Source organism: Cherax quadricarinatus, chromosome 4, assembly GCF_038502225.1.
Source record: "Cherax quadricarinatus isolate ZL_2023a chromosome 4, ASM3850222v1, whole genome shotgun sequence".
NCBI classification, from domain to species: domain Eukaryota; kingdom Metazoa; phylum Arthropoda; class Malacostraca; order Decapoda; family Parastacidae; genus Cherax; species Cherax quadricarinatus.
Genome location: NC_091295.1, coordinates 38,552,123 through 38,624,211, shown reverse-complemented (window position 1 = coordinate 38,624,211; position 72,089 = coordinate 38,552,123). Strand labels below are relative to the sequence as shown.

Below are 72,089 nucleotides of genomic sequence, written 5' to 3'. Positions count from 1 at the left end.
ACAGTACATACAGTAGTTTTTATTATTTAATTTTTAACTAAAAATACAATAAATAATGAAAATAAATAATAAATATTTTTTAGCTTCAAGTTTAGCAATTCTAACATACAGTCCCTTTATAAAACCATTTCTCCAATGAAAGATAAGCTTGCAACTTTCAGTACAAAAAAAAAAAAAAAAAAAAAAAACTGCTTAGCTGGAGAAGATTAAAAGTATATTAAGAAAAAATGTATTCTACTTAATTTTCAAAACTTAGACATTCACTAAAATAAAGGTACAAAACAATAAGCTACTGTATTTTCTTTCCATGCTAAATATAATTTAAGTGTTAAATTTTTATATTAAAATAAACATGCTTCAATTCACTCATTTCTGAACATTTATCTTTAATCTTTAAAGAGAACCAATGTTAAATCTTGTGCAGACAGTAAATACAGATACTCTGAAATTCTCTCTCCTAATTTCCAACTTTCAGGAAAGGTGCACAAATTTTTGACCAATAAATTCTTTCAAGTGTCTTCTCTGTATTTTCTCATTTTTAGTAAAGCAATTTAATGATTTTTTTCTTAATGAGAACACAAAAGATGTTTTTACTTGTGACTAAATCATAATATCCTACTGCAAAAATACTGCTATTCATCTACAAATCTTATCGTTTTATTAATAGCACGTGTGGCTAAGTGAATAGCTTTAAAACATTTGATGTGAAAATAGATTGACTTTATTCCACTTCATGCAAGTCAATGATATATATATATATATATATATATATATATATATATATATATATATATATATATATATATATATATATATATATATATATATATATATATATATATATATATATATATATATAGGAGGGTGGGGGCAGGAGGAAAGAGGAGTGATTGGTGGAATGATGAAGTAAAGGGTGTGATAAAAGAGAAAAAGGTAGCTTATGAGAGGTTTTTACAAAGCAGAAGTGTTATAAGAAGAGCAGAGTATATGGAGAGTAAAAGAAAGGTAAAGAGAGTGGTGAGAGAGTGCAAAAGGAGAGCAGATGATAGAGTGGGAGAGGCACTGTCAAGAAATTTTAATGAAAATAAGAAAAAATTTTGGAGTGAGTTAAACAAGTTAAGAAAGCCTAGGGAAAATATGGATTTGTCAGTTAAAAACAGAGTAGGGGAGTTAGTAGATGGGGAGATGGAGGTATTGGGTAGATGGCGAGAATATTTTGAGGAACTTTTAAATGTTAAGGAAGAAACAGAGGCAGTAATTTCATGCACTGGTCAGGGAGGTATACCATCTTTTAGGAGTGAAGAAGAGCAGAATGTAAGTGTGGGGGAGGTACGTGAGGCATTACGTAAAATGAAAGGGGGTAAAGCAGCTGGAACTGATGGGATCATGACAGAAATGTTAAAAGCAGGGGGGGATATAGTGTTGGAGTGGTTGGTACTTTTGTTTAATAAATGTATGAAAGAGGGGAAGGTACCTAGGGATTGGCAGAGAGCATGTATAGTCCCTTTATATAAAGGGAAAGGGGACAAAAGAGACTGTAAAAATTATAGAGGAATAAGCTTACTGAGTATACCAGGAAAAGTGTACGGTAGGGTTATAATTGAAAGAATTAGAGGTAAGACAGAATGTAGGATTGCGGATGAGCAAGGAGGTTTTAGAGTGGGTAGGGGATGTGTAGATCAGGTGTTTACATTGAAGCATATATGTGAACAGTATTTAGATAAAGATAGGGAAGTTTTTATTGCATTTATGGATTTAGAAAAGGCATATGATAGAGTGGATAGAGGAGCAATGTGGCAGATGTTGCAAGTATATGGAATAGGTGGTAAGTTATTAAATGCTGTAAAGAGTTTTTATGAGGATAGTGAGGCTCAGGTTAGGGTGTGTAGAAGAGAGGGAGACTACTTCCCGGTAAAAGTAGGTCTTAGACAGGGATGTGTAATGTCACCATGGGTGTTTAATATATTTATAGATGGGGTTGTAAAGGAAGTAAATGCTAGGGTGTTTGGGAGAGGGGTGGGATTAAATTATGGGGAATCAAATTCAAAATGGGAATTGACACAGTTACTTTTTGCTGATGATACTGTGCTTATGGGAGATTCTAAAGAAAAATTGCAAAGGTTAGTGGATGAGTTTGGGAATGTGTGTAAAGGTAGAAAGTTGAAAGTGAACATAGAAAAGAGTAAGGTGATGAGGGTGTCAAATGATTTAGATAAAGAAAAATTGGATATCAAATTGGGGAGGAGGAGTATGGAAGAAGTGAATGTTTTCAGATACTTGGGAGTTGACGTGTCGGCGGATGGATTTATGAAGGATGAGGTTAATCATAGAATTGATGAGGGAAAAAAGGTGAGTGGTGCGTTGAGGTATATGTGGAGTCAAAAAACGTTATCTATGGAGGCAAAGAAGGGAATGTATGAAAGTATAGTAGTACCAACACTCTTATATGGGTGTGAAGCTTGGGTGGTAAATGCAGCAGCGAGGAGACGGTTGGAGGCAGCGGAGATGTCCTGTTTAAGGGCAATGTGTGGTGTAAATATTATGCAGAAAATTCGGAGTGTGGAAATTAGGAGAAGGTGTGGAGTTAATAAAAGTATTAGTCAGAGGGCAGAAGAGGGGTTGTTGAGGTGGTTTGGTCATTTAGAGAGAATGGATCACAGTAGAATGACATGGAAAGCATATAAATCTATAGGGGAAGGAAGGCGGGGTAGGGGTCGTCCTCGAAAGGGTTGGAGAGAGGGGGTAAAGGAGGTTTTGTGGGTAAGGGGCTTGGACTTCCAGCAAGCGTGCGTGAGCGTGTTAGATAGGAGTGAATGGAGACGAATGGTACTTGGGACCTGACGATCTGTTGGAGTGTGAGCAGGGTAATATTTAGTGAAGGGATTCAGGGAAACCGGTTATTTTCATATAGTCGGACTTGAGTCCTGGAAATGGGAAGTACAATGCCTGCACTTTAAAGGAGGGGTTTGGGATATTGGCAGTTTGGAGGGATATGTTGTGTATCTTTATATGTTTATGCTTCTAGACTGTTGTATTCTGAGCACCTCTGCAAAAACAGTGATAATGTGCGAGTGTGGTGAAAGTGTTGAATGATGATGAAAGTATTTTCTTTTTGGGGATTTTCTTTCTTTTTTGGGTCACCCTGCCTCGGTGGGAGACGGCCGACTTGTTGAAAAAAAAAAAAAAAAAAAAAAAAAAAAAAAAAAAAAATAGAGAGAGAGAGAGAGAGAGATAGAGAGAGATAGAGATAGAGAGAGAGAGAGATAGAGAGAGAGAGAGAGAGAGAGAGAGAGATAGAGAGAGAGAGAGATAGAGAGAGATAGAGAGAGAGATAGAGAGAGAGATAGAGAGAGAGATAGAGAGATAGAGAGAGAGATAGATATATATATATATATATATATATATATATATATATATATATATATATATATATATATATATATATATATATATCACATGTGGATATTTTCTTGCCTTGGTATGCTAAATATGCAACCATGTTGTAAACTAAGTAAAGTTGAGACAGATATGGACACATTCAGACCACAATTATACATCTTTTACTGCAATTATTCTAAAGCACAAGTTTTATTGTATCTACTCATTTACAAATATTAACATTGTACTTTTTGCACATAAATATACTGTAACAGTAACCACACTTCACATATACCCCAATTTAATGTTTTTGTTATTTTTTTAGTACAGTACTATCAACAATTATAATGGCTATAATACATTTGATAGTTAAAAGAATAAAAAACCTCAGTGAAATGGAACTTAAAATAATTGGACACAGTTTCTTCATATATTGCCATGAGCAAAATTTAAGTACTTACATGATTTAAGCTTTTCTTATGACATAATAGAAAACTCCAATATACATATGGCAATACTAAAGTAGGAAACATACAGGTTATGATTTTTTAGCTAGTCCCAGTTCCCCATGGAAGCACTACTGTACAAACTACATAATTACTAAACAAGTTTCCTCCATATACCTTACAATACTGACTACAATATCCACTTACAGTGCTCATCATTAAGGTATGCTGGCACCCTCTAAATACACTACAAAATAGGGCATCCCTTGTCTCTAGGATATCCTTCTACTGTCTAGAAAGTGATTAATAAAAATTCTTCAGGGTTTCATGGGGTAAATTCCTCCATGACTCATATGAGAGTAAGCTGACATCCTTTCCCTAGTAGACCTCACTTTATCAAGGCCTAGAAGTTCTTAATGGAGGTTTAAGTCTGTGGAATTTCTTGGTCAGTCATCAAAAAAGGGTACCTCACAAGCATGAAGCCAATGAACAACCAATTTTGTGATACTGCAATGAACAGTTGCATAAAACCCTTGTACCACAGCACGTGAAAGATTTGGGCAAATGATAACAGAGCAAACCATACCACGGGCGGGGTTAGAACCCACAATCAGAAAGTCATAAAACTCCAGACTGACGCGCTAGCCACTAGGCCAGCTAGCCGCAATAAGATTCCTCTAACTAGGTATATTTATACACCATAGGAAGGTTAGCATAGGGACCACTGTGACCACAAATGCTAACCTTCCTATGGTTAGATAGATGAATCTTATTGTGGCTAGCTGACCCAGTGGTTAACACGTCAGTCTGAAGTTTTATGACTCTCTGATTGTGGGTTCTAACCCTGCCCGTGGTATGGTTTGTTTGCAATCGTGTCATCACGATTTTGTGAGTCGTGTTAATAACAGGACAAGTCTAGTTACATGGACGTGCTATTTGTTTGGTATGTTATTAACATTTTCCTCAAAGTAGTACTAACCACATGACACTGGGATCATGGACACAAAACCAACCACCACACTAGCCTAGAGAACACCTAGGATGTATCCAGTAGCCTAAGGAGATTCTGAGACATACTGTTCTGAGTTGCCAGCATAACTTTTTGTCTCACTGACAAACCTTCCAGGGTAAGGTAAGAGTACTACTTTGACCAATAAAGTACACTGGGTAGAAGGCACCTAGTGTATTTTAATGATAAGCACTGTATACTGATATACATGCAGTAATATTTCTGTGTGGCCTGGTATGTACTCTAAAATGTAACAAAACTTTAAGTGCTATAGCAATCAATCACATATGTCATACCAAGTATACTAATGAAACTGTGACAAGTAATGTACAAGTTTTCAGAAAATAATGACTGCAAAGCATAAGTGAAGTAAACTGCTTATCATGAAGACAGATTAAAAAACACAACTAACCAGAGCCTCTACTTGAGAACTTCTAATAAGTAAATTAAGTACAGTGTATACTGCAATAATAAATCACTAAAAATTCCCATGAGCTTACTTATTTATATTAGCAGTGTCAATGACAGGGCTTTAAATTACTTGCGTAGTTCTTGGGGTATACTGCACACAGTAGATTACTGATTATCCAGCAATGGGTTATTCAGCTTCCAAGATTATCTGTCGGTCTTGTTCAATCCAATACCTAAACATATAATGTGGAAAAAGAATAAGCAGAACAGAGGGATCATAAAAAAATGTCGCCATTCAGTGCTGGTGAAAATCTGGTGCACCCTCTTCCCTGAAGAGGCTGGATAAGCAATGAGTTAATGTAGCACCTTACTGGTGCTAATGTAGTACCTTACTGGTACTAGAAGATTTTATTTTATTAAACACTGGGGATTTCCTAAATTGAAAGGTATTAACTTTTAATTTCTTAGTAAAAATATATTTAATTTTTATCTGGCATTACTGTATTTAATATATAGTATTGCAGTACTGTACAGTACATCAAAATGATAATAAAGAAAAAAGAAAAAAGAAAACTTACTGCTTCATTTTACATGAATTTTTTTCAACATACCGACCACTTTCCACCGAGGTAGGGTGACCCGAAAAAGAAGAAACTTTTGCCACCAATCACTCCATCATCATCTTGCCAGAGGCGTGCCGTCATTACATCTCGGATGCCCCTCCAAACTGCAGTATTCCTACCCCTCCTTCCGCGTGCAGGCATTGCACTACCCACCTCCAGTATTCAAGTCTGGCTAATTGGTTTCCCTGAATCCCTTCATAAATACTACCTTGCCCACACACCAACAGCACATCAAGTCATAAAAATCACTTGTCTCCATTCACTCCTATCTAACACACTCACACATGACCTGTTGGATGTTGAAGCCTTTCACATACAAAACCTCCTTTACATCTCCCTCCAACTTGATACAGTGGACCCCCAACTTACGATCAGCTCCCAACTCGAACAATTATGTAAGTGTATTTTTGTAAGTGCTTTTGTAAGTGTATTTTTGGGGATCTGAAACGGACTAATCTAATTTACAATATTCCTTATGGGAACAAATTTGTTTGGTAATGGCACCCAAACAGCCTTCTGGAATGAATTAATATCGTAAGTCGGGGGTCCACTGTATTTAAAATACACTTTCAACAGAAAACCAAAACTTAATTTCCATGACAAAGAATCACAATAGTTAAAACCTTGGACAACATTTTCGTACATCTCGCCAATAAATGAAAAATTTGCAAGATAATGAGTAAAATTTTTTAAACAGTTTAATGTAATATGGTCTTATGGCAAAAAAATTTCATGCTGGATCATATTTTCATTTTTGTAATCGATGCAAAAAAAAGCTGAAAAAATATTCATATTACCAGTATAAAGAAGCTAATATAAAATATACAGTATAATGATTACAAGTGAGCAGGGAGTAACAGTCATTTTTAAATCCAACTTAACAGTACAGTAAACAAATTTTCAATTAAAATTCTATTTACTACAAAAACTTGGATATACTGTACACAAAAGTAATGGCAAACCTATAATCACCCACATTACATCTGACCACTTGTGAAAATATAATAGTTTGTAATGTTGGGTAAGAGCCTTTGAAAGGACATTTCATTCATAAGTACAAAAAACCCTTGTCTTTTTCATAAGTCACAAGTTGATATCCTGCCTTACTAATTAACCCTTCTAGATAGCACTGACAGTAAATGCAGAAAACCTCAACTATATGTCATGAACTAAATACAAACCAAGTATCTGCACATTTGTGCTGGAAATCAAATGCTTCACAGGAAGAAAAAGGTAAGAGCAAGTGTTGCTGCCCCCTCCCCACATACATAATACATTGGTTTCTTCCCTCCACATCCTTGGCAATAAACAAGTATCACCACGTGACAGGCATACCATAGTCATAACTAGATGTATTTTGGTTGCCGCTCGATCCAAGAAAGGTATCCCCATATTCCATAACTCCAGTCCCCTGTGTCATAATGCAGGTGACTGGAATAGTGTGGCATAAGTTGATAATGCAGTTAAATATTTGTATGGAAGATCTCAAGGGAATCAAAAGAGGCATTCGCAACTCATCATATGGAAACTAATATTCAAATTTCTTCAATAAAAAATTGTAAATGAGGACAAACAGTTCAAATCTAATTGAAACCTTTCAAGGAAACCAATATCCTAAAATACAACACTCATTAAACTAGAAGCCACTCAGAAGTTGCATTTAAAGTCATCAGCATGGAAGGGTTGAAGCTAATCAGGTGTGGCACTCGGAAATTATAGCATGAAAAGCATTACATATTTCAATTTTTTAAATTTCTTCCAAAAAAGAAAACTGGGACCAAACTTTTCTCTAAGGAAGTTCAGCAAGTTTTTAATAGCAAGTACAGTGGACCCCTGAGTTACGATGGTCTTGAATTACAATAATATTGGGCTATAATTTACATTCATAAAGGAATTGCTTGGAGTTGCTACAAAAAATATGAGATACAATATGCGTACAATGGTCAACGCAGGGGTAGGCCTCAGCCAATCAGCAATGCCTCTCGTTTGCCTCTCAGAAAATGTCTTGAGCCAACAAGAGTATCAGTGGGGGGCGTGTTTGGGTGCCTTAGCAGCCAACCAGTGATGGAAACGAATGTTTCCCCATTAATAACTAAATAACAAAAAGGCACAATACTGTGACTGGAACAATACACAAATAACCCACACACAGGGCACACCAGCTTTTAAGGTTTGAAGCTGAAATAAGAGGTATTCTCTATTACGTATATGGAAAAAAAATTGCTAAATAAAATTGGCAAACTGAAATTGACACAGCTCAAAGTGAGTGACAAGGTGTTTTAAAAAAATCCCACCAATGGTAAGGTTGAAACTAATCAGAAAGAGCATTCTTGAGTAAATGATCTGATTCAGTGATTCCAAGTTTTAACTATTTCAGTAAAATTTCAAATTTTCACCTACTCACACTAAACTTATGGGGTATCATCCTTCTTACAGAAGGTATTGTTAATAATATTTTGAAGACAATCTGTAGCAGCATTCTTTAGTTATTAAATTAAAAATTAATACCATTACTTATTCAATAAAATTGACCAATTGGGATTTAAAACACTCAATGGCAGCATAAGCCTTTTTTTCAAGAAGCAACACCTGTGGTGAAAATTTGAAGCAGATCAGATGAGTCATTCTCTGGTTATGGCCAGGATTCCAACAATTCCAAGCTCTTATTTTACAACAAATTTTCCTGCATACACACAAAACTTAATAGATACAGGTTGACCACCACTATCTGGCATCATTGGGTGCCAGATTAGTGATTCTGCAGGATTACAAAGTGGTTAGGTTAGAATACACTTAACCCAATGGTGATATTTATGCATTGGCGATTTTTCACCCACTTTACCCCCTATTTTTGGCCCATTCCATTGTTCCAGTCTACCAAACTCCTAGCTATTTCACTAGTATTCCTTCTATTCTGTCAATTGAGTACAAGAAACTGCCCACTTACCTATTTCAGCTACCAAATCAAATGGTCAGAAATCGGTAATTTGGCTAATTTCACACAAATTTTAAGAGATGCCAATTTCAAAATAGGGTTCAAAATAAACAATGCAGACATTCATGGCACTAAAATAATATTTTCTCTGTTCAACAGTCACATCTCCAGGCCCCTCTTATATTACACTTGCTTTCCATTTCAAATATTTATTCACACAAAAAATAGAAGATTTACTGCTATGTAGAATACTGCACTATTGTAATAACTGTATAAATAATGTCAACCCATTTGTGACTGTGTATTAAACCAGCCAGTTGGATACGTATTGGACAGTGACGTTTTATGCATACTCTTGAACATCAGCGAAAATCGAACATTTCCACTAGTTTGAGCTCAATTTCAAGGTACTTTCTGCCAAGAAACCAAAGAAAATCATATCTATTTCTGTAGTATATCTTCCATTCTATCAAGTAAGGCCAGAAAAATGAGAATACAACCATAAAAACCATACAAAAATACACCACAGTCGGTTTTACACCATAAACACAGTCGCATTTTTTTCTCATCATGCACTGCATGCTGCAGGATTTTTTTATGTAGTACACACTCACCACACAGACCTATTCTCTCATATGTAGGCCCAAATTTACCAGTCACAGCTTATCTGAGTGAGCTGAGCTCATGGTGACCAACAGTGGCTTCAAAGCCACCTTATCTTTTATGGATGATGTACGTACAGTGTATGTGCTTTACACAACAAGAAGTATTTCTTTTATTTGTTGGAACCATGGCTAGGACTGAAAATGAGGTTATAACAATAAATGGAAAAAAAGAAACTGGAATGACTTATGCAACAAGTAGCCCCACCTAACAGTAATAGCAGGTTGGTGTGGCAACTCCAGAAATCTGAAATTATGCTAGCCGAAATTAGTGCTGGATTACTAATGGAACCAAATTACTGACTGCCAGATTAGTGATGGCCAACCTGTACTATGCTGGTCCTAAGATACATCAGTCATTAAATTTTGAGCCGTTCATTAGAGGTAAACTCAAAATTATTCAATGTGATTTAACAAGAATACAAATTTCAAACTATTCCATACATAAAGCTGTCAAATCCACACCTACATATCTAAATTTCACTCTCCAGCATTGTTGAATTTTTAAGCAGCTCTAAAACATTTGATGCTATCCCACTGAGGATTTTGGAAATTATTTGAGGCATTCCCAAGAAATGGGAATGGGTTCAACAACTTTGGTCATAGGGCACATGATATGCCAATTGTTCTAAGAATTTGGTTTTCATTACTATTTACAAGTGTTAAAAATCTGATGATGATTGGATGAGGCATTCTCAAGTTATGCAAAATAAAATTGAAAAGTTGGAGGAAGAAAAAATAAAATAATTAAAAATTCAGGCAACCTCTTAAAGGTTGGAGATACCTAATGATGAAAGAAGTCTCCTCCACAGTATTACTTAAAAGATATGCTTGACTGATGAAGCTGATGAAACTTGTCCTTTATGGAGACAAGTAATGCTGACAACTTCAACCACATCAAGTATGCACACTTGCTATTATTCCAGGGATAAATATGCAACACAAGCGAAGAACACTCACTATTTCAAGAAAGCAAATGCCATGTGATTAATTCAATTCTTTCACCCAAGGTGACTGTCATCACTGGTAGTGTTACAGTCTCCTCCCTCCATCACCATAAATCAGGTACTCCATCACCAACACACAGGGTACAAGGCTAGTTTTCTTGCTTATTTTAATATTATTTTGTAAAAAATCTTCCATTAAATTTGGTCAGTTGTTCTATGCTAAAGGTTGAGTGGAAACCACAGTTACTTTCCAAAATAAACTGTCCAGATAGTAGATATTCTACTATACATATTTTTTTTAGTTCATTTTTAGATCAAAATTTTTTATTTTTTCAGATTTTGATGACTAAATATTTTTAACATGTGTGTAGAGGTGTTTTAATCAAGGTTATATTGAACAAGTTCTCAAATAATTTATAATATTCACCATTATAATCTCAACACCAACTTTTAGTTTGCAGTACAGTACAGTACTGTATGTCTTATAGCTTATGGCTTTCAACATAATTTACTCTTTTTGAACTAAAGTAAAGTTTTGGCACTATGCACAGTTATCATTACTAAGTCAATATATAATATGACTACTGTATAATGAATTAGACATGGGTACAACCCTTTGGTATCTTTCTTTCAGAAATAAAGATACTAAAGTGTTGTATGTCTTCTTCATCAGCCTTTCAGTATTGTACAGTATACCATCATTATGACTTCCATATATTAGATACTACCAATACTAACTCTAACAATGCTAATTAATTAATTTAAGATCAGCTGTGAATAAGGTGTTGAAAGAATGAATAAAGTTTAAGTCCAGCTAATTGTTTCCATGACTTCTTTCATAGATGTTACCTTCCTCACACTCCAACAGCACAGCAAGCCATAAATAATACTCATCTCCATTCACTTCAAAACATGCTCTCAAACAAGCCAGCTGGATACTCAAGCCCCTAGCACTCAAAACCTCCTTTACCCCTTCCCTCCAACCCTTCCTGGGATGACCCTTTGCCTCCTTCCTCTTACTCCAGATTCATAAACCTTCTTATTCATCCTATGCTGCTCCATCCTCTCTAAATGTCTAAACAACTTCCTCAGCCCTCTGAATTATAACTATGGTAACCCCACTCCATCTTCTAATTTCTACATTCTATGCATAACATTCACATTACACACTGCTCTCAAATATATCTCCACTGCCTCCAGACTGGATAGATCTAATCAGACTGAGGGACTAAACATCTCAAAATGATTTCTTCAAGGTTGCAGGACTGAACACCTCAAATATACCTCTCCATTTCTTCCACTGTCTCCAATTCAAATGTTGCCACTGTATTCAACCAAAGAACAATGCTGTCAAGGAAGGCTCCTTGATACTGGTAAGGGACTCTTGATTGAAGGATTTGGACCTGTACTCCAAATCCATGTAACGAGTTTGAATGCTTTCCATTCTCCCAGTTGTTGTATGACCCTTACAGGTTTAGTGCTCTCCCCCATGAATGTAACAATGTGCACACAAATCGTTTCAGCAATAAAAATATCTAAGTGCTGCACGTTAATATGATACCCACAAAGTTCTATTGTGTGTTCTAATATTGCATTCTTAATAAGGGAGGTACCCCATACCTCCTTGACCACCACCTCTTCCTCTAGCCCACATTTCTACTAATATCTACACTATATGCATATCTTCTCCTATCTATATCCTTCTTTACTTCATTTATTTTCAATTCTTTCTTGCCTACTGATGCCATACCCCTTGAACTCCATCTACCTTTTACTCTCACTGCAGCTACTGCTAAATAATTCATCAACTTAAACAATGATGTCTGAAACCAGTTAAAAAATAAAATGAAAGTATAACTTGAGATTTGTTTTAGCTTAGCTCAGAAAGCTAAGTGACAGTAAAATAGTTAGTATAAGAATTACAGCATAATAAAATAACCAAATTACTACTGCTTAATAACTTAATATTTTGACAAATGGGGCACTCTATTCAGATTTTCTTATAAAATCTGTGCCAAACACCAGGAAGAAAAAAGAATAACCATATAAAACTAAAACATGCACCCATGACCTCATCAGTTTAGGATGTCATTAATAAATCAACTTTATTTTTCTTAAATGTTAGGCAGAAAAAATATACTGTACTGTAACTATAAGTTTTGCTAGCATAATCTGCCACAGACCATGAGATGATACGAAGTGAAGAGGCAGTGTAAAAATCACATTACCATATCTGGTATAAGTGTTATGTGGAAATGTCCAAGATAAAATGGGAGTGAATATGGTATGCATTTGAAAGTTGGGTGTATGTGGAAGGTGACTGAAAAATACATGAAGAAACATGACTATAAATATCTTGCACTACAAGAGGCAAAACTTGACAACAATTAACACATACACAGCAAGTCAACTGAATGCCATTTCAAATAATTATCCTCGAACATTCCTGCCATGAGGAGGATGGATTCTATCACCACCTTGAGGTCTCCAGCCATTAGCATGAAGGTCAAGCGTATCTTGTGTTAAGAAACGGAGTCTGGGATTTAGGGTACCATCCTCAAGACGGTTCTCTAAATAGCTCACACACTGATCTACTAATTCCTGTAGAATAAAACAAATGGATTATAATTAAAAACTGCTCCTATAAAACAAGTCAATATCGTTATGTCTAAAGTGAATTAACAAAAAGATAAACTTAATTGTACTTTATCATCACTGTACATTTCATTCAGTTATACAGCAGGTACTCGAATAATGTCATTTCATTATAATGCTGATGAGAAAAAATGAATGAATGCAATGAATACAAATTATTGTAAAATAAAAATTTGTAAAGTATTGGCAGTTTGGAGGGATATGTTGTGTATCTTTATACGTATATGCTTCTAAACTGTTGTATTCTGAGCACCTCTGCAAAAACAGTGTTTATGTGTGAGTGTGGTGAAAGTGTTGAATGATGATGAAAGCATTTTCTTTTTGGGGATTTTCTTTCTTTTTTGGGTCACCCTGCCTCGGTGAGAGGCGGCCGACTTGTTGAAAAAAAAAAAAATGTATATGATAATCACACAAATGCACGACAATAAATGATGCGATATGAAAGCACTCAGCGAGCCCGCGTTAAATTAACCCTGTTACAATGAGTGTTGAAAGTCCACTGTGCATCCCTGATGTTTGTGGCCACAAAAAACAAAGAAGTGTGACATCAAAAACAACACTACAAGTTTTAAAGAGGTATGACAATGGACAGCAAGGTGTGGTTTCATTATACGTCATTTCACTTAACCCTTTCAGGGTCCAGAGGCCAAATTTCAAAGTGCGCACCAGTGTCCAAGAATTTTCAAAAAATAATTTTGTTATTTTTTCTTAAGAAATGGTAGAGAATCTTTTTCTGAGGGTAATAAAACAAAAAGTACGAAATTTGATGGAAAACTGACGAAATTATGCTCTTGTGAATTTTGATGTGTCAGCGATATTTACGCATCGGCGATATTGCTGACTTTGACTTCCATTTTAGACCAAATACATTATTCCAGTTGACCAAATTCTTAGCTATTTCACTAGTACTGTATTACTTTTATTCTATCGATTGAGCAAAAGAATTTGCCAAGTCAACTGTTTCAACTACAAAATAAAGTGATCAGAAATTGGTAATTTGGCCAATTTAATGCAATGGTCAATATACTACTACAATTTCTAAATAGGGTCCAGAATAAACAATGCAGGCATTCCTGGCACTAAACTAACATTTCCTCTGTTCATTAGTTACATTTTCAGGCTTTACTAATGAATTCCATTTTTATTTTCTATTTACATCATGAATTTTTATTCAAACCAAAAAACATGAAGATTTACAGTTATGCAATATTGTAATAATTGTATAAATAATATCACCACATTTGTGAACGTATATTAGACCCACCAGCAGGCGTGTATCAGACGTGCTAGGTCATTTGTTTACTCTTGAACATCGGCAAAAATTTAACATTTCCGCTACTTTGAGCTCAGGTTCAAGCCATTTCCAGTACTAAAACCAATCAAAATCATCTCTATTTCTGTAATATATCTTCCATTCTATCAAATGAGACCAAGAAATCGCAAATACAACTATAAAAAACATACGAAAAACACTGCAAAGTCGCTGTTTTAATCGAAAATTACGATCTCAGTTTTTTTCCTCTCATTATGCACTATCTGCTGCAGGATTTGTTTTATGTGGTGCACACATACCACATTGATGCATTCTCTCATATCTAGGCCAAAATTTACCGCTCACCGCTTATCAGAGTGACCTGAGCTCATGACGTAGATCCATGGTTTGGACCCTCAACGTAAAGCCGTAGATCTACGGCACAGACCCCTCAAAGGGTTAAAGTCGCAGTTTTCACGAACCTATCAATGATGTTAAGTGAGGACTTACTGTATTTAAAGACACATCACAAGAAGTGGCATTGGAGGAAATTATCAGAAAAAACTAAGTTCTACCAGCTCATGAATAATTTTTTTTTTTTTAACAAGTCGGCCATCTCCCACTGAGGCAGGGCGACCCAAAAAGAAAGAAAATCCCCAAAAAGAAAATACTTTCATCATCATTCAACACTTTCACCTCACTCACACATAATCACTGTTTTTGCAGAGGTGCTCAAACACAACAGTTTAGAAGCATATACGTATAAAGATACACAACATATCCCTCCAAACTGCTAATATCCCGAACCCCTCCTTTAGATTGCAGGCATTGTACTTCCCATTTCCAGGACTCTAAGTCCGGCTATATAAAAATAACCGATTTCCCTGAATCCCTTCACTAAATATTACAGTAACTAATTTATTTTAAAAAATCAGATTTTTATAACATCAATACATGCACAGGTATTTCTACACACAAAAAAATATCAATGAAAGTGATTCTAAACCTAATTATAGTAAAAAAGCAAATTTAATAATCATCATCATCTAGTGATGCCCCTTCCCCCCCCCCCCCCCAAACAGCCCACCTCAAACTCAAATCCAGTAACCAGTTTTTCCCTTATATCTATAAAGGAAATCAGGAACACCAGCTAGCCAGATTTGAATTTAGGAGGCGTAAAATACAATGACCCACCGAAAGTAGAGTGGGATTTGCAATTCAGTTATTCACAACTACTTTTAATGTGTGATGTTGCTCTAACATAATTTACAATTAACCTACAAACTGGAGCAAAGCAGTAAATTACACTACTGTCTGTTTCAGATCATTATCAAGTCATGATAATGGTCTAGGACAGATAGAAATTTTTGTTTAGTTTTCATTCCCAGTATGCGAGATGACTGTGAATTACTCCAGCCACTATATAGTGATTTATTCTTCCTTCCATAATTTGTTTACCAAGTTCAAAACACTACCCAAACATTATATTATGAAGCTCTCAAATTTAAACAGCCTTTACAAGAAGTTTAAAGTAGCCACAAAATTATCACATGATTTTGTCATGTAAAACCCCAGGCCATAACACAAAAGACCAATCACATTTTTATAAACCCAACATTGTACTTTCTTAAGTCTTTCTGGTTTGCTTTTTCTTGCATACTTCCTGATAACATAATCATTTCTGACTTACGCAAGATTTCTAAATATGTTTATTGTTTCCAAACACCTTCGAAGTATTAGCAAATGGCTTCTGGCCTAACCAACCCTGAATTAAAGTCATGGTGAGTCAGCCACGATGAGGTTGGTTCTCACACTAGCGGCAACATTAAGCTATATCAGCTATTTTATATCAAGACAAATGTACCTATAATGCTGTATATCAAATGTCTTCATTAATTATGATTGTGGACTCTCAGAAAAATGGTCAAAGCCCAAATGTTTACCATATAAAAAAGAAACCATTATATCTTATCTAACAGATATAATGCATTATAATTCTTACATGATACTGTGGGTCACAAGAAATACAACAAAAGCAAAGTAAAATATAATGGATTAATAACTGACTATCATTTACATGATGGTAGGATTGCTGGTGTCTTTTTTCTGTCTCATAAACACATGGGATAAAAGGTACATCTTGCTACTTCTACTTACACTTAGGTCATATTACACATGCATGTCCACACATATATTTACACACCCAACTGGGTTTTCTTCTATTTTCTTCAAAGCTCTTGTCCTTCTGTATTTCCTCTTATCTCCATGGAAAAATGGAAAAGAATTCATCCTCCGTAAGCCACGTGTGTCATAAGAGAATACTAAAATGCCGGGAGCAAAGGGCTAGTAACTCATTCTCCTGTATAAATTACTAAATTTAAAAAAGGAAACTTTACTTTTTCTTTTAAGGTCACCTTGCCTCGGTATGCTGCCAGCTCATTAAAAAAATAAAATCAACGGTCAGTTTGAAAAGTTAAGGTCATGTTATCTTATACAGTAATGGAATGTTCAACAATAGTACAGTAGTAGTCGTAACCACAATGCTATGCAGCCAATATACCCAGTAATGAGTATTATTTAATATTAGATTCTGACAGACATAAATGAGACACTAAAATTCACAAATAGTGATGAGTTACACCTGATTTTTAAAATAAAACTGTTGAAATACAAATGTGTGCAGTGCTCATACAAGAGCCTGAAACATCAAGTCAGCAAAAAATGTTTCACCGATCAAAGATGTATGAATTTATTTCTAAATAATGCTAAATTTATCAAGATATTCAACAAAACAACCAAAATCTCCATGTTCTTTTCAAAGTTTGAAGTACAACTGGTATATTTATCCCTACAAATGTACATAGGACCCAGGCTTTCCTTGTCAGGATTCTAAAGCCCACCTAGTATAAGATGTACCACATATACATTACTCATTACAAAATACCTGTGATTGATTTTGAGTGTTCTACTTCCCTCAGCTTAGCCTCACCAGATGTCCTTAATTGCTTGAGCAACCAGGATGTTGCTGCTAGAAGCCTGCAGGCCTAAACAGCAGTGGTGGACACAGCTAACCAAAAAGTTAGCTTCGCTAATCTGCTAACTAAAAAAATTAGCTCTGCTAACGCTAAACCGCTAAATGGTTGAGAAAGTTAGCAGAAGCTAACGCTAAACACTAACTTTTTCATGTGAATTCAGATTCGGTTTAGTTTTCTGATCTTTTATTTATACTTTTAAGACTTTTAGAACATACCTGGAGAGCTTCCTTATAAGATATAGAATGCCAAGGTCATACGATGATCAAGTGCCACTAGTGCAAAAATAGCGATTGTTTAATTTTGTGATGCAACGCAAGTGACCGACAAGGACACACTTGTCACTGTACTGAAGCCCCATAGCACCCGAACAGACTGAGTTAGCTTATTTAACTGTTTTCTTCATTAGTTCCAGTTACTCATTGTATTTGTTCATTTTATTCTGTTTCTGTTCATGTTTGCATTTAACTTAATTTAGATTTTGAACCCAATAAACTACAAACAAGTAGTTGAAAATTGTGCTTAAAGCTGAAACCTTGAAGCCAACTTATTGCTGCACCAGTGATACTGCCATACAGGTGCACACAAAGAGTTAAATGAACAAATGAAATCAAACATCAGTTTCAATCCAACATACACTTTATTTAATGTACAAAATGCATAGCATGGGTATCATGCCAAGATCAGATGATGGCTGGGCTCATTACTATTCTGGCTGGGCCTTCTACATCACTTTGATGTGATGCTGGTTGCCCTTCATGAGCATCAGGAAGTACAAAATATTGGTGTTCTTCGAAATCCTTCGACTTGAGGACAAAATAGTCATCCAGGTGGGGCCACGAGTTCTGCAACTCCTGGCCATCAGCCTGAGCAGCCTCTGCTTCAACCACAGTTGCTGCAGACTCCTCAACAACACCCTCAGGCAGAACAGAAATGTCTTCAAGTGACAACGCACCCCGGTGATCGCTGACACTGTAAGACTATAACAGTGTTGCTCAGATGCTGCTGCTGCTGCTGCAGTGACAAGTCACATTTACACGTAGTCAGCCAATAGTGTGCCTGACTGACTGTTGGAGAAACACCCACAACAGACAGGAACAAATACATGCGCCATTGAAAAGGCACTGCTTTCCGACTACCAACAACATATGAATTTTTTTTAGTGGACTCAAAGTTAGCGGAACTTTATTTGACAGAAGCAAATTGGTCGGCTAACGGTTTCCGAAGTTAGCGGAAATGCTAATCCTCTAAATAAAAAGTTAGTTCTGCTAATTAGCGGTTAGTGGATTAGCGGAACTGTGCCCACCACTATTATACAGTCATCACAACCTGACTGATCAGGCACTTGCAGCAGATGGTGGTGCAGTTTCCTTATCCAGTTGTCATAATCAGCAAAGACAGTGATTATGGACTAAAGTCAAGAAAAATCCTCGAGTATGTAAACAAACTAACCTCATGTGAGCGACTGAGGCCCAAACCAGAGAAGGACAAGAGACGACAAAGTCCTTCAAGGGAACGGTCATCACCATGCTGAAGAAGAGTTTCTGCCATGGCTGCCACCTGACTGCCAGTCACAACCCCAACTTTGTGCAGCTCACTCATAAACCTTTACAAAACAAAGTTACACCATTATTTTTCTTAATATACTATAAAATTAAGAATAAGATTTTACAAATTTCTTCATTAAATGAAATAAAGTTAGGAATTCAATTATACACAGCATTCACAAAGTAATTATAATTAGAAATACTAGTATAAAATGCACAGAATATAAGAGTATACTCATTTTCTCATCACATTTACCTTTAAAATTAGACTAGCTATATTTTCTAACAAAAAAAAAAAAAAAAAAAAAAAAAAAAAAAAAAAAAAAAAAAAAAAAAAAAAAAAAAAACATGCAGGTACTAACAACATTTTTCTACCTGAATGTTAAACAAAAAAATGTACGCATTTTCAAGGCTCTTACTTAATATGACCAATAAATCGTTTTCTGGCAAGAATTTCTTCATGGATCAGTTGTGAAGTTATGGGTCCCTGGAAGAAAAATTAATATAGTTCACACTTAGTCATTAATATATATACATGCTACTTTTATTCTGCTAGCTGGTAACAGAGGATATCTCATGATGCAATAGGATAATGGTCTTTACAAATATTATACTACTTCTTCTTCTTTCAACAAACCAGCCGCATCCCACTGAGGCAGGCTGGCCCAAAAAGAAAAACAAAAGTTTCTCTTTTTAAATTTAGCAATTTATACAGGAGAAGGGGTTACTAGTCCCTTGCTCCCGGCATTTTAGTCGCCTCTTACAACACGCATGGCTTACGGAGGAAGAATTCTGTTCCACTTCCCCATGGAGATAAGAGGAAATAAACAAGAACAAGAACTAGAAGAGTAAGGTGATGAGGGTATCAAATGATTTAGATAAAGAAAAATTGGATATCAAATTGGGGAGGAGGAGTATGGAAGAAGTAAATATTTTCAGATACTTGGGAGTTGACGTGTCGGCGGATGGATTTATGAAGGATGAGGTTAATCATAGAATTGATGAAGGAAAAAAGGTGAGTGGTGCGTTGAGGTATATGTGGGGTCAAAAAACGTTATCTATGGAGGCAAAGAAGGGAATGTATGAAAGTATAGTAGTACCAACACTCTTATATGGGTGTGAAGTTTGAGTTGTAAATGCAGCAGCAAGGAGGCGGTTGGAGGCAGTGGAGATGTCCTGTCTAAGGGCAATGTGTGGTGTAAATATTATGCAGAAAATTCGGAGTGTGGAAATTAGGAGAAGGTGTGGAGTTAATAAAAGTATTAGTCAGAGGGCTGAAGAGGGGTTGTTGAGGTGGTTTGGTCATTTAGAGAGAATGGATCAAAGTAGAATGACATGGAAAGCATATAAATCTATAGGGGAAGGAAGGCGGGGTAGGGGTCGTCCTCGAAAGGGTTGGAGAGAGGGGGTAAAGGAGGTTTTGTGGGCAAGGGGCTTGGACTTCCAGCAAGCGTGCGTGAGCGTGTTAGATAGGAGTGAATGGAGACGAATGGTACTTGGGACCTGACGATCTGTTGGAGTGTGAGCAGGGTAATATTTAGTGAAGGGATTCAGGGAAACCGGTTATTTTCATATAGTCGGACTCGAGTCCTGGAAATGGGAAGTACAATGCCTGCACTTTAAAGGAGGGGTTTGGGATATTGGCAGTTTGGAGGGATATGTTGTGTATCTTTATATGTGTATGCTTCTAAACTGTTGTATTCTGAGCACCTCTGCAAAAACAGTGATAATGTGCGAGTGTGGTGAAAGTGTTGAATGTTGATGAAAGTATTTTCCTTTTGGGGATTTTCTTTCTTTTTTTTTTTTTTGGGTCACCCTGCCTCGGTGGGAGACGGCCGACTTGTTGAAAAAAAAAAAAAAATCAGGAAAACTGAATAGACAAACTTATATTCTGGAGATGGAAAGTACATGTAAAGTGCATGTACCCAGAAGGAAGGTTAAGGGTAATACAGCCTGTTGGATCATTTGAACTGTCATGTACAAGTACTTGAACAGCTACAGAATAAGTGATGGTCAATGAGTTTCATTCTTTGAGTCACCCTGCCTTGATGGGAAATAGTTAATGTGTTAATAAAATGCATAAACTATATATGATTACACCACATGATGATTGAGAGATGCATCCTCAGTTTCTTATGCAAGTAAACTATGCCTCACAACAACAACAATAATAATAATAATAATAATAATAATAATAATAATAATAATAATAATAATAATAATAATAATAATAATAATAATAATAATGTGTCCTAGGTAGTAGGTTGGTAGACAGCAACCACTCAGGGAGGTACTACCATCCTGCCAAGTGAGTGTAAAACGGAAGCCTGTAATTGTTTTACACGATGGTAGGATTGCTGGTGTCTTTTTTTTGTCTCATACACATGCAAGATTTCAGGTACATCTTGCTACTACTTCTTACACTTAGGTCACACTACACATACATGTATAAGCATATATATACACACCCTCTGGGTTTTCTTCTATTTTCTTACTAGTTCTTGTTCTTGTTTATTTCCTCTTACCTCCATGGGGAAGTGGAACAGAATTCTTCCTCCGTAAGCCATGCGGGTTGTAAGAGGCGACTAAAATGCCAGGAGCAAGGGGCTAGTAACCCCCTTCTCCTGTATATATTACTAAATGTAATATACACATTTGGGGCCACCCTGCCTCGGTGGGATACGGCCGTTGTGTTGAAAGAAAGAAAGAAGACCTCCATGGGGAAGTGGAACAGAATTCTTCCTCCAAAAGCCATGCGTGTTGTAAGAGGCAACTAAAATGCCAGGAGCAAGGGGCTAGTAACCCCTTCTCCTGTATATATTACTAAATGTAAAGGGAGAAACTTTCGTTTTTCCTTTTGGGCTACCCCGCCTCGGTGGGATATGGCCGGTGTGTTGAAAGAAAGAAAGAATAATAGTGCGTGAAATAAGCTTTAAAAAATTACTTCATTCCTCTACCTTTTCCTCTCACTCCATTTTTCCTTCCTTCTTCTCCTCCACTTCTTGAAGCATTAACAAGTCCTTCTAATTCTACCTTTTTTTTTTTTAACAAACCGTATCCCACCGAGGCAGGGTGGCCCAAAAAGACAAACAAAAGTTTCTCTTTTCAAATTTAGTAATTTATACAGGAGAAGGGGTTCCAAGCCCCTTGCTCCCAGCATTTTAGTCGCCTCTTACAACACACATGGCTTACAGAGGAAGAATTCTGTTCCACTTCCCCATGGAGATAAGAGGAAACAAACAAGAACAAGAAATAGAAAGAAAACAGAAGAAAACCCAGAGGGGTGTGTATATATTTATGTTTGCACATGTATGTGTAGTGTGACCTAAGTGTAAGTAGAAGTAGCAAGATGTACCTGAAATCTTGCATGTTTATGAGACAGACAAAAGACACCAGCAATCCTACCATCATGTAAAACAATTCCAGGCTTTCATTTTACACTCACTTGCCAGGACGGTAGTACCTCCCTGAGAGGTTGCTGTCTACCAACCTACTACCTACTTCTACCATATACTATATTACATAAATAACCCCCCTTCTCCTGTGTAAATTACTGAATGTAAAAAGAAAAGCTTTCATTTCTTCTTTTTTTGTATCACCCTGCCTCAGTGGGAGATGGCATGTGTTAAAAAAAATTTGCATTATTTAACCCTTTCAGGGTCCGTCCCGTAGATCTACGTCTTTACGTTCAGGGTCCAAACCGTAGATCTATGCCATGAGCTCAGCTCACTCTGATAAACTGTGAGTGGTACATTTGGGCCTAGATATGAGAGAATACATCTATGTGGTATGTGTGCACTACATAAAACAGATCCTGCAGCACACTGTGTATAATGAGAGAAAAAAAATGAAATCATGATTTTTCGATTAAAACAGCAACTTTGCAGTGTTTTTTCGTATGTTTTTTATAGTTGTATTTGCGATTTCTTGGTCTCATTTGATAGAATGGAAGACATATTACAGAAAGAGAGATGATTTTGATTGGTTTTAGCATTGGAAATGGCTTGAAACTGAGCTCAAAGTAGCGGAAATGTTAAATTTTTACCGATATTCAAGAGTAAACAAACGACCTCACACATCTAATACTCGTCAGCTGGTGGGTCTAATATACATTCACAAATATGGTGATGATATTTATACAATTATTACAGTATTGCATAACAGTAAAACTTCTATTTTTTGGTGTGAATAAAAATTCATTATGTGAATAAAAAATCAAAATGGAATTTATTTGTAAAGCCTCAAAACATAACTAATGAACAGAGGAAATGTTAGTTTAGTGCCAGGAATGCCTACATTGTTCATTCTGGACCCTATTTTGAAACTGGAATATTTTGAACTTTGTGTTAAATTGGCCAAATTAACAATTTCCGATCACTTTATTTTGTAGTTGAAACAGTTGACTTGGCGATTTCTTGTGCTCAATCGATAGAATAGAAGTAATACTAGTGAAATAGCTAAGAATTTGGTTGATTGGAATAATGTAATTGGCCTAAAATGGGAGTCAAAGTCGGCAAAATCGCCGATTCGTAAATATCGCTGACACATCAAAATTCGCGAGAGCATAATTTCGTCAATTTTCCACCAAATTTCGTACTTTTTGTTTTATTACCTTCACAAAAAGATTCTCTACGATTTCATAAGAAAAAATAACAAATTTTTTTTTTGAAAATTCTTGGACACTGGTGCGTGACTCCAGATTTGGGCCTTGGACCCTGAAAGGGATAAATATGTTGAACATACAATTTGTATTTTTTAACTGATTAAAATCCTTTAAATTACTGAGAATAAAATAAGACCACTTAACCCTTTGAGGGTCCAGAGGCCAAATCTCAGATTGACAGCCAGGGATCCAAGAATTTTCAAAAAAAAAAAATTATTTTTTCTTATGAAATAGTAGAGAATCTTTTTCTGAAGGTAATAAAACAAAAAGTACAAAATTTGATGGAAAACTGACGAAATTACGCTTTCGCGAATTTTGATGCATCAGCGATATTTAAGCATCAGCAATTTTGTCAACCCTGATTCCCATTTTAGGCCAAGTACATTATTCCAGTCAACCAAATTCTTAGCTATTTCGCTAATATTACTTCTATTTTATCAATAGAGCACAAGAAATCACCCAGTCAACTACCCAATAAAGTGATCGGAAATTGGTAATTTGGCCAAATTAACACGAAGTTCAAAATATTCCAATTTCAAAATAGGATCCAGAATAAACAATGCAGGCATTCCTGCTACTAAACTAACATTTCCTCTGTTCATTAGTTATGTTTTCAGGCTTTACAAATGAATTCCATTTTGATTTTTTATTCACATCATGAATTTTTATTCACACCAATAAATGGAAAATTTACTGCTTTGCAATATTCTAATAATTGTATAATTAATATCACCACATTTGTGAACATATATAAGACCCACCAGCTGACGCATATTAGATGCGTGACATTATTTGTTTATTCTTGAACATCAGCAAACATTTAACATTTCCACTACTTTGAACTCAGTTTCAAGCCATTTTCAGTACTCAAGTCAATCAAAATCATCTCTATTTCTGTACTATATCTTCCATTCTATCAAATGAGACCAAGAAATTGCGAATACAACTGTAAAAAACATACAAAAAATCTGCAAAGTCACTGTTTTAACCCTTTGAGGGTCGACAGGCCCTCTCCGAAACTCGTTCTCAGGGTCGGCCAAATTTAAAAAAAAAAAAATTATTTTCTCTTATGAAAAGATAGAGAATCTTTTCCCGATCATAAAGACACCAAAAGTTTGAAATTTGATAGAAAACTTACGGAATTATGCCCTCGCAAAGTTAGCGGTCTCGGCGATGTTTACGCATCGGCGATTTTGCCCACTTTGAGCCCCATTTTCGGCCAATTTCACTGTACTAGTCGACAAAAAACATGAATATTTCGCTAGAACTCCAATTTTCTATCGAATGGGTGCAAGAAACCACTCATTTATGAAATTCAACTATCCAGTACAGTGGTCAGAATTTAGCAATTTTGCCAATTTCACACAAATTTCAAAAGATGCCAATTTCCGAATAGGGTCCAGAATAAACAAGAAAGACATTCCTGGCACTAAAATGACATTTCCTCTAGTCATTAGTCACGTCTCAAGGCCCCTCTTATATTCTTTTGCTTTCCACTTTGAATTTTTATTTTCACAAAAAATATAAGATTTACTGTTATGCAGACTACTGCATTAGTGTAAAAAATGGTATAAATATTATTGGTGCACTTGTGAAAGAATATTAGACTCACCAGTTGACGTGTATTGCACGCTTGGCACGATTTGTTTACTTTTGAAGTTTGGTAAAAATCGAACATTTCTGCTACTTTGAGCTCAATTTCAAGGCACCTTTCTTTGTAAAACCAGTCAAAATCATCTCAATTTCTGTAATATGTCTTCCATTCTATAAAATGAAACCAAGAAAACTAGAATACAACAATAAATTCCATACGAAAATACACTGCAAAGTCGCTGATTTATTCAAAAAAAATGGTCAAAGTTTTTTTTTTCTCATTATGCACTGTGTGCTGCAGGATTTTTTTTAGACTGTGCACACTGACCACACAGACCCATTCTTTCATATGAAGGCCTACCAGCTTTCTCCCACTAGATTTGAGGCCGCTAGAATTTATGAGTACTAGTACGTCAAAAACCCCTACGCGTAAGACGTACTAGTACGACGAAAACCCTCAAAGGGTTAATCTAAAATTACGGTAGCAGTTTTTCTTCTCTAATTATGCACTACGTGCTGCAGGATTTGTTTTATGGTGCACACTTACCACATAGATGTATTCTCTCATATCTAGGCCCAAATTTACCACTCACAGCTTATCTGAGTGAGCTGAGCTCATGGTGTAGATCTACGGCTTGGACCCTGGCTTCAAAGCCGTAGATCTACAGGAAGGACCCTGAAAGGGTTAAACCATAAAACTCAAAAGGAAAGAGCTAGTTTCATCTACATAATACACTAATGATATAACCATCTTTGCATAATCAATCAAACTAGCAGGTGTAAAGCACTTGTAGCACATTAATATTTGCACAGTACTATATGAAATATGTATTTAATTAATTTTATTCTCCTTCATATGTCTACTTTTAATTACTAAATGTAAAAAGAAAAACTTTGCTTTTTTTTGGGTCACCTTGCCTCAGTGGGAGACAGCTGTTGTTAAAAAAAAGTCTACATTTAGTAGGACACATATGAGACACTCATGTGATTTTCTTTAGAAAATTCATCAAATTGTCAAAGTTTGCAAACTCAGAAGCCATTTACTGTACATTAATGCTTATCTAATGTACAGTACACTGTTAGGAATTTATTCAGCTGTGTATATTCATTTTAACTTTCATCATTTGATTTTAAATCACTTGTATAGTGAGAATGGCTCACATCTTGATATCCAGCCACAGCTTTGATCCCAATATACCCACTCTTGTTTCTATGTCACTAAAAGTTTTCATTCATTTTCTTATGTTAAACTTACCTCAAATATAACATTGTACTGAAGTATTTGTTGATAGTTCTCCATAAAGTGTGCCTCACAGGCTGCTCTAAGGTCTTGCTGAATTCCAGCACTCGCTGCCAGGTCCCGGCATAAACGTGCATATATTGGGGCAAACATTGGTTCATCCTGAGACTGGAATAACAAAACTCAACATTGACTAAATAACAAAATGTGCTATACTGTATTTATAAATAGTGTACATTACACTGTATTAAATTTTTCTCACTATAACTGAACTAGTTTTTTAATAAAATGGAAATTTGTGAATGTACTGTATGATTAAGACTATCCAAATGAATTTACAAACAATGCATTAAACAAACATTTGTGGTCACCATAGGGCACATACTAACCTTCATAGTGTATAGAAATATACCTGGTTGGATGAATCTTAATTAGGCCAGCATGGTGTAGTGGTTAAAGCACTAGCCTGCTAATTTTAGGACAGGCTTGCCACAGGTTCAAATCCTGCTCATTCTCTGAGTTATAACATTTAACCTTTGCCCTTTTCTCAACTTATTCATGATTGACCTACATGAAGACAGAGGTGAGTAAAAGTTGCAGAATCACTGCTGAAATCACTCAAAATAAGCCCACAAACTGGAAATGGAACATCTATTTCGAAAACTTATTTCACCCCGTCCTCCAAATCTCCTCTCTAAGCTGATGACTGTACACTGATATTTACTTAAAAGGAAATGCCAACAGCCTTGAGTGCAGGCATTAACAATACATCAGTCACTAGCATACATCAGTCATTAGCAAACATCAGTCATTAGAATACATCAGTCATTATATGACTGGAGTGTGTAATGATAGATCACACTGGCTACTAAGACAATACACATGATGATGTCCTATAAAAAAGCATGATAGTATTACTATTAGAGATATAGTAAAGATGAATTTGAGAGAACTAACAAGTGAATGAAATATGATTTGACTATAAAGAATAATATGGCAAACACTGCAAGCAGTGTGTCATTTCAGTAATCTTCAACACTGGAGAGATGTCAGTGGCCTTGCTGGAATGTCCAAGGCCCATGTTTACAAGATCCCTCAACCTAGCTCAACTTTATGGACAGCAAGAAGGAATATATTATATCCCAAGATAACCAGTCAACAGCAACTCCTCTCTGCCTGTACCTTTCTCCAGGCTCCATACCTCATCTGACTCATAATTGGAATAAGTTATTACAACAAAGAGATATTCATTCAAGAAATCAAATCAATTAACTAAAGAAAAGCTTTGACCTACCTTGCATTCTTCACGTATGTTTAGTATCAAATAAGTAGGACCTCGTCATTTGCTACACACAATGTGCCATGGAAGAAATCACAATAAAATGCAAAACTGCAAATACATGAATAATAAAAAATACCAGTGAAAAGAGGTAATAAACCTGAGCACTTTCATGTGCTTACACACACATTTTCAGAGGAATAGCAAAAATGTGTGTGCAAACATACAAAAATGCTCAGGTTATATTTCCTATTTTCACTATGGTATTTTTTTTTCATAATGTAGCATATTTTCCATCCTATAAAATGTGATTCTCCTTCCTCCCCCCCCTCACCCAAAATAATAAAAAACACCTTGCATCTTATATAGCACATGTAAATGTGATAGCAGTGGAGTATGTACATGTATTTATTTATTTATTTAGAAATTTTAGCATACATACAGAGGGCTGAGGAAGGGTTGTTGAGGTGGTTCGGACATGTAGAGAGAATGGAGCGAAACAGAATGACTTCAAGAGTGTATCAGTCTGTAGTGGAAGGAAGGCGGGGTAGGGGTCGGCCTAGGAAGGGTTGGAGGGAGGGGGTAAAGGAGGTTTTGTGTGCGAGGGGCTTGGACTTCCAGCAGGCATGCGTGAGCGTGTTTGATAGGAGTGAATGGAGACAAATGGTTTTTAATACTTGACGTGCTGTTGGAGTGTGAGCAAAGTAACATTTATGAAGGGATTCAGGAAAACCGGCAGGCCGGACTTGAGTCCTGGAGATGGGAAGTACAGTGCCTGCACTCTGAAGGAGGGGTGTTAATGTTGCAGTTTAAAAACTGTAGTGTAAAGCACCCTTCTGGCAAGACAGTGATGGAGTGAATGATGGTGAAAGTTTTTCTTTTTCGGGCCACCCTGCCTTGGTGGGAATCGGCCGGTGTGATAAAAAAAAAAAAAAAAAAAAAAAAAAAACATACAGAGGTACAAAAAAAATACAGGTAAGAGCAGCATGCCAAAGCCACTTATATGCATAGCATTACGGGCTGGCTTAAAATTAACTTAAGATTAACTAAGCAATGATGAAATCAGTGATAAGACATTATTGTAAACAGATAACTATAAAGCACAAATGAGTATTACAAAGACAGGTCATATGGTTGCATGCATTGCTGTTCATTCAGTAGAATGGAGTATTCTGTTAGGTAGTGTATTTAAAAAAATAACAAAGTTAGATTGGGTCCTAGGTTTAACATTTATGTGATATAATTGTGAGTAACATTTTGGATATACAATTTATAAGGTTCAGTTATTCAGTAGTTATTTGGTTTTGAGTGAGTAAGTGAACTTTGAGAAGAGACTTGAATTTATAAACAGGTAGTGTTTCTTTTATATTTACAGGTAATGAATTCCAGATTTTAGGGCCTTTTATGTGCATTGAGTTTTTGCATAGCGCGAGATGGACACGAGGAACATCAAAGAGTGATCTGTGCCTTGTGTTATGGTCATGTGTTCTGTTGAGGTTGGCAAGGAGATGTTTGAGGGGAGGGTTAATATCAGAGTTAAGTGTTCTATGTATGTAATAGGTGCAATAGTAAGTGTGGATGTTTTGTATGGTGAGTAGGTTGAGTGTTTTGAATATTGGTGGAGTGTGTTGCCTGTAGTGAGAATTTGTTATCATTCTAACTGCAGCCTTTTGTTGGGTAATTAGTGGTCTGAGATGGTTAATTGTTGTTGAGCCCCATGCACAAATTCCATAGGTGAGATAGGGGTAAATAAGAGAGTGATAAAGGGCCAGGAGGGCTGACTGTGGAACATAGTACTGTATCTTCGATAGTATGCCTACAGTCTTGGAAATTTTCTTAGAAATTTGTTGTACATGTGTATGAAATTTGAGTCTATTATCGAGGTGGATTCCTAAGAATTTTCCCTCTGTTAGCTTTGTGATAGGTGATACGTTTATCGTTATGTTAAGAGGTACATCTGTAGCTCTGTTACCAAACTGAATGAAGTAGGTTTTGTCAATGTTTAGTGTAAGTTTGTTAGTCCTCATCCAGGTAGATATTTTCTGTAATTCGGTGTTTACAGTATTGGCTAGCGTGACTGGGCTCGGGTGAGAGAAGACGTATGTAGTGTCATCTGCAAAAAGTGTGGGTTTGAGTAATTGCGAAGCATTTGGTAGGTCATTTATGTATAGGAGAAAGAGAAGAGGGCCAAGGACACTTCCCTGTGGGACACCAACTGTAATTGGTTGTGCGGAAGAGCTTGCCCCATTTGCGTACACATATTGGCTTCTGTTGCTGAGGTAAGACTTGAGGTAGTTGAGGGAGTGCCCTCTAATACCATAGTGTGACAATTTTACGTGGAGCAAGTCATGGTCAACTGTATCAAAAGCTTTACGTAAGTCAATGAAGATCCCCAGCGGGACTTCTTTTTTCTCTATTGCAGTGTATATATGTTCATGCATGTGTATAATAGCATCATTAGTATTTTTATTAGGCCTGAATCCAAATTGGCAGGGGATGAGAATGTTTTGGGAGATGAGGTAGGAGTAGATTCGTTTATGAATTAATTTTTCGAAGATTTTTGAGAGAGGGTGTAAATTGGATATTGGCCTATAGTTATTCAACTCTGTTTGGTCTCCTCCTTTATGGATCGGGGTGACCCTTGCTATTTTGAGAACTGTAGGGAAGGTGGAGGATTCAATGGATTTGTTAAAGAGTGTTGCAATGATTGGTGATAGTACTTGTGACGCTTTTTTGTATATAAAGGGTGGTAAGGTATTTAAATCTCCTGCCTTGTTTTTCAGTGCGTTGATAATAAGGGAGACTTCGTATGGGTTAGTCGGAGCTAGGAACAGTGTGTTCGGGTAGTTGCCAGTGAGGTAGTCATTTGGTGGGGTATCTGAGCTTGGGATTTTATTGGCAAGGTTTTGACCTATAGTGGAGAAGAAATCATTGAGTCTGTTTGCTGTTTCTCTTGGTGGGAGTTGGGGTTCATCTGATTTTGCTAATTTTATTTCCCTATGTCGTGATATCTTTTTTGTTCCCAAAATTTCTGATAGGGTCTTCCAGGTCTTTTTTATATCACCTCGTAAGTTGGATAATCTGTTCTCATAATACAATTTTTTTGCCCTTCTTATCAGGCTGGTTAGGATTGACGAGTAACGTTTTGTTTGGTCTCTGGTTATGTGACCCATTCTGTACTGTTTTTCATATCGGTGTTTTGTATTTATGGATTTGAGAATGCTGGGTGTTAGCCAGGGACTGTTCAGTCTCTTAGCTGTCATCTGTTTAGTTTTTTTAGGGCAGTGCTTGTTATAAAGGTATTGGGTCTTTTTTAGAAAATTATTAAAACATTCGTCAATATCTGTATAGATTGTGTGTAAATTCAAGAATTATGTAGATTAAAGTAAAGGTTGGATGCGAGAAGTGGGTCATAATAAGCGTGTATGCACCTGGAGAAGAGAGGAATGCAGAGGAGAGAGAGAGATTTTGGGAGATGTTAAGTGAATGTATAGGAGCCTTTGAACCAAGTGAGAGAGTAATTGTGGTAGGGGACCTGAATGCTAAAGTAGGAGAAACTTTTAGAGAGGGTGTGGTAGGTAAGTTTGGGGTGCCAGGTGTAAATGATAATGGGAGCCCTTTGATTGAACTTTGTATAGAAAGGGGTTTAGTTATAGGTAATACATATTTTAAGAAAAAGAAGATAAATAAGTATACAAGATATGATGTAGGGCAAAATGACAGTAGTTTGTTGGATTATGTATTGGTAGATAAAAGACTGTTGAGTAGACTTCAGGATGTACATGTTTATAGAGGGGTCACAGATATATCAGATCACTTTCTAGTTGTAGCTACACTGAGAGTAAAAGGTAGATGGGATACAAGGAGAATAGAAGCATCAGGGAAGAGAGAGGTGAAGGTTTATAAACTAAAAGAGGAGTCAGTTAGGGTAAGATATAAACAGCTATTGGAGGATAGATGGGCTAATGAGAGCATAGGCAAAGGGGTCGAAGAGGTATGGGGTAGGTTTAAAAATGTAGTGTTAGAGTGTTCAGCACAAGTTTGTGGTTACAGGAAAGTGGGTGCGGGAGGGAAGAGGAGCGATTGGTGGAATGATGATGTGAAGAGAGTAGTAAGGGAGAAAAAGTTAGCATATGAGAAGTTTTTACAAAGTAGAAGTGATGCAAGGAGGGAAGAGTATATGGAGAAAAAGAGAGAGGTTAAGAGAGTGGTGAAGCAATGTAAAAAGAGAGCAAATGAGAGAGTGGGTGAGATGTTATCAACAAATTTTGTTGAAAATAAGAAAAAGTTTTGGAGTGAGATTAACAAGTTAAGAAAGCCTAGAGAACAAATGGATTTGTCAGTTAAAAATAGGAGAGGAGAGTTATTAAATGGAGAGTTAGAGGTATTGGGAAGATGGAGGGAATATTTTGAGTAATTGTTAAATGTTGATGAAGATAGGGAAGCTGTGATTTCGTGTATAGGGCAAGGAGGAACAACATCTTGTAGGAGTGAGGAAGAGCCAGTTGTGAGTGTGGGGGAAGTTCGTGAGGCAGTAGGTAAAATGAAAGGGGGTAAGGCAGCCGGGATTGATGGGATAAAGATAGAAATGTTAAAAGCAGGTGGGGATATAGTTTTGGAGTGGTTGGTGCAATTATTTAATAAATGTATGGAAGAGGGTAAGGTACCTAGGGATTGGCAGAGAGCATGCATAGTTCCTTTGTATAAAGGCAAAGGGGATAAAAGAGAGTGCAAAAATTATAGGGGGATAAGTCTGTTGAGTATACCTGGCAAAGTGTATGGTAAGAGTTATTATTGAAAGAATTAAGAGTAAGATGGAGAATAGGATAGCAGATGAACAAGGAGGCTTTAGGAAAGGCAGGGGGTGTGTGGACCAGGTGTTTACAGTGAAACATATAAGTGAACAGTATTTAGATAAGGCTAAAGAGGTCTTTGTGGCATTTATGGATTTGGAAAAGGCGTATGACAGGGTGGATAGGGGGGCAATGTGGCAGATGTTGCAAGTGTATGGTGTAGAAGGTAGGTTACTGAAAGCAGTGAAGAGTTTTTACGAGGATAGTGAGGCTCAAGTTAGAGTATGTAGGAAAGAGGGAAATTATTTCCCAGTAAAAGTAGGCCTTAGACAAGGATGTGTGATGTCACCATGGTTGTTTAATATATTTATAGATGGGGTTGTAAGAGAAGTAAATGCGAGGGTCTTGGCAAGAGGCGTGGAGTTAAAAGATAAAGAATCACACATAAAGTGGGAGTTGTCACAGCTGCTCTTTGCTGATGACACTTTGCTCTTGGGAGATTCTGAAGAGAAGTTGCAGAGATTGGTGGATGAATTTGGTAGGGTGTGCAAAAGAAGAAAATTGAAAGTGAATACAGGAAAGAGTAAGGTTATGAGGATGACAAAAAGATTAGGTGATGAAAGATTGGATATCAGATTGGAGGGAGAGAGTATGGAGGAGGTGAATGTATTCAGATATTTGGGAGTGGACGTGTCAGCGGATGGGTCTATGAAAGATGAGGTGAATCATAGAATTGATGAGGGGAAAAGGGTGAGTGGTGCACTTAGGAGTCTGTGGAGACAAAGAACTTTGTCCTTGGAGGCAAAGAGGGGAATGTATGAGAGTATAGTTTTACCAACGCTCTTATATGGGTGTGAAGCGTGGGTGATGAATGTTGCAGTGAGGAGAAGGCTGGAGGCAGTGGAGATGTCATGTCTGAGAGCAATGTGTGGTGTGAATATAATGCAGAGAATTCGTAGTTTGGAAGTTAGGAGGAGGTGCGGGATTACCAAAACTGTTGTCCAGAGGGCTGAGGAAGGGTTGTTGAGGTGGTTCGGACATGTGGAGAGAATGGAGCGAAGCAGAACAACTTCAAGAGTGTATCAGTCTGTAGTGGAAGGAAGGCGGGGTAGGGGTCGGCCTAGGAAAGGTTGGAGGGAGGGGGTAAAGGAGGTTTTGTGTGCGAGGGGCTTGGACTTCCAGCAGGCATGCATGAGCGTGTTTGACAGGAGTGAATGGAGACAAATGGTTTTTAATACTTGACGTGCTGTTGGAGTGTGAGCAAAGTAACATTTATGAAGGGGTTCAGTCAAACCGGCAGGCCGGACTTGAGTCCTGGAGATGGGAAGTACAGTGCCTGCACTCTGAAGGAGGGGTGTTAATGTTGCAGTTTAAAAACTGTAGTGTAAAGCACCCTTCTGGCAAGACAGTGATGGAGTGAATGATGGTGAAAGTTTTTCTTTTTCGGGCCACCCTGCCTTGGTGGGAATCGGCCAGTGTGATAATAAAAATAATAAATTTCTAGCTCAGTGTGCCAGTCAATGTTTGTTACTGCTGTTGTTAAGTTATTAATGGCTGCCTCATTGTGAAGTCTGAAGGTGACTTTAGTAGTGTCTTGGGGTATTTTACCAAGAGTTGTTATGATGAAAGTAGGGTAGTGGTCTGTGGTATTATCTGTAATTATGCCTGATTTTAAAGGGGATATGGTGTTGGTCCAGATGTGGTCAAGTAGGGAAACACTAGTCTCTGTAACTCTTGTAGGTTTTGTTACTGTTGGTAGCAACATGCAGTTACTCATTGTGTTTGTGAATTCAGTAACATGTGGGTCCTGGTCTTGCAGGAGATTTATACTGAAGTCACCTGAGAGTAGTAAGTGATCTTTGTTCATGCGTGCATCAGTTATCATACTTCCTAGGTTTTGACTAAATTGGCTAATGTTTGATTGTGGAACTCTGTAGATGTTTATCACTGTGAGAGGTTTTTGTAGGTATTTGGATTTGAATTTAGCTATTATATATTCCCCATGTTCATCCCTTGTGCAAGTATTAGTGATACATTCTAGTTGGTCTGAGTAGTATATAGCAGTGCCACCCCCTTGTTGGTCTGGCCTACAGTTGTGTATGGCTGTGTAACCAGGAATGGCATAGACATCTGTAGTATCAGGCTTTAGCCAGGTTTCAGTTAGTGTAATGATGGACATATTGGCATGCAAGGAATTTAGTAATGCTAGGAGGTCATCATAATGCTTGCTTAAAGATCTGATATTGTAGTTAAAGATAGTTATGTTGTTGTTGGCTCTGAGAAGTGCCTTTGATTGTTCTGCTGTGTAGTAATTACAGTAACTGTTTGAATCATTTAAGTCATTAAATAAGAGGTTGGTATCAGGATCAATGCTTGTAATCATAAGATTTGTAGTGAATCTATAATTAGAATTAAGTAAAAAATAAAGTAAATATTCTAAAGCTAAAAAAAATAGCACCTGAATTATTTAACAAATGTAAAAATAATGAGCTAAGGTAGTTTTTTAAAGCTAAAATAAAGGAGACAATATAAAAGGGACTAAAATAATTTGTGGTGAACAAATAAAGTGATGATCAAATAATGGAGCTTGGGAATATGATAGTAGGTAGTACTTTAAAGGTAATTCTTTAAAGTTAGAATTATAATATAAAATTATAATATAAAAGGGACTAATATAAGTTGTGGTGAACAATAAAGTGGTAATCAAATAAATGAGCTTTGGAGTATAATGGCAAAATAGTGAACTTATTAACTTTAGCACCTGAGAATAGCACCTTGATTATTTTAACAATTGTGAATATATGAGCTAAGGTAGTTATATAAAACTAAAATAAAGGAAAAAAAATATATAAGGGACTACAATTAAGTAATGGTAAACAAGTTAAATGGACAGATAGCCACTATGAAATAATATTGGTTTAGGAGTAAGATCTGATTTGTAATATTAAATAAGTTGAGCAGTTTATTGCACAATAAAAAGTAAAAAAAAAATGAGGTAGTTGGTACTAGCTAGCAAAAGATAGTTTTGGTACTTGCAAAAAAGTAATTGGAATATACACTAATTGCACACACAATAAAAAGTGACTAAAAAAACAAGTAGTGGTAAACAAAATTAAATGGACAGGTAAGAACAATGAATAATATTAATTTGGAGTAAGATTTGACTTGTAACATAAAATTATGAGCAATTAATAGCAGTAAGAAAGAAGTAAAAAAGTATTGGAGGTAGTTAGCATTAGCTTGTGATGAAAAAAATAATAAAAATAATAATGCACAATATAATAGTAAGGTACATGCACCACATGTATATATGTATTAAGGGCACTTATCTAATCTGTTACAGAAATGACAGCTTTTCTAAGGAAGGTAGAGAAATCGTGTTCGTTTGAGATAGTATATTGTTGTCCTGTTGATGTTTTCCTTACTAGTATTTTCCCATCTCGCGTGAAACACTGATGTATTTTGTTTTCCTGTTTAAGTTTTCTCAGCCTGAACAGAAGGTTTTGACGTTTTCTTGTTAGACACTCATTTATGTACACTCCATTTTTCATTGTAATTGCTGATTTAATTAGGTCCTTTCTTTTATCGTATGAATGAAGTCTGATCATTATACTGTGTTTACTTCCTGGTTTTCCTAACAAACGTGTTTCTTTGATTTCATTGTTTTGCACGATGACTTGTACATGGTCCTGTATTATCCTGACAGCAGTTTCTTTGCACTGTGCATGTGTTATGTCACTTGGAATGTGTGGACTGTTTATTATAACTGCATCAGACAACTTATCTTGTTCAGTTTTGTCGTCTTGGAAATCAAGGTATTCATTTAGTCGAGTGTGCATGTTCTGATTCCAGTCCTTGATTGCTTCTTCAACCTTCATATTTATTGTAGTTATTTGTTCGGTGTGACTGGCTATAGCTGCTTTCAGAGTATTTTCTGTGTCAACACTTCCTGATGTAATCTTCTCTTCAAGGTTTTGGATCTTGTTCTCGAGGTTGGTTATCTTGGATTCTCGTCGCTCAAGTGTTGCTTTGATACCTTTGATTTCGTTTTCTAGAGCAACGATGTAGTCCTTGATATTGTCAGGAATAATCATACCTGAGTAATCATGGGTGAATCCTTTGAAGGGAGTGGAGTTGGAGGGGGAGTCAGCCATGTTTGTTGTTGTTGTTGTTCCCTGGGTGGCGGCGGTGAGGGGGGTTGATGATACACTGGCGTCCTGCTGGGTAGACAAGTTGAGTTCTAGGGTCCTTGCTGTTATTCTTTTATTACTGATGTTGTTTCTTCTGCGATATCCTTTCATAGTATCACTGAAGTAGATACTGTGTAGCAATGGAGAAGGCTTGTTTTCTCGGAGCTTGGGTTAAGTGGTTGTCTGGCAGCGGAGGCAGTGTTTGGGTTAGCAGGGCTGTCTTCCTTAGATCTTCTATTTTTGTCAAGATTTGGGTTACATTCTTAGTATTCTTGGGTCATTTTGTGGTCTACGTGGGTTCATGTAGTTGAACTTTCACTTAGGCCATCACAAGTTTTGATGAGCGATGTTTTTTGAGGAAGAAGAGCTGGTAGGATGCCGCTGCTGCCGCTGCCGCTGCCGTGGCACACAGATACAGGAGGGCCTCGCTTATACAACAGATTAGGTTCCAGGTTACCACTGTAAAGTGAAAATCCCTGTAAAGTAAAACATAAGTCTTTTTTTCCCCCCTTTCAAATGCATATAAAAGCCTGATAGCATGTTTACACTATCATATATTAAGTGAGCAATAGAGCTAGGCCTAAAAACATACATATACAGTGCACACATTACTTACCTTAAAATATTTTCATACTTAGCTTATAGTCAGAGGTGAATATATTTATTGTAGATAGCCTGAATAAATGAAGACTGGGTATAACTGAAAACCAGTGTATTAGCAAAACGCTGTAAAGCGAAGCGCTGTAAAGTAGGGCCATCCTGTAATTAATTTTTCTCCATAAAAACTTCTCTTAAAATAGGGTAGGTCAAATACACTGGTGGATCTTATAGGATAGAATATATGGCAATTGCACATTTTGTTTTCTTGCAGAAGGTAGAACTGCAATTGTTTCAACCTCTCATGGATTATCACGAATCCAGTAATGAACAAATGATAATTCTGGACTGTACATAATACATGGGTGTATTTCACTTAATTTTATATGAAGTATAAACAGCTTAGTGATAACCAAGGACATTGTAAATTTCACTGTGGACTTATTCTTGTTTGATAAGTGCACTACAGCACTTGTCTTTTACTGATACTTCATCACTTCAATCTTTTACTGCAAACATGTTTTGTCAGGCACCCATACATGTGACTACTTTCATTATTTGACTATACTGTACTTGGATATCATTCAGTCATCATGCCTTGTAAGTGAAAGAATAGTGGGGAAGGTTAGTCTCCTAAGAGATGGAGAGAAAAGTATGATGAAGCTGGTTGAAAAAGTGAGATACAATAGTTAGATCTGCCTGCATTCATTCGAAACTAGTTCCTGATAAGTGTTATGTACAGTCTTTCCTCATTTAGTGACATACTAATTTAACAGCTGCTTGGGCTTACGACCAGCTCTCTGACCAGCATGCATACCTAAGTAATGTATACTAGAGCTGATATCCTCTATTATGTTTATTACAATGTACAGTAAACCGTATAAACATTTAAAAATATACTAAAAATGCTATAAATGGTGCAAAGGTGACATTAAAACAATATCTAAAAAAGTTGACACAAACCCATTACCAGTATAGCATGCCCCTCACTTAACAACTAATTCATTTACCAACCTACTCTTAGGAATGGAACTCCGTTGTTAATTAAGGAGAGACTAAACTGTATTTTAGATAAAGATTAACATACACTGTGAGCATTTTCTTCAGCTTTTCCCATCCATATTTTTTAAACTTATCTTAAAATTTGCAAACAAAGCATAGGATTTTCTCACTATCTCTCATCCCTCAATAGTTTTTCTTTTCTCACATACATATGGTCATAATATGCCTAAAGCATATGAACATTTAAATATTTTATATGCTCCACATAATGTAAAAAAAAATACTAACCTTCTCAAGAAGTAGACTAAGAATATGTGGTAGGTGCGTGGGATCCGACAGAGGTAGCTCACGGGCCTGTTCGAGAAATACTCCAAGAGATTGCTGGGTCACCCGGTTCAAGATGCCTAACATCCGACGGTATACCTGTGCATCGCAGGCCATTACTCTAAATAATCTGTGATAGGTTCCTTAATTAACTTATTAATCAATTGCAAACACTGACTGAAACAGTGTAGAGCTAGACTCCTAACCCAGTACAGAGTAGCTCACAAACAATGTTATTAAACAATCTTACACTACATACTGCACTGTACAGCAATTTACACCTTTTCCCTAAGAAATGCATTCTTTTAGCATAAAATTCTTGACAACACAAATTTAAATGTAACATTTACCTATCATCTTACATGTCTGCAAGACAAAGAAAAGACAGCACTCCTGTTAGAGGAAATGTTCAATAGGCTTCCATATCACACCTGTTGGCAGGAGAGTAATAAGGTACCTCCTTTGATGGTTGCTGCTTACCAAACTACTACCTTCTGATAAGGCATAAGTTCAGGAGTTTTTTAAATTATATGTAAACAAGGTATGCCTTCACATGTAAATTTAGTCCAGGGTTCCTTGAAAGTTTTAAGAAGCAAAGCCAACTCTACAACTTGAAATATTCTGCTGAGTACACACTTGCTGAGTCCACATATGCTGAAAGTTACCTTACTGAGTTAATAAAGATATAAAAGTGTGATAAGCTTGGAGAATATATGCAAAGAACTCTCCTAAATTGTATATCATTTGGATATTCAACTCTCCTAAATATTTCCTACTGTTTATGCAGTGCTGAAACTTTTAGTAATGAAAAGTGACATCACAGTAATGTACATTATCTCTGTATTCTCTAGATGATAATCTGGTAAATTCTTATAGCAGTCAGTGCAATGTGCAATGTTAATATATCATATTGTAAACAGTAAATAGTATAATGTGGTATGCACCAAATATAATGGTAAGAACCACATCTGCACTACTTTATAAAATGAGAATTTACAGTTGTCTAGTAGGAAACAGTGATTCAGAATACATTTTGACAGGAGCCCCAATCAAAACAGCACAGTATATACTCTACAGTGGACCCTCGGTTATTGACCGTAATCCGTTCCAGAAGCTTGGCCTAACACCGAAATGGCCAAAAACCGAAATAATATTTCCCATAAGAATTATTGTAAATACAATTAATCCGTTCCAGACAAAAATATTCACAATATTTTTTTTAACAATTAAATCAGTATTGCATACCTTTATTGAAGACTAATACTAGCTTCTGGAATGCCTGCTACACTTCCTGCATGCCTGCTATACTCCCTGCATGTCTGCTACACTCCCTGCATGCCTGTTACACTCCCTGCATGCCTGCTACACTCCCTGCATGCCTGCTAAACTCCCTGCATGTCTGCTACACTCCCTGCATGCCTGCTACACTCCCTGCATGCCTGCTACACTCCCTGCATGCCTGCTACACTCCCCGCATGCCTGCTAAACTCCCTGCATGCCTGCTACACTCCCGGCATGCCTGCTAAACTCCCTGCATGCCTGCTACACTCCCGGCATGCCTGCTACACTCCCGGCATGCCTGCTACACCTCCTGCATGCCTGCTACACTCCCTGCATGCCTGCTACACTCCCTGCATGCCTGCTATACTCCCTGCATGCCTGCTATACTCCCTGTATGCCTGCTATACTCCCTGTATGCCTGCTACACTCCCTGCATGCCTTCTACACTCCCTGCATGCCTGCTACACTCCCTGCATGCCTGCTACACTCCCTGCATGCCTGCTACACTTCCTGCATGCCTGCTACACTTCCTGCATGCCTGCTACACTCCCTGCATGCCTGCTACACTCCCTGCATGCCTGCTACACTCCCTGCATGCCTGCTACACTCCTTGCATGCCTGCTACACTTCATGTTGAAATTCCACGGTGTTTCTCACTTTCTTTACCACAGGAGCTTTAATAGGAACTTTCTTTGGAGCCAAGGTTACTTATTTCACAGTTGCATTGCAAAAAACACACAAAAAACAATGGAAAACAAGCAAAATGTTTGGATGTATAAACAGAAGCTTCCACACAGACCGAGACAGCCAAACTGACACGCAAGCAGCCCCAGCCGGCGGACGGATGCGTCCAAAATGGCTGATCACCAAAATAACGGCTGATCACCGGGAGCCGAAAAACCAGCCGATAACCGAGGGTCCACTGTATAATGTTTGAAGCTCCTAATATTATAGAATAAAATACCTCAGACTGGCCATGCTGGCTATTGGGTTTCCAAGGATTATCACAGCGACGAAGTGTTGGCTGGGCATTACTGCTGCTATTCATGTCCACATGTGGACCTTCAGGCATTGTGCCTGAAATATTATGAAATACACTAATATTATATGATCTACAAAATATTACCTCCTAAAAATTTAAGAGCATTATAATTAATAAGATAAAAAACAGCACAGTATTGCATTCTAACATGAAATAAAATGTAGCACACCAATGTTACAAACAATACAGGAAAGCCCCACTTATACAGCAGGTTAGATTCTGGGCTACTGCTGTAAAGCAAAAATCACCGTAAAGTGAAACATGGCCTTTTTCACTTTCAAATGCATATAAAAGCCTGATAACATGTTTACACTATCATATACTAAATGAGCAATAAAGCTAGTCCTAAAAAAAATGCATATACAGTACACACATTACCTACCTTTAATTATTTTCATACTTAGCTTTTAATGAGTGGTGAATATATATATATATTTATTGTAAGAAGCCTGAATAAATGAAGAATTGGTATACATAATTGAAAGCCATTGTATGTATTAGCAAAATGCTGTAAAGTAAAGCACTGTAAAACAGGGCCCTCCTGTATAAGCAATTAATTTTTTGTCTCTTCGTCATCACAGTTCTCATTTTCAAGACACAGGGATGCACCTACCAGCGAGAAAAAACAAAGTTTAAAAGTTATAATAGGAATAAGTGTAAAATATACTTGAACTAACGCCCAAACTATCAGGAGCAGGGACTCAACTCCCATAATCACAAATACTGTAGGTGAATACGACAGTACTATCTACCAGGGTCTGTAGACATGTAAACTGGAAATACAATATTGTGCTGTAATTACTACTGTACAGTAATTAACTAAGCATTTACGGTGATACTGCAACTTTTTTTTTATTTGCTGTAAATACACTTTACAGAGTTGTTCAGTCATTGTATCATAAGTTCATCTCAATCCACCTGATCCTTGTAGTTGCCTTTGTATGTACATATGTATGTCTCTCTCTATCTCTGCCTACTCTGCATTTGGTACAGCATTATACCAGTATAGTACATGCCATTACCTTCAAGACTTCTCCCACCACTCTCATAGCCATCCAGCAACCAATCGTGTGTGGTGACTGCCCACTCACCCATGCAAGCTACAGCACATTGTTGCAACACATGTCACTACTGCATTCTACCTGCTTCAACTTTGATATCTTTCTTGCCCTGAAAGGAGGCATCAACAATGAACAATGTTCTCCCCAATCCTGTACTCTGTTTCTGGTCTTCTTTGCCCTTCCCCAATTTTCATAACTTTGCATTTGCTGGGGTTAAATTTTAATAACCACTTGTCAGACAAATCCTGCAGCTTGTCCAGATCTATTTGTAGACTTCTGAATATTTCCTCCTTCATGCCATTGACATGTACAACAATACTGACCCCTGTGGTACCCCCATTTGTCACTCTCATCCATTCATACACCTCCCAGACAGTAACTCATCATTGTCTTCATGTTAAATATTCCTTCATCCACTACAGTGCTTTCCCTGTTATTCCTGCCTGCTCCTCTAGCTTTTGTCCCAGTCTTTTGTGTGATACTGTATTGAATGCCATCTTGCAGTCCAAAAATATGCAGTCCACCCAGAGCCCTCTCCTGCCTCACTTTTGTTACCTTTTTACAGAACTCTTAGTAAATTTGTTAGACAGGATTTACTATCTCAAAAACTGTGTTGGTTGCCGCTTATGAATCTGCTACTTTCCAAGTGCTCCATTACTCTTCTCTGATAATCTTCTCTATAACCCTTACATACTATGCATGTTAGTGACACTAGCCTGTAGTTCAATGCCACCTGTCTGTCCCCATTTTTAAATACTGAAGCTACACTTGCTATCTTCCATTCTCCTCTGTAATTGACTGAAGAAGGCTACTGCATAGGTGAAATATTTTAACAATAAAAATACCCAACTGTTGCACCGGTGTCTTACTTATCAACATGTAGGTACAGTGGACCCCTGACTTACGATGGCCTCAACCTACGATAAAACCGCCTTACGATGCTTGTCAGCATAAAAATTTGACCCCAACCTACATTGAAAAACTCGACTTGTATCATTCGTCCCGAACGCAGCCGTCTAGTCCGTCTGGCCTGAGCGCCTCAGCTGAACTAGTGTGACATTGTTTACAAGCCAGGGTGAACGGTTGCACGCATACATTCGATAAATTTTGTTCTATTCCAGTGTTTTTAGTGTTTGTAATTGCTAAATAAGCCATCATGGGCTTATCAAGAATACTGAGAAACAATTAACCCCAGAGGGTTAGCCACTCAGGATAACCCAAGAAAGTCGTGTGTCATCGAGGACTAACTTATTTCCATTGGGGTCCTTAATCTTGTCCCCTAGGCTGCGACCCACACCAGTCAACTAACACCCAGGTGAACAGGAAAAAATGCCTGGAACTAGTGCTCATATTGGTGAATTTAAGACCAGCAAAGGTTGGTTTGAGAGATTCAAGAATCATAGTGGCATACACAGTGTGATAAGGCCTGTTCTGGAAGAAAATGTCAAACAGGACCTACATTACTCAGGAGGAAAAGGCACTCCCAGGACACAAACAGTGTCTCATCACTCATCACCACATCTTCAATAAAGGTGTCATTTATTCTTCATTTAGTACACTAGTACATGCACTATATATATTGTGCAGGTATCCTTCCTTTTGTGTGTAGGAAAATGTATATTTCAGGTGGTAAAAAGTTTTTTTCATACTTTTGGGTGTCTTGAACAGATTAATTTGATTTCCATTATTTCTTATGGGGAAAATTAATTTGACTTACGATAATTTCGCCTTATGATGTGCTCTCTGGAACGGATAAATATTGTAAGTCGGGTCTACTGTATTTTATATCATCTTCATCATCCCTAAATAAAAGACCTCGATGCTTTTTCATTTGATATTCGTATTCTCTTTCTCTGTATTATTAATGATTGAGTTCTTTTCTTGTTGAAGGAGCATTAAATCTAAACAATATTGATCGTTTACCTAATAACACTGCTTCCTTGATTTCTTTGGGGTCTATTGAGATGTCTAATCAAGTATCACTAAGACTTTTCTTAGAGAGTGGTGTCTTGACAGGTATTTCGATCAATGAACCTAGAAGCAGGTCACTATTGATAACAGCATCTGCGAGTTGCTGCTGCCATTTGTTCTGCTTCCTTGTCCCGTGGCCTGGTAGGCAATGCTCTCGCTTCACACACTGAGTATCAGTGGTTCAATCCCCAGCAAGGGTGAAAACATTAGGGCATTTTTTAAGACAACTGCTGTCCATGTTCACCTATCAGTAAAATAGATACCCGAGTGTTAGTAGACTGGTGTGGGTTGCATCCTGGGGACAAAACTGACCTAATTTACCCAAAATGCTCTGCATAACAAGGGGCTTTCTATATAGCAGTACAGTGGGACCTCGGTATGCGACCTTAATTCATTTCAGAAGGCTATTCAAGTGCCACTCCATTTGAGCATCGAACAAGTTCTTCCCAACCAATTTCCTGTTTGGCTGGCCCCATGGTTACTTATTTATACATGTACAATACAAAAAAAAAAAAGTGCAAAGAAACACGAAATAGTTTACAACGAAGTTCTGGCAAATCGTATTTGTTTGGTCCAGTGCTGAGCTTTGTTCGAGTAGGGAGCTGGTCGTATACCGAGGTTCCACTGTATGTCATTGATGTTGGGTAGGCCTGTATATGTACATGTACTTGTAGAAATAAAGGTTATTATTACAGCGAAACCTCGAGTTTCGGCCATAATCAGTTCCAGAAGCTCAGCCAAAACTCAAATTGTTCAAAAGTCAAAGTAATATTTCCCATAAGAAATAATGTATGTAAATCCAATTAATCCGTTCCAGACACCCAAAAATATTAAAAAAAAAAAAAAATACATTTTTTAAAGAATAACTATAGTTTTACGAACATAAAACAATTATAAATACATGTAAATATAGTACTTAAATGACTAATGAAATAGATAAATAAACATTTAAACAAACATTTAAAATCACATTTACATACCTTTACTGAAGGCTCTTGTTGGCATATGGCATATCTACCCCTTTCACAACATCAGCTTCCTTGATTTCTTTTTTCTTTGCCAGAATGGAACTGATGGTTGATTTGTTTTTGCCATACATCCTGGCAAGCTGGAGCACACGCATGTCACTTTCGTATTTTTCAACAATTTCTTTCTTCAATTCTATCATGTTTCTCACTTTCTTTACCAAAGGGCTGGCACTAGGAAGATTTTCTGGGCCCATGGTTAATTATGTAGTAGTTGCACTTAATCAACAAGCACAAAAAGCAATGGATTATTGTGAAATGTTTGGATGAACGCGCAGGGTAATGTTCACTCGAGGAGAAACAAAGCCAGACTGACGCACGGGCAGGCGGACAGGTCTGGTACGGCAGCTGAAACTCAAGGTACTGTTCGAAACTCAAGACAAAATTTAGGCGAAAAAAGTGACCGACTCAAAATGGCCGAAACTTGGGACAGCCGAAACTCCAGGTTCCACTGTATTAATAGAATTTGTTCAGCAGTTTAGTAAATTGTTTCAATGCATTTTTTCAGTCCAAGTTAGTTTAATCCATCTTTTCATTTATAGAGCTTAGTTGGTTGTCCATATCATTCACCTTTTCATTGACACTAACTTTATTTTGTAATGTTTGTTGGTCAGCGAGTGCTTTAAAATAGTTCTTTTATCTCATTCATAAATGTAGCTTCAAGTAGTGAATGCTATTTGAAGTGCCTCTTATTTTATACCTATAATATGTATTCTCAGCTCTTGGTCACTGAAGAAGTTTGCAAGTTGTGGGTAATCTTGAAGTGATTCCATAAATCCCTCAAAGATAGGAGACAGATCCCAGTGGGCAGCTAACGGCAACAATGTACATATCATTCATTTCTGAAGCAGAGCTCAAAGAAAAATGCAGATTTTTTTATAGATAATGAAGTGGCAGGCATTTGGCAATTACATTCCTAAAGCTCTAAATTCAATGAAAATACTGACATTTTAATAGTGAGTGCACCAAAATTTTCACTTTTGTCTTTCCTGATTCAGCCTGTCAAATGATATCACAATTTTTTTTTTTTTTAGTTTCTGGGTTACCAGATCAATCAATCAGATCTTAAAAAATTAAGAGACATTGTTTAACAGTTTTATGTAAGTCCTAGTTAACTGTGGTGCATCTGGATCTCAATATGGAAAGTATCTTATGCCATATTAACTGAGCTTAACCATCTACAACACAGCACTGGAAAGAGTTGATACATGGACCGAGTCATGACCACAGCCTTAAGTTGGCATCAAAATACTGATAATCATCATTTGTTTTAGGAAAATCTTGGAAATTTTACACTAATCCATTTATTTGCTTTTAACCATTTCACCGTCAGTCACATACATCTACATCAGACGACTCAGTGTCACTTGCATAAATCTAAGCATAATTCATAGCTCCCTCATCTTTGCTGTTAGTGGCAAATGTTGGCCTTGACATGAGTGAACAGGCCTGCATGATGGATATACGTACACAGTGTAAAAAAAAAAAAATCTTGCCCCCATGCAGTGTATGATGGGAACAGCTAACCTTTAACCTTGAGCTTAGCAATTTTGGGGCACTTTCTAGAGATGTTTTCATGGTTTTATTGGCCGTTTCTTGGTGCCAATAGATAGATCGGAATACGTACTAGTGAATTATTATTATTATAAACAAAAAGAAGCGCTAAGCCACAAGGGCTATACAGCGCTGCAGGGTAGGAAAGGAAGCGAGGGTATTGGGCGGCAGAAGGGGGGAGGGGTGATCAGTAGGTTACAGAAAACAGCGGGGCAGGGAATAGTGCAGGGTAGAGGGTAGCAAGAGATCGAGGTAGAAAGAGCTGAAGGTATCATCAGAGTTTGTGGAGTAAGTCAGTTGTTGTCAAAAAGTCAGTGAGAGAGTCCGGATGAAAGGTGGGTCCATCAGCGAGAAGGGAAGGTAGAGAGAGAGCAGCGGAGCGAAGATGATGTTGGAGGTAAATTCTGCGTGCTCGTTGATAAAGTGGGCAGTCTAACAGAATGTGGCTGACTGATAATGGAACTTGACAATTCTCACAGAGAGGAGCAGGGTGCCTCTCCATGAGATATCCATGAGTAAGGTGAGTATGGCCAATGTGGAGATGGGAGAGAGTAGTCTCCCAACCTCGGCACTGGTGACAAGAAGACGGCCAGTAACCTATACTCGGTTTAATAGACTGAAGTTTGTTACTGAGTAGAGTAGACCAACGTTGTTGCCAATGGGTGTGAAGGTGGGTAGCTATTGCAGCAAGGTAGTCCATAAATGGAACACCTCTATATGAAACTGGTAGGTCATGTACTGCTGACCGCGCAGCAGTGTCTACCTGTTCATTGCCCTGTACGTCAACATGACCAGGGACCCAACAAAAAACAATATCTTTATGCTTGGTAGAGATGCAGCGTAGCCAAAGTTGGATACGGAGGACTAAGGAGTGAGGTGTATCAAATTTCTGTATAGCCTGTAAAGCACTAAGGGAGTCTGAGACAACCACAAATGATGACACGGGCATAGATGCAATACGGATAAGTGCTGCAAGAATGGCATACAATTCAGCAGTAAAGATACTAGCCAAAGATAATAAATGCCCTCGTACAACGCTGTCCGGAAACACTGCTGCAAATCATACGCCGTCAGAAGACTTAGAGCCATCTGTGTACACTGCAATGGCATGAGAATGAGAGTGGAAGTGGTCAAGAAAAAGAGCAGGAAGCTACCGTAGACAGTTGGGCTTTCGAGCAAGGGAGTGAGAAAGAACAGACTCGAACAGCTGGAACTTCCCAGGGGGTAGGGAAAAGTGAGATGCTACATAAACATAGAAAGGTGGAAATTGAAGAGAAGACGAGCGAATGTAGGCGAAGAGAGAAGGGACGGAGCAAACAGGAGCGGCGAACAAATAAAGAATGTCTACTAATATCGGTGACCATTCTATAAATGGAAGGATTGCGGACATCATGAGAGTGTACATAGCAGCGAAGGCAAGGGGCACCACGGCGATCGGATAAAGATGGAACGTTCGCTTCTGCATAGAGGCTCTCAACAGGGGAAGAGCAAAAAGCACCAAGGCATAAACGTAATCCTTGGTGATGAATACGGTTGAGGCTAGATAGAGTAGCAGGAGAGGCAGCCGAATAGATCTGGTCACCATAGTCAAGTTTCGATAAAATGAGGGTGGAATGTAGGTGAAGGAGAGTTCGACGATCAGCTCCCCATGAAAGATGAGCAAGGGTTTTAAGAAGGTTCAGCCGGCTGTGACAAGTTGTCTTCAGAGAGGTAATGTGAGGTTTCCAGGATAACCTACAGTCAAAGAAGAGGCCTAGAAACCTGACTGTATCACGTTCAGGGATATGGGTGCCATACAGGTATAAAGAATGATCGGGGATGACAGAGCGTCTAGTGAAAATAATTTGATGAGTTTTGGTACTGGAAAATTTAAACCCATGTGTGGTGGCCCAATTGGAAACACGGTCGACCGCATGCTGGAGAGAAACTGTAATGAGGTGGCAGTCAGCGCCTGCACAGGCAATAGCGAAGTCATCAACATAGAGTGATGACCAAATACTGGATGGAAGACTATAGGCCAAATCATTTATAGCAAGGAGAAAAAGTGTTGTGCTCAGAACACATCCCTGGGGGACACCTTCAGCTTGGACAAAGTCCGGGGAGAGCACATTATTAACCCGAACATGGAAATGTCTGTCAGTTAAAAAGTTCTTAAGGAAGGATGGTAGATTGCCTCGAAGGCCTATGGAGTGGGTTTGAGCCAGAATATTATACCTCCAAGTTGTGTCAAATGCCTTCTTAAGCTCAAAAAATATGGCAATAACTGAGTGGTTATTCGCAAAGGCATTACGAACATACATATCCAAGCGTAGTAAGGGGTCTATGGTAGAACGGCCCTTACGAAAGCCATATTGAGGAGTGGAGAGACTGTTGTGTGTCTCTAAATACCACACTAAACGTCTATTTACCAGGCATTCCATCACTTTGCAAACTGCACTGGTAAGAGCAATCTGACGATAGTGGGAGGCATCATGTCCCGTAGTACCCGGTTTGCGGAAAGGGAGAACAATGGCAGACTTCCACAGCTGTGGAAGAACTCCTTGTGACCAAATAAGATTGAAAAGGCGTAATAGGTCTGCAAGGGCTGACTGATGTAAATGTTGTAGCATACGAATATGAATGTCGTCAGGCCCAGCTGCCGATGATCGGCAAGCTGTGAGTGTTGCCTCCAGTTCCTGAAGTGCAAAAGGCACATTATACTGTTCTTCTCTTGAGAGAAGAAAAGTCAAAGGGTGCTAACTCTCTGGCAGACTTTAAGGAAAGAAACGAGGGGCATAGATGGAGCCCCTGAGAAATACGGACCAGATGATTGCCAATTTCATTAGCAATATCTAGTGGGTTTGCTATATCAACACTGGCAACCTGCAGAACAGGAGCCGGATCAGGAGAATATTTACCACTCAGTTTTCGTACTTTTTTCCAGACTGCACTCATAGAGGAAGCAGAGGTGATGGTGGAGACATAATCTCGCCAGCAAGTGCGTTTAGCGTCATGGATGACACGGCGAGCGATCGCATGCTTCTGCTTAAAATCAAGAAGTCTCTCCGTGGTTCGATTGTACCGGTACCTGCCCCACGCAACACGTTTCAAACGTACTGCACAAGCACAAGCAGGAGACCACCAAGGCACGCATTTCTGAGAATGCCTGCCCGAAGTTTGGGGTATAGAATGAGAAGCTGCGGTTAAAACGGAGGACGAGAAGAGGTGTAAAAGCTCATCAATGGAGGACGAAGAAGGAACCTCACTAAAAACGGTGAGTTGTGAGTAAAGGTTCCAATTTGCCTGATCAAATTGCCAGCGTGGGTTACGAAGAGGTGGTGAATATAAAGGGGAAGTAAGAATGATTGGGAAATGATCACTGTCATGTAAATCCGGGAGAACAGACCAGGTGAAGTCTAATGCGGCGGAGGAAGAGCAGACTGAGAGATCGATGCAAGAGAGAGTATGAGTCCGAGGATCAAAATGGGTGTGAGTACCTGTATTTAAAACATGGAGGGGGTGGGTGGCAAGAAAAGCCTCTAACTGAATGCCACGGAATCACAGCGAGACCCCCCAGAGGAAATGATGGGCATTAAAATCGCCAAGTAACAGAAGTGGTGGCGGTAATGACGAAACAAGAAACGCAATATCTGGGATAGATAATGCCCGAGAAGGAGAGAGATACAAAGAACAAGTGTATACCACCTATGCAAGTGGATACGGGCTGCTGTGTAATGCAGTAAAGTACGAACAAATAGCTGATGGTACGGAATATCAGTGCGTAGAAGAAGGGCACTTTCATTAAAGGTCCCATCAGGAAAAGGATCTGAAGAATACAATAAATTATAGCCTGAAATGGGATAGATAACGGCAGAGTGTAATTTTGGTTCCTGTAAGCAAACACCAACAGGGAAAAACTGGGAGAGCAACATCTGAAGCTCACCCCGATTACCCGAGGCCGCGAATATTCCACTGTAAATAGGCCATGATTGGCAACGATAAAGATACCTGAAATCTGCAGGTAAGGGTACCTACGGACTAGAAGGGTTAGAAAAGTCCACATGCGGTGGCAAAGGAAAACGTTCAAGTAGCAAAGGAACAGTGCGTTGTGAAGAAAGGAGTTGCATAGATGGAGAAGAGGAAAGAGAAGGAACAGAGGGTGGATCAGTGTCCATTGATGGTATGGTCTCTGCAATATATTCAGAGATTGCTTCAAGTGTTTTGGAGTTCAGAGACGTCGTATGGGAGACAATACTGGAGATGGAAGGAGGAGGAGTTTGAGTAAAGATCGGAGTTGTAATGGACTGTACCAAGGTATGGGGGAGGCGAAAGGGTGGAGGGAACTGGAGAAGTGTGGGAGAGGACAGAAGAGGCAGAAACCCAGGAGGTGGCAGAAAAGAAAGAAACTTGGGAGGGGACAGGGGAGGAAGGCACAGTACGAGGAGGAGGGTGAACCTCCACACTTGTAACGGAGCCAGTGAAAGGGGAAGACCTAGGTAAAGAGACCGGGAAGGTAAAATGTGGAGGTGGATGAAGGGAAGGAGGGGTTAAAGGAGATATGTTGGACCTCTGAGACGTAGAGGGACGATTGGGAGGAGGTGTCGTACGAGGTCTTGTTGATACCAGGGTTTGTGAGGGAGAACACGAAGAAGTGAGGACAGACTGAGGTGTTGAAGTAGGGACGTCTGAGCCCAGGGCAGCAAAAAAATTAGATACAGGAGTGACTATGGGAATGGAAACCGCAGAGGAGGCTGCAGAAGATGGGACCCCAGAAGTGGGGGGACGTTTTTGAAACACAAGAATAAGAAAAACGGGGTAGTCTCCCTTGGAGGCGGAGATGAGAAACTGCCATAGCATAAGGGAGACCTTCTGCCTCTTTGAGGCAACGAATTTCCCGCTCATTTAAGTAGACCTGGCAACGGCGAGAGTACGAAGAGTAAGCCTCATGACAATTAAGGCAAGAGGGAGGTCGACTGCAAGATGTATTAGAATGGTCATCGGCACCACAGACTGGGCATTCGGCTATAGATCTGCAATATTTTGCTGGGTGGCCAAATCGCCAGCAATTCCTATACTGTTGCGGTGTAGGGATCACCTTCCGAACTTGTAACCAATGTCCTGCTACATAAACAGAGGATGGGAGTTCACGGCTGTCAAAAGTTAAACGAGCCACATTGCAAGGGTATCGTCTTCGCCTGCAGGCGGGAAGAACATAAGTGTCTACCTTGAGAATTGGGAGATCTTGGAGTTCCAGCTGTTCAAGAATGTAATTGCCACATGTCTGGAAATTCTGTTGGACTATGGTATGGGGCAGAATAACAGTACCACTACAAGAATTGAGGGAATGATGTTTTTCGATAGTGATAGGAATAGTATCGATATGTGAAAGAAGAGAAAGATCATGAGCTTGGGTAGAATTCTGGACTGTGATGATGTGTGTACCACTCTTAAGAGCATGAAAGGAAATATCTCTACCAACGTGGCGTAGGAGCGCTTTGCCAATACTATGGTCAGAAAGATTGGCAGAAGAAGAAGTCGGTCGTAAAGTAAAGAATTTAGTCCACTGTGTGGTCCGAAACTGAGTGTGGAGAGGGAGTGCATGACGTGTCGGTCTTTTCCGAGTAGAATGGGAAGATAACGAAGTAACATCGTCAGGAGATTGTTGTTGGCGTTTAGAAGTGGGACCAGAGTCAGTCTGACATGAGAAGGGCTGGCGATTCGAAAATTGTCGCACCATAGAGGGAGAGGCCGGAAGCATAGTCAAAGGAGAGCGGAGGTCAGACAAATCGAAGAGTCAGTGGAAGCCCCGGTACCTGAAGCGGGTGAGGAAACAGCACCAGCAAGAGGTACAGGGGCCTTAGGAGTGTCCAAAGAGTGGCCAAAAGACGAGGCGAAGTCAGAACAGGGTGCGGTTAGAATAAGGGGCCCGGGGGTAGCGGGGTCATGGATTTGGGACTCCATGGTTAGGTTACTTCTTTCTTTTTGTTTTTAAGAAAAAGAAGAAAGAAAAGAAAAGAAAAAGAAAAAAAAAAGAATAAAAAAAGGGGGGACCGAGGAGGGATAGTTCCTAGGAGGAATGAAAGGGCCAGAAATCTCCCTCCACGCCCAAGAGGACCTCAGCACAGCAAGTAACGCAGATGCAGCATGGAACCCGTGCCATACCCTACCCTTCATGCCAGTAAACCAGCAATCCGGGATAGCAACCTCACATCTGCCGAGCTACCTCGGTGGACAAAAGAGAGGGCGGCCGGATATCCGCCACAAAGCATACCTCCTTCAGCCACCACCCCCGGAATCCGAAAGGTGGCTTCCAGAGATACACCCGTCGCCCGAAAGACACCCAAAGCCACCCTCCGGGATACCGGAGAGGGATTGGGACATCCCCAGGCAATCCAGATCCCATGGCAAACTACGCCACCGCCAAGAACCTCAACGGAATGGAATGGACCCCGGTACCCTTCCCCCTACCTATGAACTAGTGTGTCTTTGGGAAAAATCCCAAAGGCCAAAAAGAAGAAGGGCAAAAGGGAGGGGTGGGGAGGAGGAGGAGGAAAGGAAAAAGGGGAGGATGGGATAGGGAAGGGGGCATTGGGGGGTAATTAGGTTCAGTCTGAGGAAGGAGACCGACAGGTCTAATTCCTCAGACCAAGAGCCTCTTCACCACACCAAGGAGCCCCCCTTGAAGAGGACGTACTAGTGAAATGGGGATTTTGGTTAGTTTCAAACCAAGTGGCCTGAAAAGATTATAGACATAGAAATGGTTGATTTCAGGCATTTCCTAGGGGAGGGGAGGGGTCCCATACCCCCTGGTCTGTTTTATGAGTTTTACTAAGTCTGTTTCAGTTACTGAGATGGCCCAAATGACAGTTTCTTGGCCAAGAAAAAGATAAAAACAGTGACTGTTTGTGTCTACCTGGAGGGTGTTCCAAGGGTCAATGCCCCCATGGCTTAGTCCTTGACCAGGCCTCCAGGTGAATCAGGGCCTGATCAACCAGGCTGTATCTGCTGGCCGCACAGTCCAACGTATGAACCACAGCCCAGCTGATCGGTACTGACTTTAGGTATCTGTCCAGCTCCCTCTTGAAGGCAGCCAGGAGTCTACTGATAATTCCCCCTATGCCTGGTGGGAGGCTGTTGAACAGTCTTAGGCTCCAGACACTTATTGTGTTTTCTCTTAGTGTACTAATGATGCCCCTATTTTTAATTGGGGGTATGTTGCACCCTCTGCCCAGTCTGCTTTTGTATGGAGTGATTTCTGTGTGCAGATTTGGAACCAGTCCCTCTAGGATTTTCCAGGTACAGATTATAATGCATCTCTCTTGCCTGCACTCCAGTGAGTACAGGTCAAGTAACTAAGCATTCCCAGTAATGGAGAGTAAATGTTATATAGAAAAGGCCTGGAGACATGATTAGTGAACAGAGAGGAAAACTGAAATGCCTGTAGTGTATGTTTTGGACTATTTCTAAACTGAAATTTCTTGAAAATAGCACTCGGTAATTATCAATTACCGAGTGCTTTACAGGGTAGCTCTTATGGCTGAATGGGGAGTTTCTTACAATCACTGGACTGCATGGAAGGCATACTAGGAAAATAGCCAAGAACTGAGTCAGTTCGAGGTCTGAAATCGGACGAAATCATTATGTAAAATGCTCCCGATTTCCAACTTCACAACTTGTGATTCCATAAGCATTAGATCAAAATTCTACACTTTTGATGCCATTACCTTTAGAAGATAAATTTTTTTATTTATCCAAAAATGCTGACACAGAAGAGGTTTTCAATTTGTGGATTGTTGAGAGTGAAAAGGTTAAATATCACCTTCATTTGTTCTTTATCAGGATAATACTGACAAGATGAGGTTAAAGACACATGAGCAAACATATAGGATATTTTATTTGGAAATATTTTGGTCGTGGAACTTTGTTAACACCACTGAACATGGTCTCAGAACCAAAATGTTTCCATGATAAAATGTGCTAAGTGTTTGCTCACGTCTTTAACCATATCTGACTTACACAGAGTTAATACAAAACTTGAAATGGGGTAATGTGATGCTGGACTGCATTCTAACCCAGATTATAATTATAATAAAAAAGAAGTGATAAACCCAACTTCACAATAAACAAATGAGGAAAGTCCTTACCTCATTGGATATTGACATACGATGTTGTACACTGGATATCGTACATATGATTATAGTTAACTGCATAAGAAATCCTATTTAATAGTCTATGTCTAAATCTCATTAACATTTAAGCATTAGGATTAGTTTGTCCAAAATGCTTTGCATAGCAATGGCTTTCTTTTGTACCTACCAATGAATTAATACACGTAAAGTACATTTTTTGTACTGCATAAAAAAAATAAAAACTGTACTGCATAAAACAGGAAAAAACCCTGTTTAACATGAAATGTTTAATTATCTGTATCTGTAGGATGGAGTTTCACACGAGCGTCTTACCACATTTTATGTTAATACAATAAAAATAATAACAATAATTTGTAGTAGCAAATATTTCTGAGGGTCCACAGATACCACAGGCATACATACTGTACATTATGTAGATTTAATCTAGGATAATTCAACAGTCTAACAGTGCCTTATTCTAATTGACAGTACTTTTATTTTCCTATAGTACTGTAAGGAGCATATGTAAACCATCTTTTATTCAACCCAAGTAATACTAAAAATAACAGCAAGCTTCTGGCAAGACAACAATGAATGAATGACACCATTTTCTTCTGTGTCAGGTCACCCTACCTCAGTGAGAGAGGGCCTCCCATTTTTTAATTAATTTTTATTAGGGGGAAAAGTGCTAAACCCACATGGGCCATACAGTGCATGAGGAATGCAAAGTATCTGGGTTTGATTCAAGGGGAATATAAGTGCAAAAATTTGTGTCAAGAGCCCCTCACCAGAATCAAGGCACCTCCCTTGAGAGGACAACTTTTCTCCCTTTTTTTCCTTACAGCTTTATTCAGCTCTGGTCATAACCTGATTCACACTTTTTTTTATCGTTTTATAAGTATGAAACCTCTAAATGAACTGTTTTACTATACAGCATAAAAAAAAGGTGTTATCAATTCAAATGGTCCTCACTCCAGCAAAACAAAGTGATGCTGGACAATGTTAATATCATCAAGGCATCTCAATGGGATACAGTGAGCTAATGAATATATATCAATGTAACAAGGTGGTGCAAGGCTCAGGCTCATCAGAAATTCAAAATTTCGATGACATCGCGTAGGTGACAAGCAAAATATATACGACCGAACGTGAACCATTAAGATGCAACTTTGTGTTTTACCTAAGTTGTGTGTAGCCTGGGGTGCAGGACTGGAGCTCGGCCAGCAGCCGCCTCAAGGTGGGACCCCAGGGAAGAATATTGTGCTACTGAACACTACAACCACTGTTGTGTTTACAATGTTTAATGTAGAAAACGGGAACATATCTATCCCAGCTCTACCTTAAGTAAATAAGTTTATTTAGGCACAATGTACACATAAGTACAATTATCATACATAGTGTAAATTACCCTGGATAACTCAAAAAAAAGTCAGTCATTTTAACTCCTAAATTTATATTTACACTCACCTAAGAGACTATGTATAAAATCACTCAGAATATCATTGCCTTATTAATCTTAAGTTTGCTGAAGGGATTTTCTGCATGCATACCTAAATGTCATTCACCTCTGTACAAATACTGTATCACACTGAAATAAAGTAAATTATCTATACCTTAGACTTACTACTATCTATACTCAGTGGCCATTTTTTTTTTTTAGTACACGTGTACACCGGCTAGTTAATGCAAATATGTAATCAATTAATCACGTCGTAGCACCTCAATGGGTGAAAGAACGCAGAAATAATCAAGAGGTTAAGTTAGTGTTCAGACCGAGCATCAGAATGAGGAAGAACCGTGACCGAAGTGACTTTGACAATGGAATAATTGTTGCTGCTAGACGAGGTGGTTTGAGCACCTCAGAAATTACTGATTTTGGAATTTTCACACACAATAGTCTCTAGAGTACAGAGAATGTTGTGAAATATAAAAAACAGTGAGTGGCATTGGCATTTCTGTGGGTGAAAACGATTTAATAATAAGGTCAGAGGAGAATGGCCAAGACTGTTTCAAGCTGATAAGGTGATAGTAACTCAACCACATGATGCAACAGATATGCAGAAGAGCATCTCTGAACACAGCAGCAGGCCACACCGAGTTCCACTTTTGTCAGTAAAGAACAGGAAACTGAGGTTACAGTAGGCACAGGCTCACAGAATCTCTAAGGAATGCTTCCAGCACCTTGTTGAATTCATGCCACAGAATTCAGGCTGTTCTGGGGGCAAAGGGCAACCCTACCCAGTACTAGAGAGAAGCAATTTGAAGAGAATCATCATTGCATCCCTAGTTTTGAAGGTTCTCATCCATCCTATCATTTTTCACATTGCTAGAAAAATGAAAGGATGGATAAGAACCTTCAAAACTAGGAATGCCAAACCCATGATGATTCTCTTGAAATTGCTTGTTCTCTCTAGGATGGAATACTGCTGTACACTAACAGAGCCTTTTAAGGCAGGTGAAATTGCTGACCTGGAGAATGTACTGAGAACCTTCACGGCACACGTAAATACACGTAAGTATGCTATTTCATTACTTTTTAACAAGTCACTAGAAACTAGCACCTTCCCGAAACTACTCAAGATGGCAAGGGTTACACCAATACATAAAGGTGGTGACCCTACAGACTTAAACAACTATAGGCCAATATCAAACTTACCATTGCTATCCAAAATCTTTGAGAAACTCGTACACAGGAGACTATATTCATTTATAACGGCACAAAACATACTCAACCCCTGCCAATTTGGATTCAGGAAAAATAAAAGCACTAATGATGCAATCATAAAAATGCTAGATCTGCTTTACACAGCATTGGAAAATAAGGAATATCCACTAGGAATTTTTATTGACCTAAGAAAAGCTTTTGACACAGTAGACCACGACATCCTACTCCACAAACTTGACCATTACGGTATAAGAGGCCATGCCCCTCAAGGAAGGTTCCTTGATGTTGGTGAGGGGCTCTTGATTTAGGGAATTGAATCTGTGCTCCAGTTCCCCGAATTAAGCCTGAATGCCTTCCACATCCCCCCCCCAGGCGCTGTATAATCCTCTGGGTTTAGCGCTTCCCCCTTGATTATAATAATAATAATAATAATAATAAAGAGGCCATGCGCTTGCTTATTTCAAATCTTACCTTACTAATAGGTATCAGTATGTCACCATTAAGACAGCATCAACAACACGGCCACTTGATACTGGAGTTCCGCAGGGAAGTGTCCTTGGTCCCCTGCTCTTCCTCATATACATCAATGATCTTCCAAACGTATCCCAACACCTGAAACCCATTCTCTTTGCTGACGACACGACTTATGTCATCTCTCACCCGGTGGCCCAGTGGCATGGTGGCTAAAGCTCCCACTTCACACACGGAGGGCCCGGGTTCGATTCCCGGCGGGTAGAAACATTTCGACACGTTTCCTTACACCTGTTGTCCTGTTCACCTAGCAGCAAGTAGGTACCTGGGTGTTAGTCGACTGGTGTGGGTCGCATCCTGGGGGACAAGATTAAGGACCCCAATGGAAATAAGTTAGACAGTCCTCGATGACGCACTGACTTTCTTGGGTTATCCTGGGTGGCTAACCCCCTGGGGTTAAAAATCCGAACGAAATCTTATCTTATCTTAATCTTGCCACCCTCAACACCATTGTTAACGAGGAGCTGATCAAAATATCGACTTGGATGACAGCCAATAAACTTACGCTTAACACTAACAGAACCTACTATGTGATGAATGGTTTGAAAAACCGACAAGTTGAAGATTGAGACATATGCTGCATAAGTGTCTCAATCTTCAGAACCTACTATATTATGTTTGGTAGCAGAGCAGGAGATGCACAAATTAACATTGAGATCGACAACACTCTAATTACCAGACATAATGAGGGCAAATTCCTAGGCCTATACCTTGACAACAACCTGAATTTCAGCACCCGTATCGAACACATAACCAAAAAAGTATCCAAAACGGTTGGGATCCTCTCCAAGATACGATACTACGTGCTGCAAACTGCCCTTCTCACACTATACCACTCATTTATCCATACCTCACCTATGCTATTTGTGCTTGGGGATCAACTGCAGCAACACACCTAAAGCCAATAATAACCCAACAAAAAGCTGCAGTAAGAATAATCACTAAATCCCATCCCTGGCAACACACCCCCCCCACTCTTCATAGATCTAAACTTACTCCCTGTTCAGTACATCCACACTTACTACTGTGCAATCTACATCTACAGGACCTTAAACTCCAATATCAACCTTGACCTAAAACGCTTTCTTGATAGTTGTGACAGAACCCACAGGCATAACACCAGACACAAACATCTCTACGACATTCCCCGTGTCCGACTAAATCTTTACAAAAATTCAATGTATGTCAAAGGCCCTAAAATCTGGAGCACCCTACCTGAGAACTCTAGAACTGCAGACACATTCATCACCTTCAAAATCACCATTAGAAAACATCTTATCTCCCTGCTACACCCCGTCAACTAACTACACGAATACCACCTGGTGGTTCACACTTACACTCACTCACCCATTTGACCATAAACAGAAATATTAATCTCAATCTTAAAATAATGAATCCTGTGATACTCCAATACTGAAACTATGTACTGTGCCAAAACAAAAGCATTCACATTGCTAAACTCAAAAACTAGTATTTAGTCACTTAGCTATAATACCAACTTACCTCATAATTTGTAATATTTTAAAATTAAGAATTAAACTAAGTCTGCCCGAAATGCCTAGCCATGCTAGGTGTTCTAGTGGTACACTCTGTAATCATTAATTTACTACATGTAAACCACACAATAACCAAATTCTGTAAACTCAGCATTGTAATCCTTATAGAGAATAAACTTTGAATTTGAATTTGAATTTGAATAAAACACCACAATTACTGGGAACGGTTGAAGTTCGTTGACTTTTATTCCCTGGAATGCAGGCGAGAAAGACACATGATAATATACATGTATACTTGGAAAATCCTGGAGGGATTAGCACCGAATTTACACACGAAAATCGCTCCCTACGAAAGCAAAACACTCGACAGGCAGTGCAACATCCCCCAATGAAAAGTAGAGGCGCCATGAGTACGCTAAGAGACAACACAATAAGTGTCAAGGGCCTAAGACTGCTCAGCTGCCTCCTAGCATAAATAAGGGGGATTACCAATAGACCCCTGGCTGTCTTCAAGAAGGCGCTGGACAGGCACCTAGTCAGTACCTGACCAACCGGACTGGTTTGTACGTCGGGGTGCATGCGACCAGCAGTAACAACCTGGTTAATCAGGCCCTGATACACTACGAAGCCTGGTCACTGACCGGGCTGATGGGGCGTTCACCCAAGGAAGGGTAGGACAAATCCAATTCCTTGGGCCTCATATCACAGTTGTTAGAACGTTTGAGTCACTACCAGTTAGACGTGAGATTGAACTAAACATCAGGCGGAACTTCTATATGGTGTCTCCTGACACCTACTGCCGTTGTTACCTAGCAATTAGTTGGCTGTTATGGGTCGCATACTGGGGAGGATCTTAAAAAGACCTCAGTGTAAGCCACACTTAATTTATCGGATTATCCAAATGACTTCGAACAGGCGATAAATGACTTGCCCATGCACTCTGCCCCAGGGCCAGACTCATGGAACTCCGTGTTCATCAAGAACAGCAAGAAGCCCCTATCACGTGCTTTTAACATCCTATGGAGAGGGAGCATGGACACTGGGGTCGTCCCACAGTTACTAAAAACAACAGACATAGGCCCACTCCACAAAGGGGGCAGTAAAGTAATAACAAAGAGCTACAAACCGATAGCGCTAACATCCCATATCATAAAAATCTTTGAAAGGGTCCTAAAGAAGCAAGATCGCCACCCATCTAGATACCCATCAATTACACAACCCAGGGCAACATGGGTTTAGAGCAGGTCGCTCCTGTCTGTCCCAACTACTGGATCACTACGACAAGGTCCTAGATGCACTAGAAGACAAAAAGAATGCAGATGTAACATACACAGACTTTGCAAAACCCTTCGACAAGTATGACCATGGCGTAATAGCGCACAAAATGCGTGCTAAAGGAATAACAGGAAAAGTTGGTAGATGGATCTATAATTTCCTCACAAACAGAACACAAATAGTAATCAACAGAGTAAAGTCTGAGGCGGCTACGATGAAAAGCTCTGTTCCGCAAGGCACAGTACTCGCTCCCATCTTGTTTCTCATCCTCATAACTGACATAGACAAGGATGTCAGCCACAGCACCGTGTCTTCCTTAGCAGATGACACCCGAATCTGCATGACAGTGTCTTCCATTGCAGACACTGCAAGGCTCCAGGCGGACATCAACCAAATCTTTCAGTAGGCTGCAGTAAACAATATGAAGTTCAACGATGAGAAATTTCAATTACTCCGATATGGTAAACATGAGGAAATTAATACTTCATCAGAGTATAAAACAAATTCCGGCCACAAAATAGAGCGAAAAACCAACGTCAAAGACCTGGGAGTGATCATATCGGAAGATCTCACCTTCAAGGACCATAACATTGTATCAATCGCATCTGCTAGAAAAATGACAGGATGGATAATGAGAACCTTCAAAACTAGGGATGCCAAGTCCATGATGACACTCTTCAGGTCGCTTGTTTTATCTAGGCTGGAATATTGCTGCACACTAACAGCACCTTTCAAGGCAGGTGAAATTGCTGACCTAGAAAATGTACAGAGAGCCTTCACGGCACGCATAACGGAGATAAAACACCTCAATTACTGGGAGCGCTTGAAGTTCCTGAACCCGTACTCCCTGGAACGCAGGCGGGAGAGATACATGATTATATACACCTGAAAAATCCTAGAGGGACTAGTACCGAACTTGCACACGAAAATCACTCTCTACGAAAGCAAAAGACTCGGCAGACGATGCAACATCCCCCCAGTGAAAAGCAGGGGTGTCACTAACACGTTAAGAGACAACACAATAAGTGTCAGGGGCCCAAGACTGTTCAACTGCCTCCCAGCATACATAAGGGGGATTACCAATAGACCCCTGGCTGTCTTCAAGCAGGCACTGGACAAGCACCTAAAGTCGGTACCTGACCAGCCGGGCTGTGGCTCGTACTTTGGATTGCGTGCAGTCAGCAGTAACAGCCTGGTTGATCAGGCTTTGATCCACCATGAGACCTGGTCACAGACCGGGCCGCGGAGGCGTTGACCCCCGGAACTCTCTCCAGGTAAACTCCAGGGGTTTGACCCTTGTGGGTTTAGTGCTTAGTTATGATTATAATAATAATTATCCTAGGGTTACTAACCCTTCAGGATTAATAATAATGAGGGAAGAGGATGCTTACTCCTTTGGAGACCTTGGTTGAGTGTGGAATGTGAATATTGAATTTCAAGTTATTGTCAGAGTATAGACCTAAGAATTTTTCCTCGATTTGTCTTACAATGTGGGAATCGTTATCAATATATTTAGATGGACATTTGCAGTTCTGTTCCCAAACATCATGTAGAAGGTTTAGTCATTATTAAGAGTGAGTTTATTGGTAGTCATCCAAGTAGATATCTTTATAAGGTTCTAATTAAGTATGATTGAAAGAATTCGGATTTAAATGGGAGATAAGAAAAGCTGTGTTATCTGCAAACAATAGGTTAGAGTACTTGAAATGCATTGGGAAAGTCACTGACATATATAATGAAAAGAAGAGTATCACCAACACTGCCCTGAGGCACCCCAATGTTAATAAGTCGACTTGAGGTTTTAAGTCCTTGAGAGAGACTGATTTTTGCAGTTAAGAAAAACTTAAGTATGAAAGAGTATGACCTCTGGTACTGTAATGCTCTAGTTTAAGATGCAGGATGATGTAGTGTACTGTATCGAAATCTTTCCTAAAGTCTATAAAGATTCCCATTGGATATTCATAATTTTCGTGCTGTATTAATTTAGGAGGCAGCTCTGATGAAAACTCACACTCACGCGAGCTTTTAAATCTCTGCACAAAATTCAATTTAAACCAGCAAATAATAGAGCCTACTAGACTGGAGAATACACTAGACCTCATCTTCACTAACAATGATGATCTGATAAGATATATCACCATATCAAAAACAATATACTGAGATCACAACATAATTGAGGTTCAGTCATGTATGCGCGGAGCCCCAGACCGCCATAATGAGATTAGTCACGAGGGAGCATTCACCAAATTCAACTTCAATAACAAAAACATAAAGTGGGACCAAGTAAACCAAGTCCTAACCGATATAAGCTGGGAAGATATACTAAGCAACACAGACCCCAACTTATGCCTAGAACAGATTAACTCGGTGGCACTCGATGTATGCACAAGGCTTATTCCTCTAAGAAAAAGGAGGAGTAGATGTAAAACAGAAAGAGACAGGCGCTCCCTTTACAGGCGACGGAAAAGAATAACAGAGCGGCTAAAAGAGGTCAATATATCTGAAATGCGTAGGGAGACACTGGTCAGAGAAATAGCAAGCATCGAACTTAAGCTAAAAGAATCCTTTAGGAGTCAGGAATCGCGGGAAGAACTAAAAGCCATAAATGAAATCGAAAGAAACCCAAAATATTTCTTCTCCTATGCCAAATCAAAATCGAGAACAACGTCCAGTATTGGGCCCCTACTTAAACAAGATGGGTCCTACACAGATGACAGCAAGGAAATGAGTGAGCTACTCAAGTCCCAATATGACTCAGTTTTTAGCAAGCCGCTAACCAGACTGAGAGTCGAAGATCAAAATGAATTTTTTATGAGAGAGCCACAAAATTTGATTAACACAAGCCTATCCGATGTTATCCTGACGCCAAATGACTTCGAACAGGCGATAAATGACATGCCCATGCACTCTGCCCCAGGGCCAGACTCATGGAACTCTGTGTTCATCAAGAACTGCAAGAAGCCCCTATCACGAGCCTTTTCCATCCTATGGAGAGGGAGCATGGACACGGGGGTCGTCCCACAGTTACTAAAAACAACAGACATAGCCCCACTCCACAAAGGGGGCAGTAAAGCAACAGCAAAGAACTACAGACCAATAGCACTAACATCCCATATCATAAAAATCTTTGAAAGGGTCCTAAGAAGCAAGATCACCACGCATCTAGAAACCCATCAGTTACACAACCCAGGGCAACATGGGTTTAGAACAGGTCGCTCCTGTCTGTCTCAACTATTGGACCACTACGACAAGGTCCTAAATGCACTAGAAGACAAAAAGAATGCAGATGTAATATATACAGACTTTGCAAAAGCCTTCGACAAGTGTGACCATGGCGTAATAGCGCACAAAATGCGTGCTAAAGGAATAACAGGAAAAGTCGGTCGATGGATCTATAATTTCCTCACTAACAGAACACAGAGAGTAGTCGTCAACAGAGTAAAGTCCGAGGCAGCTACGGTGAAAAGCTCTGTTCCACAAGGCACAGTACTCGCTCCCATCTTGTTCCTCATCCTTATATCCGACATAGACAAGGATGTCAGCCACAGCACCGTGTCTTCCTTTGCAGATGACACCCGAATCTGCATGACAGTGTCTTCCATTGCAGACACTGCAAAGCTCCAGGCAGACATCAACCAAATCTTTCAGTGGGCTGCAGAAAACAATATGAAGTTCAACGATGAGAAATTTCAATTACTCAGATATGGTAAACATGAGGAAATTAAATCTTCATCAGAGTACAAAACAAATTCTGGCCACAAAATAGAGCGAAACACCAACGTCAAAGACCTGGGAGTGATCATGTCGGAGGATCTCACCTTCAAGGACCATAACATTGTATCAATCGCATCTGCTAGAAAAATGACAGGATGGATAATGAGAACCTTCAAAACTAGGGAGGCCAAGCACATGATGACACTCTTCAGGTCACTTGTTCTATCTAGGCTGGAATATTGCTGCACACTAACAGCACCTTTCAAGGCAGGTGAAATTGCCGACCTAGAAAATGTACAGAGAACTTTCACGGCGCGCATAACGGAGATAAAACACCTCAATTATTGGGAGCGCTTGAGGTTCCTAAACCTGTATTCCCTGGAATGCAGGAGGGAAAGATACATGATTATATACACCTGGAAAATCCTAGAGGGACTAGTACCGAACTTGCACACGAAAATCACTCACTACGAAAGCAAAAGACTTGGCAGACGATGCACCATCCCCCCAATGAAAAGCAGGGGTGTCACTAGCACGTTAAGAGACCATACAATAAGTGTCAGGGGCCCGAGACTGTTCAACTGCCTCCCAGCACACATAAGGGGGATTACCAACAGACCCCTGGCAGTCTTCAAGCTGGCACTGGACAAGCACCTAAAGTCAGTTCCGGATCAGCCGGGCTGTGGCTCGTACGTTGGTTTGCGTGCAGCCAGCAGCAACAGCCTGGTTGATCAGGCTCTGATCCACCAGGAGGCCTGGTCTCAGACCGGGCCGCGGGGGCGTTGACCCCCGGAACTCTCTCCAGGTAAACTCCAGGTAAGCTGTTTCCTGGCCTGAAATCAAACTGGCAAGGGTTACACATATTGCGAGACACTAGAAGACAGTTTAGTCGCTTATAAATTAGTTTTTTCGAAGATTTTATATAGCAACAGAAAGCTAGATATTGGCCTATTGTTGATACCATCTGCTGGGTCTCCTTTAAGTACTGGAGTGACCCTTGTTATCTTAAGCATTGTTTGGCAAGTTTTGGTTTATAATGATTTGTTGAACAATGTTGCAATGATGAGTAATAACATAGCTTTTTTTGTACAATAATGGTGGTAAATTAGCTAAGTTTCCTATCTATTTTTCAGTGAATTTATTATCGAAGTAACTCAGCGAGATTAGTTGGAGCTAGATTGTGTTTGAAATTTGAGTGGCTAGCCTTGATCCTATAGTAGAGGGTGTGGGTGGGTGTGAGCTGGACCTGACTAGCTTGTGCTGCTGGGTTTGGTGCAGTGCTCCTTCCTTGAGTGGAGGTGACCAGACTGGGTGGGTCATTGGGCTAATCCGGGGGGGGTCATTGGGCCAATCCGGGGGGGACATGGACCTGCTCCGCATGGGTCAATAGGCCTGTTGCAGTGTTCCTTTCTTATGTTCTTATGTTCAGCGAGTTGGAGGTGAGGTACATTTGGTTTAGAACAATATCTCTGGTTTTGGTCAAATTTTCGAGAGCATAGGATTTGGGAGTATCTTGCAGGTCTTTTTCGTATCTTCTTATATTTTATTAAACCTGCTAGCATATTATAGTGCCATATTGGATTGGTAAGTAGTGTTTAGTCTGTTCTTTAGTTATTAATCCCAATTTGTATTGCTTTTCATAGTTATATTTTTTACCAATGAACCTGAGTATGCTATTAGTTAGCCATGTAATACTTAGTCTCTTTGCCGTGATCTGCTTAATATTAATAGAATAATACGTATTGTAGAGGCTTTGTATTTTTTGTATAGAAAAGCTGACCTATTTGTCAGTTTCCCGGTCGTCAATAAACTCAGTGCCAGTTGTTTAATGTAATTAAGTTATTTAATGATGTCTCATCATGGATACAGGACAACAGGTGTAGGGAAACGTGTCGAAATGTTTTCACCCGCCGGGAATCGAACCCGGACCCGGGCCCTCCGTGTGTGAAGCAGGAGCTTTAGCCACCAGGCCACCGGGCTTACTACCTTTTAGTGGTAATTTGTATATGTTGGTTATGAGTAAGGTGGGGTAGTGATCGGTAGTATTGTGTGTGATTATCCCTGCTTTGAGAGTTTTTATTTTGGTCCAGATATAATCAAATGAGGATACAGTCGTCTCAGAAATTCTCGTAGGGTTAATTATTAATGGTTTAGCAAGTAATTGGACATATTTAAGTTCTTGTTAATTATTAGATTTGTAAGGTTATCATTGAAGGTGGAATTATTACTACAGTATGAGGTAACCTGTAGACTGCTTAAACTGTAATTAGGGGTCTTTGGCTGTAAAATTACCAAATATATACATTCACCACACTCGTTCACGGTACATATTGAAGAGGGCCGTTAGTTATACAGCAATATTCCAGCCGAGTATCATCACTGGCTTGGTCTCTCGCTATGAAAGCTAGTTCTCATTATCTAACCTATATTTTCCACGTGGTTGGGATAGCAAACGCTAAGCCCGTAGAGGTTATACAACACCTGGGGAAACTGAAGACATTATAGTCCGATCCAAGCAAGGAGAGACCAGGTACAATGCCTTGGCTCAATAGACCCTCATCAGCGTCAAGAAACCTCCCCTGAGAGCATAATTATTTATTATCAAGTGTTTTTTTGGATACTGGGAAGCTAGTCCCCTATAGCTTCATTTGGGCAGATTGGATTTTTTTTTTTTTGGAGAGGGGGCACCGAAGTGACCCGTATATGTCAATCTCTTGCTAACCATGATCACAAACTTGTAATTCTTCACAGAGTCTACCATGAAAGATAGTTTAACATTTATTTATTCATTTTCCGTCTCACTTGTGTATTCTTGAAGAGGAAGTTTTCATTCATTTCGCGTAATTTTTCCGATATTTTTTATCCACAACAATGACATTTTTTTTTACGATGTGTGTTATTTTACAGTAAGTCGTGACGAGGCATTAGTAAGTGCTGGTGGGTGCATTTCTGCATACCATTATTATTATAATCATGCTAAGCGCTAAACCCACAAGAGTCATACAGCGCTGCTCTGCATGACAGGATCCAGGAATACTCTTCCTATGTTAAGATGATCCTGGGATACTCCTTTGCTCAGATGATCCTGGGATACTCCTTTGCTCAGATGATCCTGGGATACTCCTTTGTTCAGATGATTCTGGGATACTCCTTTGCTCAGATGATCCTGGGATACTCCTTTGCTCAGATGATCCTGGGATACTCCTTTGCTCAGATGATCCTGGACGTACTCAGTCCCTGGTCAGTCCTCGAGAGAGGCTCTTATATGTCCTCTTATGTCCTTTTACTTTACACTTACCTTATATAGTTAAGTGGGGGGGGGGATTAAACTCGTATATTACCATATAGCGCTTGGAATAGGAGGAAATTTGCTTCGATCCCAGGAAGGGAAAGCTAAGCTCAATTTCTTGGGCCAGAAGTCTCTTATCAGGCTTAGCTTCCACTCAATCTTCCTTGAGTGGAAGTGACTCAGTACAGAGTGGCGGCATATATCCCACAACCACGGTAAAGGGACGCAGCGTTTGAGGAGGATAAAAACCTCCCACCACAGTAAGGTGACCCAGCATGGGGTATAAAACTCACACCACGGTAAGGTGACCCATTGTGGGTGGATGGGGGGGAGGGAGATTATTATAATCATGGAGGAGTGCTAAACCCGTAGGATTATACAGCGCATCTGGGGGAGGGGGGATGGAAGGTATTCAGGCTCAATTCAGGGAACCGGAGCACAGATCCAATTCCCTAGATCAAGAGCCCCCTCACTAGTATCAAGGAACCTCCCTTGAGGGAGTGAGGGAAAATATACTCCACCATCACGAAAAGAGCATGAAGGAACACTGCAGTAGGCCTATTGGCTCATGCTAGGCAAGTCTAGCTCTTGCCCAACCACAACCGTTCATACACGCGTCCAACCTACAGTATATTTATTTAAGGTTGCCGAAATCTTTACCCTAGTGACGCTACCTGGGAGTTGTTTCACTCATCTACAACTACAACCAGTACTTACCTATATCCTTTCTGAATCTAAATTTGGCCAACTTGAATCCATCGCTTCTCAAGAGTACTTACCGTTTTGGTTGGACACTTTTAGCATTTTATTTATATCCCTTTTATTTATTCCGATTTTCCATTTGTCCACTTTAATCAAATCCCCTCTCCCCCTAATTCTACACTTTTCCCAAGAGAGCAAATTCATTGCCTTCAGTCTGTCTTCGTAGGAAAAGTCTCTCATACATGAGATCAGGTTTAAGTAAGTAAGTAAGTAAGTAAGTTTATTCAGGTATACACAAATACAGTTACATAGAATTATCATACATAGCAGCATATGTGTAGAGAACCTAGGATAACCCAAAAAAGTCAGACAGAGTGACTTATTTCCATTGGGGTCCTTTTACCTTATTATTATAATATAAAGGTTATAATATTTTCTTATTATTCTACAATGAAGATAACATCTTATTATCATACTAAAAAGACTATCTACTACACCAAGGTCATTAAGACTATCTACAATACGAGGGTCATTACTAGGAATAAGGTAAAATTTACACGTACGTTAGCTAAAAAATAGAAAATCATTCTCCTCCCTTTCTGTAGCTACATTCATCAGACACCTTTTGGCACTCTTCTTGAACTGGTTCATGCTATGACTGGCTTTGACATGTGCGGGCAATCTGTTCCATTCCTTTATTGCTGTACAATAAAAGATGTTTGAAGCCTGGCCACTGACTGTGAGTACTACAAAGTTGTGCTCTCTCCCCCTAGTACTATGATTGCTTTGGTTCCCAACCTTGACAAAATTGACAGCAAGATATTCTGGACATTGTTTGTGAGCAATTTTATAAACATGATTTAGCTTCAGTTGTTTTACTCTGTCTTCAACATTCAGCATATCCAACTGCTGTAATTCATCCTGGCCTACATGTTCTCTTGGTCCCAGCCCCAGGATGAATCTTACGATTTTGTTCTGGGTGATTTGCAGTCTATCTTTCAGTTTTTTTGTCAAGGCAGAGTACCAAGAAGAGCAAGCGTAATCCATATGGCATTGTATAAGGGCTAGACATAGGGTCCTGCGAGCCTCAGTAGGTAGACACTGTGCTTGTCTATACAGGAACTTCAGTCTGGCATTCGCTTTCTTTACTACACTGTTCCCTATCAATTCTCCTGACATGCATGGGTCAAAGGGGATTCCCAAATATTGTACTGATGAAACCAAAGTGATGGGCTCCCCATTACATTGAACATTAAAATTATTTACCCTTCTCAGTTTATGTTTCGTGCCAAAGAGAATGGCTTCAGTTTTCCCTAGGTGTAATGATAGTTTGTTGTCTACTTACCATTTGCTGCAGGACTCCAGTTCCAGTGTTAAAACATTAGCAATATCCTTCTCTGTTGTCAGGCTCATTTCTATTCAGTCTGTATTATAGAGACGAGAAGAAATGATGCCTCATGACTGATATATAATGTTGACAAACCATACCAAACTCTCTGATCGCGGGTTCTATCCCCACCCGTGGTATGGTTTTTTTGCAATCGTGTCATTACGATTTCGTGAGTCATATAATTTTGACTTCTGTTATTTATGCTTCTTGATATGAGACTAAGAATCCTATTAGCTTTATTGTGAGTATTTATGCTCTGTTGTGTTGACTTAATTGTTATAATCATAGCTAAGCGGTAAACCCACAATGGCCATACAGCGCTGTTTTTTTTTAGTTTAATATGTTTATTATGCACGCCCATACCCATCCTGTGGGTGGTAGTCAAAAGATTAGAGAGGTACATAATGGGTCCAGTGACTGGACCCCAAAGTTATGATAGCTGAACTAGTTACAAATGTAATGAACTCCAGGTAGATCTGGTCACAATCATGGCAAGTTACAGAGGTAATGAATCATCCTCACTCATATACATGGTTAATTGCAAAGTAATGAGCCAGTGACACGTCCACACCCGGTCACAATTGTAATGAGTTATAAATTACAAATATTAAGTGGGTCATAAACCCACACGAGTGCGCGCGCACGCACATACACACGAGGGCGCACGCACAGACACATGCACACGAGCGTACAAACATATACATATATATATATATATATATATATATATATATATATATATATATATATATATATCTATATCTATATATATATATATATATATATATATATATATATACACGTGGTAATGCTTTATTTACAGCTAGCAAAATCAGGGTATTTCTCCAGAATGGTCTGGAGGAGTCCCAAAGGCCTGTTATCCTGGGTGTAAAGGGAGCAAAATAAACACAACAGAAAAACTTGACTTGTATTATCCTTTACCAGTTTAGAACAGAAGTATGTACACTATATACACTATGTACAACAATAGGTATTATTGCACTCCACGGTAAGCAAGGCAGAATAGAAGCCACTAGAGAGCAGACCGTGCTTCAACCAGCTCTAGAATGGGAATGACAAGGGCAGACAGGTGTGTGGTACCCACAACGCCTCTGCGATTGCTGGAACCTGGGTACTGATTGAACGATGGGGCCCCATCGTTAACCCTTAGCACCTGGTTCGCTGGTTGGGGGAGATAGCCTTTCAGTGAGGGTGTGTACATGCGCCGAATGAAGGTTACGTACTCTTTGCATGCCACAGTCTGTAATATACCACTGTGGATAAAATACTTTGCCATTTCCTAGCCTCAATAACCCTAGTTGGGTTATTGAGGCTAGGACTTTGGGTAGTTTCAAATTTAGGTTGGATAAGTACATGAGTGGGAGGGGTTGGATTTGAGAGGGACTTGCACATCGGAGCTTGTTTCTTGGGTGGCATTGAAAATTGGGTTGGTCAAATGTTTGTTAGTGGGATGAATTGTAAAGGACCTGCCTAGTATGGGCCAGCAGGCCTGCTGCAGTGTTCCTCCTTTCTTATGTTCTTATGAATATTTCTGAGTGAGTTGTCTCTAAATTCATTAATTTTATCGCACTTCAGTACATAATGACGCAAGGTGTGACAATAGTCCATCAGGCAAAGTTTACATTTCGTTTGGTCTACATCTGGTGGTGGTGATTTAACCTGCCAAAGATACTTATAACCCAGCCGGAGCCGGGCGGTAGTGACATCCAAGAGTCTGCTTATCTTGTTGGATGCACCATAGACATGTGGCTCCTCCTGCATGATGGAATGATGATAGATGGACTGACTTGTGTCAATCTCCCTAAGTCTTAAGTCAATAAAGTTCATTTGAAGTTCTTTTCGTATTATTGTTCTCAAACTGCTAACTGACAACCCAAGATTGTAATCTACTCCTTGATCACGAAATCGTAATGACACGACGGGCTGGAGTTTTGACTCTGACCGCGGGTTCAATCCCGGCCGGGGTATGGTTTAATCTACTCCCTCTTTGAAAGCATACAGCTTAGCCAATTCATCAGTTCTATCATGCATCTGAAGACCAATGTGAGATGGAATCCACGGCATGTGCACTCTGACTCCACTGTCCACAATCTTACCATACCTGTGTCTGGCTTCTGACACAAGCATGCCACAATTTATATTTAATGAATAACAGCACTGCACAAGCCAAGGACTCGAACCCATGCTGATTTGGCCTGCCTCATGGTGGGCGAAAACACATGACGCCCTTATCCACTGGACCATACGATCCTTAAAAGTAGCGGAACTGGATGTTGTACTCGCTACCCAAGGACACACGATGGTGTGGATGATTCTAGGCTAATTTCATTCTAGCCCGTGGTTACAATATTATACTTAATGAGTTGAGAGCATTTATGGATGACAG

At 39.1% G+C, this 72,089-nt stretch overlaps 2 protein-coding genes across 2 annotated transcripts in view; one reads left to right on the top strand and one right to left on the bottom strand.

The window, feature by feature from the left end:
* LOC128684367 (nucleolar protein 58-like) overlaps positions 1 to 335 on the top strand; it is a gene marked incomplete at its 5' end in the record, with an annotated part of 16,016 nt that extends 15,681 nt beyond the window's left edge. The window contains 1 exon segment of the mRNA XM_070095822.1: positions 1 to 335. This exon segment is cut by the window's left edge and continues 7,257 nt beyond it.
* A 12,122-nt stretch (positions 336 to 12,457) lies between these two features.
* On the bottom strand, positions 12,458 to 55,928 carry LOC128684369 (eukaryotic translation initiation factor 4 gamma 1-like). Its single transcript, XM_070095809.1, has 7 exons — positions 55,801 to 55,928; positions 40,824 to 40,936; positions 38,543 to 38,677; positions 26,409 to 26,561; positions 19,317 to 19,384; positions 18,803 to 18,956; positions 12,458 to 13,012 (listed from the first exon to the last, which is right to left on the bottom strand). The coding sequence occupies exons 2-7, from the start codon at positions 40,929 to 40,931 to the stop codon at positions 12,842 to 12,844; spliced, it is 789 nt and encodes a 262-aa protein (XP_069951910.1). The 5' UTR covers positions 40,932 to 40,936; positions 55,801 to 55,928; the 3' UTR covers positions 12,458 to 12,841.
* Between the last annotated feature and the right edge of the window lie 16,161 nt (positions 55,929 to 72,089).

What these genes read in the sequence shown, in the direction of transcription:
- LOC128684369 (XM_070095809.1), bottom strand. Translation starts at nt 40,931, where the DNA reads ATGCCTGAAGGTCCACATGTGGACATGAATAGCAGCAGTAATGCCCAG. An exon ending in TTAGTCTACTTCTTGAGAAG is followed by an intron (nt 26,562 to 38,542) that starts GTTAGTATTTTT and finishes TTGTTATTCCAG; the next exon opens with TCTCAGGATGAACCAATGTT. An exon ending in GCCTCAGTCGCTCACATGAG is followed by an intron (nt 13,013 to 18,802) that starts GTTAGTTTGTTT and finishes TTTATTCTACAG; the next exon opens with GAATTAGTAGATCAGTGTGT.